This window comes from Malus sylvestris, chromosome 1, assembly GCF_916048215.2.
Source record: "Malus sylvestris chromosome 1, drMalSylv7.2, whole genome shotgun sequence".
NCBI lineage: Eukaryota > Viridiplantae > Streptophyta > Magnoliopsida > Rosales > Rosaceae > Malus > Malus sylvestris.
In genome coordinates this window covers 19,212,019-19,279,563 of record NC_062260.1, presented here as the reverse complement: position 1 = coordinate 19,279,563, position 67,545 = coordinate 19,212,019, and the positions used below count along the sequence as shown (strand labels likewise).

The 67,545-nt window shown below is 38.0% G+C and overlaps 9 protein-coding genes and 2 pseudogenes across 27 annotated transcripts in view; 3 read left to right on the top strand and 8 right to left on the bottom strand.

Annotated features, from left to right (window-relative positions):
* Window positions 1-1,833, top strand: part of LOC126629950 (kinesin-like protein KIN-UC) — an 8,352-nt gene extending 6,519 nt beyond the window's left edge. For both annotated transcript variants that reach the window (XM_050300130.1, XM_050300124.1), the window contains 5 exons: window positions 51-176; window positions 611-736; window positions 1,047-1,190; window positions 1,270-1,398; window positions 1,553-1,833. In XM_050300130.1, the coding sequence (XP_050156087.1) occupies window positions 51-176; window positions 611-736; window positions 1,047-1,190; window positions 1,270-1,398; window positions 1,553-1,701 (674 nt within the window). In that variant the 3' untranslated portion in view covers window positions 1,702-1,833. The remainder of the gene's footprint in view (window positions 1-50; window positions 177-610; window positions 737-1,046; window positions 1,191-1,269; window positions 1,399-1,552) is intronic.
* Window positions 1,834-3,496: 1,663 nt separating this feature from the next.
* On the bottom strand, window positions 3,497-19,440 carry LOC126630000 (exocyst complex component SEC8). Its single transcript, XM_050300178.1, has 28 exons — window positions 19,106-19,440; window positions 18,954-19,010; window positions 18,424-18,527; window positions 16,943-17,155; window positions 16,477-16,650; window positions 15,831-15,935; window positions 14,423-14,532; window positions 13,812-13,979; window positions 12,878-13,034; window positions 12,676-12,782; window positions 12,267-12,571; window positions 11,979-12,142; window positions 11,727-11,842; window positions 10,810-10,880; window positions 9,446-9,576; window positions 9,295-9,344; window positions 8,377-8,477; window positions 7,761-7,873; window positions 7,479-7,586; window positions 7,006-7,203; window positions 6,700-6,785; window positions 5,884-6,070; window positions 5,697-5,774; window positions 5,203-5,304; window positions 4,565-4,639; window positions 4,186-4,281; window positions 4,050-4,099; window positions 3,497-3,961 (listed from the first exon to the last, which is right to left on the bottom strand). Exons 3-28 carry the CDS (start codon window positions 18,463-18,465, stop codon window positions 3,874-3,876), a joined length of 3,195 nt encoding a protein of 1,064 aa, XP_050156135.1. The 5' UTR covers window positions 18,466-18,527; window positions 18,954-19,010; window positions 19,106-19,440; the 3' UTR covers window positions 3,497-3,873.
* A 2,342-nt stretch (window positions 19,441-21,782) lies between these two features.
* On the top strand, window positions 21,783-26,375 carry LOC126620946 (protein FLOWERING LOCUS D). Of its 2 annotated transcripts, none has more exons than XM_050289290.1 (5): window positions 21,783-23,631; window positions 24,095-24,856; window positions 24,955-25,000; window positions 25,128-25,246; window positions 25,533-26,375. In XM_050289290.1, the coding sequence occupies exons 1-5, from the start codon at window positions 21,885-21,887 to the stop codon at window positions 25,565-25,567; spliced, it is 2,709 nt and encodes a 902-aa protein (XP_050145247.1). In that variant the 5' UTR covers window positions 21,783-21,884; the 3' UTR covers window positions 25,568-26,375. The 2 variants fall into 2 exon arrangements, with proteins under 2 accessions (XP_050145247.1, XP_050145239.1); XM_050289282.1 differs by having other exon boundaries at window positions 25,125-25,246.
* Window positions 26,376-26,680: 305 nt separating this feature from the next.
* Window positions 26,681-28,563, bottom strand: LOC126620959 (uncharacterized). Of its 2 annotated transcripts, none has more exons than XM_050289299.1 (2): window positions 28,368-28,563; window positions 26,681-27,615 (listed from the first exon to the last, which is right to left on the bottom strand). In XM_050289299.1, exon 2 carries the CDS (start codon window positions 27,586-27,588, stop codon window positions 26,800-26,802), a length of 789 nt encoding a protein of 262 aa, XP_050145256.1. In that variant the 5' UTR covers window positions 27,589-27,615; window positions 28,368-28,563; the 3' UTR covers window positions 26,681-26,799. The 2 variants fall into 2 exon arrangements, with proteins under 2 accessions (XP_050145256.1, XP_050145263.1); XM_050289306.1 differs by lacking the exon at window positions 28,368-28,563 and adding an exon at window positions 27,837-28,327.
* A 792-nt stretch (window positions 28,564-29,355) lies between these two features.
* On the top strand, window positions 29,356-33,338 carry LOC126604676 (U11/U12 small nuclear ribonucleoprotein 31 kDa protein). Of its 15 annotated transcripts, none has more exons than XM_050272921.1 (3): window positions 29,356-30,385; window positions 32,669-32,763; window positions 33,061-33,338. In XM_050272921.1, exon 1 carries the CDS (start codon window positions 29,526-29,528, stop codon window positions 30,294-30,296), a length of 771 nt encoding a protein of 256 aa, XP_050128878.1. In that variant the 5' UTR covers window positions 29,356-29,525; the 3' UTR covers window positions 30,297-30,385; window positions 32,669-32,763; window positions 33,061-33,338. The 15 variants fall into 15 exon arrangements, with proteins under 15 accessions (XP_050128878.1, XP_050128612.1, XP_050128356.1 ...); XM_050272655.1 differs by lacking the exons at window positions 32,669-32,763; window positions 33,061-33,338 and adding exons at window positions 31,813-31,979; window positions 32,319-32,644 and having other exon boundaries at window positions 29,356-30,458; XM_050272399.1 differs by lacking the exons at window positions 32,669-32,763; window positions 33,061-33,338 and adding exons at window positions 31,813-31,979; window positions 32,150-32,644 and having other exon boundaries at window positions 29,356-30,458.
* A 565-nt stretch (window positions 33,339-33,903) lies between these two features.
* On the bottom strand, window positions 33,904-36,648 carry LOC126605577 (uncharacterized). Its single transcript, XM_050273015.1, has 8 exons — window positions 36,372-36,648; window positions 35,992-36,065; window positions 35,811-35,852; window positions 35,345-35,386; window positions 35,087-35,170; window positions 34,510-34,597; window positions 34,186-34,283; window positions 33,904-34,098 (listed from the first exon to the last, which is right to left on the bottom strand). The coding sequence occupies exons 1-8, from the start codon at window positions 36,568-36,570 to the stop codon at window positions 34,072-34,074; spliced, it is 654 nt and encodes a 217-aa protein (XP_050128972.1). The 5' UTR covers window positions 36,571-36,648; the 3' UTR covers window positions 33,904-34,071.
* A 459-nt stretch (window positions 36,649-37,107) lies between these two features.
* Window positions 37,108-40,761, bottom strand: LOC126604580 (serine carboxypeptidase-like). Its single transcript, XM_050271903.1, has 9 exons — window positions 40,306-40,761; window positions 39,864-40,032; window positions 39,398-39,517; window positions 39,018-39,161; window positions 38,782-38,932; window positions 38,399-38,487; window positions 38,016-38,274; window positions 37,766-37,899; window positions 37,108-37,624 (listed from the first exon to the last, which is right to left on the bottom strand). Exons 1-9 carry the CDS (start codon window positions 40,656-40,658, stop codon window positions 37,496-37,498), a joined length of 1,548 nt encoding a protein of 515 aa, XP_050127860.1. The 5' UTR covers window positions 40,659-40,761; the 3' UTR covers window positions 37,108-37,495.
* A 2,213-nt stretch (window positions 40,762-42,974) lies between these two features.
* LOC126621042 (vacuolar protein sorting-associated protein 24 homolog 1-like) lies at window positions 42,975-45,601 on the bottom strand. 2 transcript variants are annotated; one of them, XM_050289406.1, is made up of 6 exons: window positions 45,298-45,601; window positions 45,015-45,091; window positions 44,448-44,550; window positions 44,172-44,293; window positions 43,450-43,644; window positions 42,975-43,366 (listed from the first exon to the last, which is right to left on the bottom strand). In XM_050289406.1, the coding sequence occupies exons 1-6, from the start codon at window positions 45,407-45,409 to the stop codon at window positions 43,286-43,288; spliced, it is 690 nt and encodes a 229-aa protein (XP_050145363.1). In that variant the 5' UTR covers window positions 45,410-45,601; the 3' UTR covers window positions 42,975-43,285. The 2 variants fall into 2 exon arrangements, with proteins under 2 accessions (XP_050145363.1, XP_050145371.1); XM_050289414.1 differs by lacking the exons at window positions 45,015-45,091; window positions 45,298-45,601 and adding an exon at window positions 44,638-45,005.
* A 1,273-nt stretch (window positions 45,602-46,874) lies between these two features.
* LOC126621056 (uncharacterized) lies at window positions 46,875-50,198 on the bottom strand. Its single transcript, XM_050289421.1, has 5 exons — window positions 49,703-50,198; window positions 48,542-48,755; window positions 47,794-47,875; window positions 47,292-47,358; window positions 46,875-47,163 (listed from the first exon to the last, which is right to left on the bottom strand). Exons 2-5 carry the CDS (start codon window positions 48,672-48,674, stop codon window positions 47,110-47,112), a joined length of 336 nt encoding a protein of 111 aa, XP_050145378.1. The 5' UTR covers window positions 48,675-48,755; window positions 49,703-50,198; the 3' UTR covers window positions 46,875-47,109.
* Window positions 50,199-51,711: 1,513 nt separating this feature from the next.
* Window positions 51,712-57,618, bottom strand: LOC126621032 (uncharacterized; annotated as a pseudogene).
* A 1,334-nt stretch (window positions 57,619-58,952) lies between these two features.
* LOC126614306 (3-hydroxyisobutyryl-CoA hydrolase 1-like) lies at window positions 58,953-66,738 on the bottom strand (annotated as a pseudogene).
* Window positions 66,739-67,545: the final 807 nt, after the last annotated feature.

Genomic DNA, 67,545 nt, shown 5'->3' with positions numbered 1-67,545 from the left:
ATTTAGTAGTGTATACTGTTGTACCGAGTAAGGTTTTCCTTTATTTTCAGATACTAATCAAGCAAAGATTGTTGAGGAAGGCGGTTTAGACGCTTTGCTTGTTCTGTTGCAATCCTCACAAAATACAACTATCCTTAGAGTTGCTTCTGGGGCCATTGCCAATTTGGCAATGAATGGTAATCCTGATTCCTTTTTCATCTTTCTTGTGCATTTTAGTTGGTAAACAAATTATAATTGTTCAGTGCCTTCCATCGTCCATCCTTTTCACGTCTAGACCTTGCTTTTAAAATTCTTGTTTACACTACGTTGGTTCTGGAAAATGTAAACCAAACTGATTATTAACAAATACCACAAAAGATGCTGATTACTATGAAGTTCATGAACATTTGACTGCATATTTTTTTGACAACTATAAAACTTTATGTATTGTTATCTCGGGTCTTTTAGTCACTGAAAATGGCTCCTGGGTTCTAGGAAAAGCAGGACCCTTGCAGTAAAATGGAGGGGGGAGGAACTTGATATTTCTGTGTTGAATATTTGATCACTCTCTTAATTTTATGTACTCAACTCTTCGTCTTTTGTCTTCTGTTTCTCTTTTAACTCTTCTCAGAGGTAAATCAAGGCGCAATTATGAGCAGAGGCGGAGCTCAACTACTCGCAGAGACAGCATGCAAGACAAATGATCCACAAACTCTTAGAATGGTTGCTGGTGCACTTGCTAATTTATGTGGAAATGGTAAGCACGAGATGGTTGAGAGTATTTTTTCCAAGTTTTCTCAGGAACTTTTGTGCATTTCATATTAGCACGTTGTTTAATTTTTTCTAAGTACCGACCTTTCCATGTACCGAATTACTTGTTAGCATCAACAAATGGTTTAAGCGTGAGGTTGTTAAGTACTTAGGTTATGTATTTTAGGTTCATTCCTTCGCTGCATAGGTTGCTTACTCAACATATCCCAATATATTTTACGTCTAAACGGATGGAGTCACATCTTGCTTGAGGGTTATTAGTCTGAAAGCTCATGCGTAGTTTTCGTTAATTACAGAAAGATTACATACAATGCTGAAAGAAGATGGAGGAATTAAGGCACTCTTGGGAATGGGGAGGTCGGGGAGTAGTGATGTCATTGCACAGGTTGCCAGAGGACTGGCTAACTTTGCAAAATGTGAATCGCGCGGAACTATTCAAGGTTGGTCGAAATAGTCCTCCTTGTGGTTGTGTACATGTATTATGCTGCATTATATTGACTATTAAGCTTTACATATCAGGACATAGAAAAGGTCGTTCACTTTTGATGGACGATGGTGCCCTTACCTGGTTGATTATCAACTCCAACACTGCCTCAACTTCAACCCGACGCCATATAGAGCTTGCTCTCTGCCATTTAGCGCAAAACGGTAAGCTCTGACTGCGCTCGGGGATTTTTTTACGGAGAATTTTACATATTTCCAAATAATCGGACAACAAACTTAGATGCTTAGGATGACTTGTTCTATTTTCTGTTGAGGTCCTAAATTTCTTAGGCAGTAATATTATCTGTTGTTCGTGCAGAGGACAATGCAAGGGATTTCATATCCGGTGGAGGGCTGCAAGAGATCGTTCGAATATCAACTGAATCCATTCGGGACGATATCCGAAACTTGGCAAAGAAGGCGTTGAGAGTGAATCCGAAACTTTACAATCAGAGGCACGGTGAATAGCGAAATGTACATAATCTCGTTGTTTTTGTAGCCTAATTGTTTGAGTTGTAAGTAGCCATTTGTTCTTTTATCAACTGAACTGGAATTCTGGACAGTTTTGCACTATATATGCATGTTTTGAGAAATCAACAATGATGTCCATCCGAATCGTGATGTGATGGCCGACACCCGGAGGGTGACGAAGCCATAAAGTATGGTTGATGTGTAAAAGTGAGAATAAATTTAAACTTTTAATAAATATATCAGAATGCACAACGTGATTGGGTGGTAACTCTTATTACAAAACATGAAGTTCAATGCAAAGCGCAGACAAATAAAAGTAGGGGAAATTTTATATAAACTCATTTACTCTCTTTTTACACCCAACTTAAATTTCAAATGTTAATTGTCTATTTTATCCTATTGCATAATTACTATTAAGTACAAAATGAAATTAATAATAAAACTCAAATTTATCAATAAATCGAAACACTATAATTAAACCCTACAATCACTCTTTGTTTATCCTACATTCATTCTGACTAAAACCCTAATAGCTCTCATAGAGAAGAATAAGTTTTTTATATTGATAGATGGTGATTTTGAAGTTTTGAATCCTTCAACCAAGGTATGACTCAATTTATAAATTTTTTGTTCGTTTGATTTCAATTTTTTAGAGTGTACAAGTTACTTTACTGTAATTTTTTTCAACAAATACAATGAAAGCATCATACCTTTTGGCTAAAACAAACAACAACGAAAGCATATGTTTACTCAGATTTTGTTGATAGCCTTTGGCTTAATTGCCATGACACAAAAAAAATTATGAAGCAGTCGCTGCCCCAAATTCCAGAATCAATACTGAAATTCTAGTGATTTCTTGCCTTCAAGTCCAACCCTAGTAGTCTGCAGAATATCCTACCAATCCTTCTTCCCATATGTTTATACGTAACCATGATTCCCTTGCATTGTCTTGCTTAGTTGCTTCCTCGATACTAGGACTAAGAATATAAGTTATTCTTCTCTACTCTGGTCATGTTTGCTTTGTATAATGTTCTTATTAATCAAAGCCTATTGTCTCTGGTACTTCATTTTTTAATATGAAGGTAGAAGTAGTTGCTTTGTCCAGTTACGAAGAGGAGGAGAAGTTTAAGGAGGAGGAGGTAAACCCTTTACCATCAAAAGTCAAGTCGCACAGAGGCAACTTTTGAGTTAAAAACTCAATGGGTGTAAAAAAAAATCTACATATTGAATTGGGTTTATAGGGTATATTAGGTATTAAATTTGAGTTTAAAAATATATTAATAATTTAGTTAAAAATCAAATGGGTGCAAAGAGTAAGTTGGGTGTATAAATAGGTTAGATGAGTTTAAATAAAATTTCTCTAAAAGGAGTCTCATCTGTATACAAGGGAAATTGTTAGTGTCTAACCAAATTGCATTTGGGAGACATTGCTTGATATAAGGTTCGTGTTCAATTCACCCATCATTGAATATCGCTCGCATAAAAACAATAACTTAACACAGTAATCTCACAGCCGAGGTTTCCAGGTTAAGCTCTAGCTGGATAATCACCGGAGAAGTTTAAAAAATGGTCGTTTTTGCGCAAAAAGAAGTAAATGAAAGCGGATTTGCTCAGGCCCGAAACCAAAATTTGGCTCACAACCTCACGGAGCTAGGCCGTAAACTTGAATTCATCCAAGGCTTGAACTACAAAGTTTTGATCCGAATTAAGGTAACTCCCAATTCTCCTAGTCGAGACAACTGAAATTATTCGGAGAACATAACCCGAAATAACAAAACGATGAAACGGGGCAGGGCTGTAATCGAGTCCTAGCTCTTCGATAAATGGACGCTTTTGAGAATCAATACAAATGATTTACATGAAAATTTACATCGGCTTTCGTTTCTTCATGACCAACACTAAGCATTAACTTCTTACACACTGCAACAACAAAAAATTGACACTACACTAACAAATTGTCGAAACAAAAGGAAAACCGGAACCCTCGCCATCATTGTACAGTTCGGCAAAAAAAATTTGACACGGCAACTTCCACAAAATTCACTCTTCTTATCTGCTTTTGCTGCACCCGCCAATTTGAGTATGACCAACACTTTACATAGATGCTACCACATTTTCCACAGCAAAGAACTCTTAATCTCGACGAAAGAGAATAAATGCAAGAGATGGCTAACGGGATAAAATCTCTGATACACGATCTTGAGCATCGGCAGGAATCTCCCTTCCTGGAACCTGGACCTTCAGAAGATTTGCATACCTGCGAGAGAAATGTTACATGTTATTCAGCAGCTATAAAAGTTACTATGACCATGATAAGTATAGGTAAGAGGGACGTATTGACTAACTCTGCAGTCGTGAACAAGTGCTCGTGCTCTGTGATGAAAGCTAGCAAGGCCTGCAAACAAACAGGTGAAAAATGTTGATCACTACGGGAAAACCAAAATATAGAGTGAAACAAAATATGCAATACCAATGACTTACCTCGAATGGCATGTTTAGGAGTTCATAGTAAGTTCGGACATGATCTAGTCGTTGTTGGACACCTTCACTGTTAATTGATGGGATAGCAGCCAGGGCCTGCAGTGCCAATAATAATTATTACCAGTGGTAACGTTCATAACTTCAAGATCGGAACCAAAAAGCCTTATCACAATAATTTTGGGGTGTCTGAATAAAGGCTTAAAAAAAAGAAAAACTAATGAAAAGGGTTTGAAAACTTTGAGTTTTAATGATAAGGACAAAATAAATAGTAAAGTGAATAGTACCAGGATTGACTTTTTAGTGTAAAAAAATGATTTTTCGTTAAAGTGAACAGTACCGGAAACTTTTCGTCAAAGTTCCCTTAAAAAAAATGACTTACCTGTTCCAGGGCGATTGAATTCCGACATATCTGCTGAACGCCAAAAAGGTTGATGGATTTCATATCAGCCAAAGCCTGTTAAGATTGCAATATCTCACATCAGCATTCAGCAGTGAACAGATGGAAAAGACTTATGGTCTGACGGAATAGATAAAATGCACATAATAAATAAGCCTTCTTTCACGTGGTTCTTTGGATTTCAATCACTAGATGAATAAAATGGGTGATGATGAATGCTATTCATGAATTCCCGTGCCGTGATTTCAATGATGGTGCAACAAAAAGCTAAAAAGGTAACGTAAGGCAATGAAATATTTTCTCGGCACAATTCCTTATGCTTGTAATGATTGATGAATGAAGAAGTTCAGAGAAGATAATAAAATACAGCAAAAATTGTTGAGAAAATGAAGCCTTTTTACATTTCCAATTCATGTATTCATGATGTTTCAGATGGCATGACATAACAAGCACCAATCTGGCTGAATCAGTTGAACCAGACTTTTGCATGAGATTATGAGTATATATATATCTACAATGATATATATATATATATATATACACACACACACAATGATATATATATATATAATATTAATATATCATACAGAAGAGTCAAAGACTCCATAAAAAGTACAAACCTTGATGGATGCATTTGCAGCGATGCTACAAATCCCACCAAATATGTAGTTTCGCTTCGTTCCCACAACAAAAGGTGCCATTTCCTCATCCCTGCGTGTTATCTATAGGCAAAGAAACACAAATATTATGTAAGAAGAGCATGTGGCACTCAGAAATCACTGGTCCTTAAAGAATTAATTTTTTATTAAAGTAAATATCCTTTTAAAAAAGGGAATTTTAACGAAAAGCTCTCGGTACTGTTCATTTTAACAAAAAACCACATTTTTACACTAAAAAGTCAATCCTGGTACTATTCACTTTACCCTTTATTTTGTCATTTTCGTTAAAACTCAAAGTTTTTAAGCCTTTTTCATTAGTTTTCCTTCTAAAAAACCTTTTAAAAAAGACGTGGTGTATAATAATTCCTATTTACGATTTCTCTCCAAATCAAGAAAGAAAAGTACAGTTGATCCAATGGCTCCCATCTGCTTAAGCTGGACATGAATATACTGACCTGTGCAGTAAGTGAAATAATGAAATCATCTGGTTCTTCTGCATCCTGGTCTTCCATGTATTCCCTATTTGTCATTTCCTGTTTAAACCACAATTTCAGTCCACCGATGCTATTTTCATTACAGGACAATTCTAACAAGTATCACTCTCAAAGTCGACTCAATATATGAAAACTAAATATCACATACCTGCATATGGTAAATCGTCTCCAATTGCATCTCAACACGTAAAACCTTGAGGCAGTCAATTGCCAATTTTCTATACTCATCTGCAAACGATGCCAGATCCCTAGAAGCAGCACTAGTTGTTCGTTGATGACGGTTCATACCACTCTCTTCTACTTCATTTGGAGACCTGAAGGTTGTCTGCCCAAGCCTATATAATGAACAACGGTTGTGCTCATTCATCTATCATGGATAAATTGCCTACTGAAAAGATTTCAAGCATAAAAAAGGTTCTACGTTTGAGGTTGAAACTGGACATGTACAAATTGAAAACAAAAATTAGAAAAATAAAGGGGTTGTCGAAACTTCTGAAAATAATAACAAACTTCACACAAGGGAGTGAAGGGAAAAACTTCTGGAAACAGATTCTTCGCATCCATAAAAACAACATAATTTTGTGGGTATACATTAGCATTTTCTTCAAAGGAGCATCAATCAGTATCATTAGCATCCACACGAGATCCATGATTGTTTTCATGATAACTTGTTATATAAGATAACTTTTGCCACATTAATCTCAGATAACACTACTCATTGCCATATGGAGTATAGGGATTAAAAATAGGATCTTGCTACTTTTAATTAAACTAACAAGTTTCTTGTTGTCCACTCTGTGATCACTTACAAACTCCACTCGTACCCAGTGCACAAGGCTCCCGCTTTACGCAGGGTCTGGGAGAGGTGAATGTTGGCTAGCCTTACCCCCATTTATGAAGAGGCTACTCCCAACATACTCCACTGATCTAATAAAAAAATAAATCCAGCCAGATGAGAGCTTACCTTTCAATAGAGTCCGCAACATACTCCAACGAATCACTAAGGGAAGCCAGCAATATTAGTTTGTTATCATCACGAATTAGATTATCCTGTGAGGGGCAGAGTTGAAAAAGAAAGTCAATCCATAATCTACATATTCAAAAAATTAATCAATTAATATGTCAGCAAGGCCTCACTACTACAAAATCTGAAGGGAAGTTAGTCTAACATCTTTTACTGAAAAAAACAGAAACAATAAATGATAACAATAAGTTGTAATCATTCAAGTAGAAAGAACAACTGTAAACATCAGGCGGCCAACTGAAATACCTGCTTAATAGGCCGCAAATTCAATAATAGGTCGCTTAATTGTAATTCAACCTCAAGATTTTCAGAATCCGAAGCATGGGTTTCAATGTTTGACTGACCAAAGGAAATTGGTAAACATGTACTTGCTGGATCGAGACGCATCAATTGCTCAATATCATACCTTCCAATGAGCATATAGCTCTGTTTCTCCAGAACCGCCTGAAGAATACCAAAAATTGGATTCATGATCAATTATCATGGCATGTGCTAACTACTTGTCGGGGTACTGATTAGAAATCAAGAAACTATGAACGAGAAAATGTGAAATTCAATCTAGGACATTGTTGACATTTATATTTGTTTACTGTTGGCATCATTCTCTCAAGTCTTACTATAATCACCTATTATAGTAATTAAATATATTTTTAGTGTATGGTTGGCATCACTCCTGCTGTGCTAGGAGAATAGGAAAGTGAGAAGGGAAACATCCTTACCTCCATGTATGAGGTCCGGCATCGTTCATAGGTTCGCTCAAGGAAAGTTTGCACATATTTCACAAGGTCTATGGCAAATTTAGGCATAGCTTGTGCCCAACCAAGCACCTGCAGTAAATAATTTCAAATCAGATTATTCATCCATATATTTAAAATCAGATTATTCATCCATATATTTAAAATAACTTGAGCACAATGTTAAAAAAATCATCCACAGTGGAGCAGAGAGACACTACTCCAATACTATAAAGGAAATTCTCTTAGGGAAAAGTTCAAACTTGCCTCTTTTGCTAAAAAATCTATTGCCAACAGTCCCTGTAAGACAGGTCGACCCTTCTCAACTGAAGGAGTATAAGATGCAGCAGCATGTGCCCTGGGCCGGAACGCAGCTGGACCTATAAAAATTAAAATGCTTCCCAAAATCAAATTTTAAGTGCAAATGATGCGACTGTTCCATTATGTACAAGAAAACTTTTGTTCAATGCTCCAGATGAGTGAGGCAGTAATAGTAGAATTCCTTATTGTTGACAGAAATGGTTTCTGATCATATCTATTTGAATATGTATTACTTGTTAAAGGTCAATTCCATAAAAACTCTATATAAAATATAACATTCACGTCTACAGAATTCAAATAGAAATTAAATTATACAAAGGGCATGAGCCTACAACCTCTTACTTGGGTAAGATTACTAGAAAAATATATAGCTTACAACTAAGTATGTATGTATGCATTATATAATTATACATATATGCATCTGCGTTATTTTAAAAGCAAGTTTTATCAGGGTTTAGGGCACATACAAGTGAAATCATTTGATCAATGTAGTTTCATGTTATGCAAGAAAATAAAAAGAATAAAAAAAGGTCACTGTAGAGTAATTAGTTATAGAACTTGCTTGATATAGCTTGCTGTACTCCTTTTCTGTAGTCCACAAACATCGTGGGTAGAAAATGGTCCTTCACAAAGTTCTCCACAAAAGCCAGCAATCCATCGTTACTGTAGATTCAGAAGTTAGTTTTACAATTTTTCCCAGAAAAGTAAATGGCAACAAAGAGGAAATGCAACACCCAAATTCATAATAATAATAACATAAAATATGGAGATAACAAAGAAGATGAACCGAACTCATCTGTGGATCAATAAGCAAACAGATCACAGGACCAGTAGTTCACTAAGCCTAAACAGCAAAGAATCCCAATTTTGAAGAATTACTATATTTAAACCTATATGTGTGGGGTTAGTGAGACTACAACTTGTGGCTGAGACATTCGGAAACTCATGCATCAATAGTGGCATAAAAGGAGACTGAAAAACAGTTGATACAATTTTATCTTTTTTGATACAGACACATGTACAAATATGACTATGAGGAACTATATGCTACAGCGGCACAACTGAATTGGATCTCGCCTTGTGGACAGATGGGCAATTGGACTGCCTACAGGACAGATTACTGGACAGACGCAACCTTTACCATCCTCTTAAATATAATTCGACAGACATAAGAGGTTTAGTAGATTCAAATATATTAAGAAAGACAATTTGGCATCGGCATATAGAGACCATTACCAACATATATTTATATAAGTCATCAACAAGACTAACAACAGAAATAGGATCAGAAGTTCAAATTTAAGATCAACAGGATTTTCTTCTCTCTGCATATCCTATCCCATGCCAAGTAACATTTGCTTAAGCAATAAAATGGAAATAGAATGAAAGCGAATAACTAGCATCTTGCCCGTTGCATGTTAAACGTAAAGTGATATGCACAATTACTTAAAGAAAAGAGCAATATGATTTTGAGGCTTACCCCAGCTGGGAATACTTTTTCGGAAGCATTGATGCGACCTTATCTGTAAACTGAAGAGCACATAAAGTCAGAAAAAGGTCAAAAGACGAACCCACTGTGTACAATCGCAGAACTCGTGTTTAACGACATGATTAAGAACAATCCTAACAACCTGAATAACAGGCCGGTATACAGATGCTGCAAGATATATGCCTTGCTCAGGCAAGATAGCTGCGGACCCATAACCTTCTTGTGAAACATTTGGACCTTTCCTACTCCAGCCTTGACGAATGAGATCAACCCCTGGAGAATGGAAGATGCAGACCACCATAACATGTTACTAACTAACAGAAATGTCAGACGCAACATGTTGAAAACTGAAGAAAACTTTGAATCTAGAAGAATTTAAAAATATAACTTATGAAAGCACCAGCCTATTGAGAGAGTTTTTAAACTAGAAAGCACCCCTATGAAGTAAGTGATTCTTTCGGTCGATAAATCAAAACACTCCAACTTGAAGGTTAGTGGTGACATCAAACACCATAAAGCAATGGTTTGAAAAATCCACGACATACAAACTGACTTATATTTGTGGAAGGAGGAAAGGGCATCTTTCTTCAATATCTACTGTATCTTCAGTTACATACAACGGAGCATCTCAATTATATAAGTTAAAGGTGAAAGTGATTTGATCAATAAGGTCGCTCTATTCTTGGTGAAAAATCACAATGATTCATTGTTGGAAAAATCCACCAATGTATAGTCCAAGGTCATGCTAATCTCCAGAAATATGAGAAACTGCAACAAAATAAATAATCAAAGCAATAATTTGATTGGGGCTTGGACACCAGGGTCTTATGACACAATCAATGATTCAATTCATTAATATATTGAGTAACCTTGAACACACATCAGACAAGCTCAATCATCAGCAAGTACTATATCAGTACCTATGTAGTAACACATATCAGACAAACTGTATCATGTCTGTCGTGAAAAACAAAAGCCTCTGAGAACCTCAGAAGTAAAAATCTTCTATCATCAGATTTCTGATGTGAATTTATGCTTCTCATATGCACAATTAACAAGTAGCTTATCAACTAAGTACAGAGAAAGAACTCATTTCTTCAGGAATTTATAAAATTATTGATGTTACTTGTGACATGAACTTGATTATGGGAATCATGTGAGGGTCTACACCCAAGTATATCAGGGTTTGTATTTATCCAAAGGTCTTCTATGCATCAGCAGTTCCTAATGCCATACTCATACCCCTTAACAGTGTCATGTCTTATTGACACAGGTACAAGGAACAAGGTGAAGTGAAGAGTCCATGTAACCTGGCAATAATCATAACATTCACATTTACTAGATAAGGCTGCCACAGTTTGACGCTATCCATTAGATAAGGCTGACCTTGTAACCCCAATAGACAGTATATTGACGTTCGTAAATTACTGCATGGTGTTCTTCGACTCATCATTATGCTAGATAGTTAAGTGTTATTAAGTACTGCAGGAGCAAAATCAAGCATACCTTGGTTGGGAACAGAAATAGCAGCATCTGTGAAGCGAAAAGCAAAGGTAAGACCCCCTTCTGCATCATCCCTGTAACCCATTATCATGAAGAAAAAAAGGCATAAGTCCAGTAACTTCTCACAAAAGGAGATATATCCCGAATTGTAAGAAAGGGACCTAATTTCAAAAGTGACATCATATCTATAGAACAATATATATGAATCCTTGGCATATATGGTGGATTAAAATTTTCCAACCAGTCACAATTGTTTCATTTAAGCATGTGTTTCATTCAGCAAACCCAAGTAGTCGAGAAAACATCTACTATGAAGCTTTTTAGAACCACTGCCCCCTGGTGGTGATTTCATAAGTTATTAAACTAGAAAACCGCCATCCTATCAAGCAGAATCAATAACTTAAGTGACACTATATGGTTAGATGAATATGATGTTAGGATTTTTGGCTCGTCAAATATGCCCTATTCGGTTTGGGTTTGTTTTAGGAAAATTAGAGGTATAACGATTCTTGTCCTAGAGGGATTACTAAAGAATTTCAGTTTTCCTTATTCAATTTAGGTTTGGATTTCTAGAAGTCTATTTGGATTTGGATAAGTGTAATTTCCTAATCCTATGCCTATAAATAGGGTGTGGCAAGGCTTAATTTTTCAGAGAGAGAAACAGCCAGAGACAGCCGAGAGTTTTGAGATTAGTTCTAGGGTTTGCAAAAGTTATGTAATCTCTATTATTAATCAAAGGAGCAGTGATTTCTCTACCTAGAGAAATCACAACCGGACATGGGCAAAAGTTCTGTCAAACTAGTATAATTCTTGTGTGTTTCTAAGTTTTCAATATTTTCTAGTTTAGTCTATTGCCGTTGGTTACATTAAAGAACAAGGTCTAGTAAGTGTTTTTCAACATATGAAACCAATTTACTTGCCTCTTGTCTTTGGAAGGGACCTTGTTTGCAAGTCTAGCTGTTTGTACAGCAGCATCAGCAGATGCAGCTTCAGGAGTTGCCCGCAGAATCTCACAAATAAGTTGTTGGCATTCACTCTTTAACACATGAAAAGAAAAAGGGAAAAATAAAAAGACAGTTTTAGAACTGACATGCACGTCCCTCCACAGCATTTCCTTTAGAGGATACACCATGTGGAAGTTAACCATTAAAAACTTGAAACAGATAGTTTACCTGTAATACTGTCAAGGAAAAACCAATGCTATAGCCTCCAGTAACTTGAGATGCTTCCAAATCAGTATTCCAATTTACATCTGTTGGCATTGATTTTGGTGTGTTCATGTCTATTTGAACAGAGGACTTTGATTCCAAAAGCTCCCCAACAACAACATGGTTCTCTGAATAATTATGCTAGGGAAATTAATTTCAATGTTGAAAATATATATGTATACTATTTATATTCACATCATTAAAACCTAAAAATAGAATTAAGAACACATTAAAAACTGAAAAGTATCTCACCAAATATCCGAACAACAGCATCCAAAATTGAATCAAGAAGTTCTTTTGCCACGGCTTGTGCTTTCCCTGCAGGAGCCATTACAGATGAGACTGGGCTTACTGCCAATAGAGTTCCAGACAGTGATATCCCATTCTGACGCTTCTGTTTGGGCAACTGATAACTTTGTAACTGTCCCTTCATGAAATGTAGACCAGCTGTTGTTCGGGAAGCTTGCCCAATGCTAGACCTTGAAGAATTAGCAAGTTCAGCATGAGCTTTAATCTTGGATGTGATGATCTCATGAATTGTAGGTCGCAATCTTTGGCTGTTATGGGTAAGAACACAATATCAAAGAGGTTAATAAGTATTCTTGATGAAATACAACTGACGACCAACCAAACGAGATAAAAGTAAAACCAGACAACAAACCATATTATAGCACCAGCAGCTGCAACTTTCCTAAGCATGCAAAGGCACTCAACCATAGTCTGCAAATACTTGACATGAAGTGGGGCATCACTTTTCTTTATTGCTTCCTACATCCAAATGAAAACCCCAGAACTTTCAGAACGAAAGAAGAGAAACTCATTCAAAAGAAAACATGAGATATGAACAATCACAGTTGTCATACAAGAAATTCGTCCGGAGTGGAATACTGAAGCCATGTTGGCATCTCACGAGGAACAATTTTGACATCACCATTGACCCTCACTGATGTCTGCCCATCTGAGGTACCTTCCTCATGCAGTTCCAAAGTGCCCTCCTCAGCAACTCCATCAAAAGATGAACTGAATAATACATTCAGAATTTAGATATAGAATTACCAAATGAAAAGCACAATATAATAATATTAAGAATTCAATCCTCTAATTATAAGCTTAATTCATACATTTTAGATTTAGACTTTCAATTGAACAGATGGAAAAAGAATATTGCAAAAGGCAATATAGAATAGGGGTGTGCTATCCACACACCCCTTTTTACTTCTCACACACCTCTGGTTAATTTCTGTCATTTGATCTTCATCAATTCAACTGATCCGACGGCCAAAAATTAGAAGGGTGTGTGAGAGTCAAAAGGGGTGTGTGGATATCACACCCCTATAGAATATCCTGGAGGCCTACCCACAGTTAGCCACATATAACCATCAAGACACTGTAGTGACATTTTTTTAACTTCTTTCCAAAAACTAGTTTAAACGGGTACTTAGCAGCCAATAAAAAATATTCTATCCAACCTATTAACCTCGTGGGGAACCTTCCTCTTATTTGAAGATGGATGCTATTATCCTAATTCCTAACGAATATACAAATATCCAGGAGGGTCTTGAAGAAATTAACTACATAATATAGTGCAGCAGCAGAAAAAATGCCAAATAAGAATTTGAGGCATTGTGAACTTACTTTGATTCTAGTATAGAGTATAAACAAAAGAATCCACATTTTACAAAGGAATATAACTTTCATATGAAAATAATGCGATAATAATGCATGTTGAAGGAAAATCCCAGCATGCAACAATAACATAGTAGGTTCAAGCCATTACAAATAACTTTGTAATCTTACCCTCCATCAATAGAACCTGTCCTATATGATCCATCTCCTTGAATACCGAACTGATTGTCACCTTTTAACAGCCTGGTTCTTCGAGACAGGGATTGTGAATCAGTCAATACAGCAGCAGTGGTGGTTGGTACCTCATCATCCATTTCTTGCAAACTTAAAGCAGCTGAGCTGAAGAAAGAATCGGCACGAATCGGCAGAAGGACAACATATATGAGAAACAGCTTTTGAGAGTATAGCACAGGATAAAAAGAGATACAAAGCTAGGAAATTGATCGATCATCGATTTCCCCAAAAGACGAAGATAAATGCCCCCGGAGAGGTAGAGTTCTATAAAAATCATCACAAGTTTATACAAGTATAGTTTCTCACAGCAGCAGGAACAAACAGACAATGCCCAGCTAACATGAAATACAAAGCTGTAGATTGTGAACAAATCCTCCAATGGCTAAAACCCAGAACATCCCAGCCACCCCATAAGTATGCAGAACAACTGAAAACTATAAAGTAAAATGTTTCTTCTTTTTTTTTCACCTGAAAAGTACTATTTTTAAAGTGAGGCAAAATATATGAAAGTATCCAAAAGGAAAAAACTCCAAAACACAAGTAAATACCTATATTCACCCTTGTTGTAAAGATGAGCATGCAAATCCTCTAGCACTTTATGAAACAGAACTCCTCGCAACTTTGTCAACTCAGAGCGAACATCTTGAAGGGCACCGACCTGGGCCAATCAATTATAACTACTGATTCATATACAGTACTAGAACGGTAACATTTGAAATATTTCTTCAAAGCTAAATTGCATCAAGAAAAAAAAAATGAGAGCGTGTCTATTAGACCCTGTTCTGATAGCTTTAAGAACTTTAAGTGTCAGATGCACCTTTAAGGAGGACTCAGATCCTCTCCGGATCATTTCCGTGAGGATCCTCCTGACCGATTGATATCAACCGTTGATACAAATCCAACAGCCAAATTATTTTCACCTCTTTCTCCCTCACTTCGAAGCACCCACCACCGCCACACCTGCATCTTCTCAATCTTCTTCAGCCCCAGCCCACCCCAATTAAATTCCTTGTTAACTTTTGTATTTCTTATCTCTGAATCTTTAATTTTTGCAGTATGTTCAGTGATATTTTTGTAGGTCCTTTGAATTCAGACTTTATTCAACAGGAGGAGGAAGAATTTGCAGCAGGGGAGGTTGGGGTTGCTGGGTTGTGTAAGATGTGGAACTACAGTGGGAGGGTGGATGTCCAGAAAAAGATTTTGAAGTATTTATACATCTATTGGACATTAGCTTTAGAATTGGCTAAAATGACTATTTCTTTTAAGGGCTAGTAGAATGATCCAACACTTGGTGGAAGACCATTGTCATGATCAGAATAAAAATGGAACTTTTCTGGGGAAGTTTGGGATGCTGGTTCAAATCCAGTTCATAACATGGTGGCGGTGGGTCGGGTGCTTTGAATTGAGGGAGAAAGAGGAGTTGAGGGGAAGAGAGCAAGGGGAATAGAGGGTAGCGGAAAGAGAGAAAAGATGCGAAACTCATTTGGCTGTTGGATTAGTATCAACGGATGAGATTAATCAGTCAGGAGGATCCCCACGGAAATGATCCGGAGAGGATCTGAGTCCCTTTAAGGACGCATCAACCAGATAATAATGCAATATTTAATATCATTAAAATAGTGCCACCAGGCCATGTGGCTGCAGAGAAGCTAACAATTTAAAAATATATAGAAGCAAAATGGTGAAACGCCATGATATATTGGATGAAGAAAATGGTTGAAGCTTGAAGTTGACACCATTATTACTGAACAGACGGGCATAAATGAAACTTGAGAATACAATGGGACAAACTGTTTTAGGATCTAGTATAGTTAGAGGAAACTAAGTTTCAACCAAGCCACCATAAAACAGTAGGAAAAACATTATGTAACATTTTAACATGAAAACAAATAAAGTAGTTGACAAATATACTGTTAGAAGATAATATTTTATTCTTTAATATAAAAGAAATCCTACCGTTTGAAGCCCCTCTCTTTCAAGCATCAACATTGATTGAACATGAAATTGAACAGCAGCATAATACTGCTTTTCAGCAATCAGCTTCTCAATCCGAGCTGGAACCTGGGCCACATTTTGACCAGAATAGATGATAAATCTTCAGAATTGAAACATTCATGGCATGAAGTTGATTCAGTTGGAACAATTTTATCACTGGTAGTTCAACGACAGTATGGATACCAGACAATACAGACGTATCAAACCATACAACATATGTGTTAAATCTGAAGCTACAGTGCCAAGTAATAATAAGTTGTAAGATGTGAGCGTGTGGGCGTGTACTTCTATCTCGTGACCTGTAAAGGTCAGGGTTTTAAGAAATTATTTCAAAATTCAAACCAAAATATACATGCATACATGCTCATCAATTTACTCATGTATGTATGCATGCTCATGAATTTATATACGAATGAGCAAACTAATACAATTGCAACTCAAGTACAATGGATTGAGCAGAGTGCAGTTGACACACCCTCCAAAAAGCTAACTTCATGGTCAAGAGTTCAAATACTAGTGACTGAATGAAATAATCCCAACACTACTGAGCCCGATATGGTCTAAAGATATAAAAATTCATAAATTAAAAAAAAAAGATATGACGAACCTTAGATATGCCCTCAATTTGATCTAAGAGGGATATTATGTGACGCAAAGTAACTGACCGGTACCATAACTGATGCAGTTGTTTACTACGGGCACTGAGACGCTTCTTTGCTTCAGCCAAATCAACCTTTAGGACACCAACACTTTCTGTAGATTCGCTGAACAACCGCAAGATCTGGAAGGAATTGAGTAGAGTGAGATAGCAGTATACAAAAGTCAACTCTTGTTTATGACAACCCTCCACTTCCCCCAAAATCAGAAACAAAAAAACTATTAAAACGATAGCATTTTCAAAGCAAAATATTTTGACAAATAATTTCTTTTGTCAGGAAACAGATGAATTATTGGAGCACCTACAAGATTGAGTTTCTTATCACCACAGATTCTCAAAATATATGAAATTGAAAAAATTACAGAAAAAAATGGACAAATAGATTAAATATTTTGATCAAGAAAGGTGACTAGACCTGAGAATAATTTTGAATAGCTTTGTTGAAGCCACTGTGATAATTATGCACAACTTCATCCACAACCTCCTCAACAACATCACTTTGCTCCTTCAAAACCTGGATGTCACCTTCACGATCTTTGGATGTCAAAATATGAACAACATGAGGTAATGAATCAAAACGAGCAGCAGCCCAGCTCTCATCTATCTTTGCAATCTCTTCCCTCAGATACTGAAATTACCATGATGACAGAAGGAAAAATGAGAAAGAAGCACTATGCATAACAAAGCATGCGTGCTAAAGTTTAAAATCTGTATGAAATGATTGTTTTCATATGCTGGTGCATGCTTCTAGTTATTACAGTGAATTCTCCATATGTAAAAGATTTTTACGTCATAAACATATTGTTATTGTTCCAATATTGTAACATTATGAAGAGTCCAAGTTAATATATAAACCTCCAGCTCTTTTTCTGATAATTAGAATTATTTTAATGTGGATTCCGTACACTTTTTCATAAGATTATTTTTCAATTTAGAATCACTGATAAACTGTTCCTCTCCAGTTTTACTGAAGAAAATTATAAGGATTTTCACCTTTTATATTCTGTATGATATTTTTTTTATTACCCAATTTTATGTAAGACATGCCCAAAAGGTGACACTGGGTGTGCAGGAAGTATACACAAAAGATCAAAATGTCACAACAAAAAAAGCAACAAATAAGATGAAGTGAAACAGGGTGTTGTCCAGCTAAACTGCATCCTCAAAAAAAAAAAAAAAAAACAAGGAGTGTTGGGATCAAGTCAAACTTGCAAAATATAGTAAATCCCTTTTTGTTATTGATAAGTAGCATACAGCAGGTATAAATTTAAGCCTATATCAAACCGTAAACATCCATGAATTGATGACACAACACATTTTGGTCAATCAAATTTTTAGCAAGAATCTTTTCCGTATTGACTCACAACAGATGTATTCATTAGAACTCTGAAATGAGAAATATGCACCAACAGCAACCAAAAGAAAAATAAAACGCCAAGTTTTTAGCAGCTAAAATATGCGTCGTTTATTTACAATCGAATAAAGAACATGTCATGAATTCTGAAGACATTTCAAGGATAAAGAAAATTGAACCAACTCTACACATAGTCAAAAGTTAACTTTATGCAAAACCCTTTTACACATTAAAATTCCTACCATAGATACCTGCGCCAAACCCCCTTGCCAGAGATAAAATGAATTTCTTCTGAGTGCAAAAAGTTGGAACTACTATCTAGTAGGCTTTCCAATTCATCATCTTAGCTATCCAAAAGAACAGTAATTGTTCTAACTGACCTCAATCATTGTATATATTTTTTTGTAAATAATATAAATTATAAAATCTCACTTTCGTGATGTTGTGTGTCATCTTCTTTGGAATATGAGCTCCATATCCAGTGCACACAACCCAATAAATAGTCATTAACAGGTATAATAAGATAAGTGACTTGAACTTACTGCCTTGTCTGAAGACACGGGCAATCCATCAAAAAGTCCCATAGTGAGATTTCACCTTGGCAGGGCTGTAAAACTCACCTCATTCCCACACAAATCAGTCCCAACTGAAATTAAAGGGCATGGTTTATTCAATTAATAAGCACAGAACGATAAATTCAAATAAGCCATCTTCAGAATACTTTGTTGAATTAACCTATTTAATTTCTCTTTATTAACCAAAACAAACAAAAAATTTATTTCCAATTCAAAGTTCTTTCCTAATTTTTCACCAAATTGCGATCAACCGAATATGGGATTACTGAAATTCCAGTTCCAAAATGCATATGCAATATCTCCTTGACGGTAGAGGTGGAATATCTTCATCTGAGCTCGAGACAACTTACTATGCAAGTTTGAGTTGAATATTCTACGACCCAAAAACTAAAAACGCAACCGAAGCCGCAACACTTCAAACTTTCCCTTCAATTTTTATTTTCCCCACAACTTTCTCAGCAACCAAACAGAAGGTAAAGATTTGAAACAAAAGATACCTCTAGATCCCGTACGAAGAACTCCAAAAACAAAGCAATTCCGCGAAATACAAAACCCTAAGCTTCCAACAAACCAATAAATAACATATGTCAATTCGATAATCATTGAAAAAAGAACAGTCAAATTTCATTGAAAAAATTCAAATGATCACCGATTATTGAGGCGGCAATGTCCGTAATTGAATCTTGAAGGGAAAACGGCGTCGTCTTTGGAGATGTAGAACTGTGTTCGGACGGGAGTGAATTGAATGGGAGATTAGTGGAGGAGTGAAGAGTGCTTCGGAGCTGGGATTTGGGGTTGGGTCGAGTTGGGAGCTAGATATGGATCGGGTCGTCGGAGGCGGAGGCGCATTGAAGGTCGGAGCTCGTAGCAGCGGATCGGAATGCGCCGGTGGTGTGTAATGGCCAACTGGATCGGTGGTTTGCCAGAAACGGAGAGGTTGAAGCGGAAAAGTATGTAACAACAAGCGCCTGCAGCTTTCAACCAAGTTTCTTTTTTATTTTTTTATTTTTAATTATTATTATTTTGGTTAAGTTAAATATGGAGTATTTGGATATTGACGGGTCGGATTGTTATGGAGAAAATAATGAAATAGCTATTTTTATAAAAGGGAATAATTGGTGTGAAAATATCAAAATGTCCTTCTTTAATATGCTCTTAATATCAAGCAATTAAATATATTAGGAGCAATTATTAGATTTTCGTATGATATGTAATTACGTAAATAAGTATTTTTTTTTAAATATTTGCATTTTTTTGTATATTTTTTAACGATTAGTTAAATTATACGTATTTTAAGTTCAAACAGTATAATGTGCTATTATACACTTATATATATACTTTTCACATTTTTATGACAAAAATTTAATATACTTTTCATGTTTAATACACGTTATTTTAACACATTTCTAATAATACATATCAAAATTACTTATTCTATTAGTATTTTTAACATAATATTAAAAAAGATAAATATAAAAAATTTAAATAAATTGTTGAAATTTTCAAAGTATTTTTTGTAGCAAAATTGTCTAATAATATTCGGACTTATTTTTTATGTATTATATCGGTTCGTATTTTACTAACTATGAGTTGAATCAACAAGGTTGAAATCGTTTAACTTTTTAAATTTGGTTGGTTGGAACTTTATTGTTTTACTTTTTATTAACCAAGGGATCCTTTTCAAAATTTTCAATTTTTTTTTCATGGTTGCAACATTACCATTTGGCCAAAAGAAATTGAAAGTGAAAGCCAACGTGGTTACGTGGAGTTGTTGTGGTGGAAAATAGGAGTGCATTTTTGCTTACCCTCTCAAGTGCTGATAATGTTCACTCCCTTATTTATTATAATAGGAAATCAACAGCAACTTTCCAGTGGGTCACCTATCCTGGAAGTGCTCTGACCTCTTTCTCGCTTAACTTCAGAGTTTATACGGAACCCGAAGTCAGTGAACTCCCAAAATGCCTCGTGCTAGGTACGGATGGGAATATACATTTAAGGATCCTCGTCGGCACACTTCCGGCCAGAGATTGGCTCTGATACCATTTGTCACATCCCGGCCCGGGTCCACCATATCCCAGGCCTACTCTACCATCGTAGTACGATATTGTCCACTTTGGACTTACCATGACCAAGTGAGCAAACTCATTACAGTGTACGATATTATACACTTTGGGCTTACCATTTCCTCACGGTTTTGTTTTTTGGAACTCACGAACAACTTCCCAGTGGTCACCCATCTTGGGAGTGCTCTGGCCTCCTCGCTTAACTTCGGAGTTCCTACGGAACCCAAAGCCAGTGAGCTCCTAAAAGGCCTCGTGCTAGGTAGGGATGAGAATATACATTTAAGAATCACTTCCATGTGTGATGTGGGATATCACAATATATATGAAAAGTAACCAAAATTCAAAATAACATAGCATTGATAATATTACAAATTCCCAAAATTAAAATAATTATTCTCTACGAGTTTTCATATTTTGAAATTGTTGCATAGTGTATATATATGCTAATTTTACAAACTAAAACAAATTCGGCAATAGTTAAGAGAAATTGCAAGACATCAATTTAATCATAATTTATAAACAAAAAATTGTAAGAGGAATTGAGAGTAAAATACATACTTTGGGTTGTTGACCAATTAACTAAATTTCAATGTCTTTTCTTTGATGGAATGATGGAAAAATGGAATTTTTTAATCTGCAAAAAAAATATTATTTGTTAAATTAATTTACAATTGTAGATGACAACATATATGAATTAGCAAATTGCAAAAAAATTGAAAATGACAACTTTGGAGATTCGAAGTTCATACCTTTGAGGATCATGGAAATTGAAGGTTGATCGAAAAGCAATACACATATATCAACCCTAACCCAGACTGGTAAATTGTAGTCAGCTAGAAACTTGGAGAATAATAAAATACTAATTTTTAGTATTGGGAAAAAGAATAGAAGTGTTGGAAGTTGGAATGGGTAGGTTTTACGGTTAGACTATATTACATAAACATCCTTAAAATTTGGCTTTTAGCTCAAGGGTTGGAGATGACCTTAAAGAGAGCCGGATCTTTTGTTTAGAAAATTGGAATGATTTAAGTGAAAAAGTCATAGAAAAGTGATAAAAATAATAAAAATAATAAGTAGTACTATTTTTTTAACATGACTAATTTGACCCTAATGTTTATTCTTTAGAATTTTATTAACCAAGGACATTTCCCATACAAATTAGTAATAAATTTACCCAAAAAGGAAAAAGTGATATCAATTTGAAATTTACTGATAAGACGAAAAATAATTTGAAATTACTGATAAACCCCTTTGGCAAAACTACCGTGCTAAATTTTTTCCCGGGAACCAAACAGTCCAACTTTGTTCTCCTTCACCACCTCCAGCTGACCGCCCCCACCACCACCACAGCCAGACCGGATTGCCATGGATCCACCAAACGAATTCCCCGATGATTTTTCTTCCTTCCCTCCGATCCCCTTCGCCCTTTTTGTGCCCCCAGAAAACCCAATCCCTAACCCTAATTCAATCGCAGGGCCGATCCCAAACACTGTCGCAAACCCTAGCTCCGCCCATCTTCTTTCCTTCTCGGTCCCCAAGAAACGAAGACGAGGCAGGCCTCATCGCGTCGCGACGTCGTTTCAGCTGCCTCCGATTCCTAACGGCGCTTTGATCGGTAATGGTAACGGTCTTGCTTCTTCTTCTAGTTTAATTTCAGCTCATTCGTCTAGACACAATGTAGGGAACCCTAGTTCTTCGGCAAGAATGGTGCCTGATATCTCCGATGAGATCATTGTGATCAATAAGGATTCCACGGCCGAGGCGCTTATCGCGCTCTCGGCTGGTTTTCCTGCTGATTCCCTCACTGAAGAGGAAATCGATTTTGGGGTAATTCGAGTTATTGGGGGAATAGAGCAGGTCAATTACATTCTCATTAGAAACCATATAATTGCTAGATGGCGCGAAAATGTGTCGAATTGGGTCACTAAAGAGATGTTTGTTGATTCTATACCGAAGCATTGCCATTCCCTTTTGGACTCTACTTACAAGTATCTAGTTTCACATGGATATATTAACTTCGGGGTTGCACCGGCTATCAAAGAGAAGATTCCGGCTGAACCCAGTAAACCACATGTGATTGTGATTGGTGCTGGGCTCGCTGGTCTGGCTGCTGCCAGGCAAATGATGCGTTTTGGGTTTAAAGTGACTGTTCTAGAAGGCAGGAAGCGTGCGGGTGGACGGGTTTATACAAAGAAAATGGAGGGAGGAAATCGGGTAAGTGCAGCTGCAGATTTAGGTGGAAGTGTTTTAACTGGCACATTAGGGAACCCACTCGGCATTGTTGCACGCCAATTGGGTGACATGCTTCATAAAGTGAGAGACAAGTGCCCGCTTTATAGTTTAGATGGGAAGCCTGTAGATCCTGATATGGATATGAAGGTGGAAGCAGCTTTTAACCGTCTGTTAGATAAGGCAAGTACCCTTAGGCAGTTAATGGGGGGTGTTTCAGTTGATGTGTCTCTTGGTGCAGCACTGGAAACATTCTGGGATGCAGTGAATGCTGAGGAGACGAACTTGTTTAATTGGCATCTTGCAAATTTGGAATATGCAAATGCAGGGTTAATATCTAAATTGTCACTTGCATTTTGGGACCAAGATGATCCATATGATATGGGAGGGGACCATTGCTTCTTGCCTGGAGGTAATGGAAGGCTGGTGCAGGCTTTGGCAGAGAATGTGCCGATTTTATATGAGAGAGTGGTGAATACCATTAGGTATGGTAGTGACGGAGTGCAGGTTATTGCTGGCAACCAGGTTTTTAAGGGTGATATGGCTTTGTGCACTGTTCCACTTGGGGTTTTGAAGAGTGGGTCCATCAAGTTTAATCCAGAGTTGCCTCAGAGGAAGCTTGATGGAATAAAGAGGTTGGGGTTCGGACTGTTGAATAAGGTTGCAATGCTTTTTCCTCATGTGTTTTGGGGCACAGATCTTGAGACCTTTGGCCACCTTTCAGATGATCCAAGCCGTCGTGGGGAGTTCTTCCTGTTTTACAGCTATGCAACAGTTGCTGGCGGTCCCCTTTTGATTGCTTTAGTAGCAGGTGAAGCTGCACATAAGTTTGAGACCATGCCCCCTACAGATGCTGTGACCCGGGTTATTCAGATTCTCAAGGGTAATCCTTTCATTCTTTGAACTTTGATTGTATGATTTGTGGCTTTGACTTTTTGGCATAAGTGGATGTTATGTTCTCATATATTTGACTACAAATTACAAAAAGACATATAGTTGTAACATGATTTCATTTTTAAAGAATTTGGTCATATGATCTCTTCAGAAGTCGGAGTTCCCATACATATATGAAGTTCCTCAAGTTCGATAGTTAACCCAACAGTTAGTTATGGAATAGAAATTGTCATGACAAATAATGATTTACAAGTTAGAATATTTTATTTTAGGGAATAAACAGACAATCACTAAACCCAGTTCTGGATTATTGCCATTTCTAATCACGACTATTCCCAATCACTATTCTGGGTATCATTGGTGTTGCATTTTTGAGTTTTTAAATTTCAACCATTAGGTAGCTGCCGATTATAAAGTTATTTTTTATTAGGTGCTGACGTAAATCAATGCAGGTATTTATGAACCACAAGGAATTACTGTCCCAGAACCCATCCAAACAATCTGTACTAGATGGGGAAGTGATCCCTTCAGCCTAGGCTCTTATTCTAATGTAGCAGTAGGGGCATCAGGAGATGATTATGATATTTTAGCAGAAAGTGTAGGAGATGGACGACTTTTCTTTGCAGGTGAGGCTACCAATCGGAGATATCCTGCAACCATGCATGGTGCTTTTCTCAGTGGGCTCAGAGAAGCCGCCAATATGGCTCACTATGCTAATGCTCGAGCCCTGAGGATAAAAATTAACAGGAACCCATCAAAGAACGCCCATTCTTGTGCTTCTGTCCTTGCAGATTTATTTAGGGAGCCTGATTTAGAATTTGGGAGTTTTTCTGTTATTTTTGGTCGAAGGAATGCTGATCCTAAGTCGACGGCAGTTTTAAGAGTGACATTTAATGAGCCTCGAAAGAAGAGTCATGACAGTTCAAACCCTGATCAGCCGCATTCAAATAAGTTACTTTTTCAACAGCTTCAGTCACATTTCAATCAGCAACAGCAACTTCATGTTTACACTTTGTTATCTAGGCAGCAGGCTCTTGACCTCAGAGAGGTGCGAGGGGGTGATGAGATGAGGTTAAATTACCTTTGTGAAAATCTGGGGGTGAAGCTGGTGGGGAGAAAAGGATTGGGGCCTACTGCTGATTCTGTAATTGCCTTAATAAAAGCTGAGAGGGGTAATCGCAAACCTGCTTCAACTTCATTGGCTTTAAAGTCTGGTGAGTGGTTAATGCTGATTTTTATCTATATGGTTTCCTTAAAAATATGAGAACTATAAAACTGTAGAAATGGAATAACAATTAAAGTGGTTTTGTAGGGACATCAAAGCTGAAAGCTGGCAATTTGAAAAAAAAATTTGTCAGGTATGAGCTCTGAAATCTTCTGTTGTTTAGATAGTTCATGTCTCTTTTTTCTCTCATGAGAAAGATCTCTTTTACTCCGTTAAATTATCAGTTTATTCTCTTGTTATCTTCTTTCTTTTCCCAGAAGGGCCAAAATAATGCGCACTGGTAATGGGTCAGCCCCTTCTGCTAATTCAAACTTGGTTAATGGTAAAGTGTCAGACGAAACTACCACAAGTCAGGCTCCCTCCAACACACTTGGTCCAGGTAAACTTGGGGAGGTCCTTTACATATTTTTATCACTTTTTGCATATCAAACGATTTAGTGGGACAGAATTGTCTTCCCATTTGTTTTGCGGGCGTGCTTTAAAGTCCTGGATTTCTTTTTTCTTCCCTTAATCTTTTAGTTTCTCTCTCTTTTTCTTAAGTTTTGTTCTTTACTTTTTCTCAGTTGAATGCATTTAAATTTGTATCTTTCTTCTGCATTAGTTTTTCAAATTCAATGATAATTTCTGCTGATAAACATCTCATATTGTTTTCCCTATTTTGTTAGGGCAAAACGATTCTGACATGTTGAAGAATGACTAGATGAACTTTTTCTGTTGAGGGGTGAGATATCATCAAATTTTCTTTACCTCGAAAGTGGAGTATCAGTGAGCATTTTTACATTTTGTAGCTTTGAGATTTATATCCTTTGGCCTTGGGAGTTGGCCCTTCTGGTGCACGCTTTGGCCCAATATATGGGACGGTTCCCATTCACTTTTGAGTACGTGACAAGTGGCCGGCCACCATGAAGACTTTATACCAAGTTTCTGCTACCAGCGTCGCAAGATCTATATTCTGCTCAGCATGTTCTTTGCTGGATAACCACTGCTGCCATTCCCAATTGTAAAGAAATTTGTGCCGCTTGCTCTCTACCACTGAGGCCAAAGAGAAGTGTGGTATCCAGTTGAAGATTGAGGAAGAGAAACTCCGTCCCGGTCTTTCAACAAGCCTGAATAAAATGGAGATAAGAATCATGGTGACATGTTCGGCCAAGGACTTCAGATGAACCTCATGAACAACGCCTCCATTATACCTACTTTCTGACAATTGTCTTCAAGCAGATTGCGGTGAGCAGAATCGGGTGCTGCCCAAAGCCGAGGCTTTAATTATGAGACGGCAGTGATTGTTGACTGGTGGAATGATACTTGAGTTGTGATCTTTCCAGTTCCGCAACTTGTTCAGTTAATATGTGAAGGAAGCAAACTTCGCGGATTTACAATGTCGATTTTTAACACGAACTGCAATACAATGTAAACAGATTTAATTTTCTGCTCATGATTTTACGATTTTCCTTGTACTACTATTTAGATAAGGTTTTTATATGATAAGATGCAAGAAGCCTTTTTCTAAAGCAATGGAATGATTAACTAGTTTTTCGGCGGGACGTTCTTGAGGGCTCTATGACGGGAATTCTTATGAACCTTTTGCAGTTCAACAACGGTGACAAATCTCATGGACGACAATTGTTGATGAGAAAACTCTCGCATTTTGATCCATTAGCTTTACATTGAATTTGACTCGGTGCATCCTTCAAGAGCACAACAATGCCGCGAGCCTGCGATACAAGATGGAGTGAGTCACGGCGGATTTACAACTCCTGCCAGATTCCTGGTAGCCGATCCACATTCTACTCTATTCACACATCATAATCAAATGCCGCAAGCTCTTACAGTATACATAATAATCGAATATCGTGTGTACATTACCACCCATAGAAAATAACACGCGACAGTACGCACAGGCTAAAGCTCTTTCAGTATCGTAACATTGACAGGCTAAAATCTTGACGCATCGCTTGTTCCTCTGCGATTATCTAGGTTACCGGCTCCTTCCAACCACTCCTTTAGTTTATTTTCTCTGTCAGCCTTGAATTCATCATAGTTTTCTGCCATTGGTAATAAATGAGGAGTCGACAAGCTCTCATCAGCTTGTTCTTCTTGTGGTTCGTCAGCAACAGGACTCGACAAGGGCAACTCCTCAGCTTCCACATCCGGCATAGATGAACTGGTGCTTGCAGAAGCAACCGATAGTGATGGGTTAGAATAATAGGTCTGTGTTAATTCTTCAGGATCACGTTGCGGCCACTTGAAACCACTTGCTTTTTGTCTGGCAGATTTGATTACGGTAGAAAAATAACCTCTTTCGGTATCCTGTTGGGCATCGCTTGGGTTACGGACCCAACTTGTTGGCTTCCAAGAGCTTGTTCTTCCCATCTGAAAACCTGATGTTTGCTTATGGATTACACCTCTCTTCGGCTTCTTTGTTGACATAAGCGCTAGAGATTTCTTTATATCTTTAATCATCTCATCGGCAACGGGGACCCCACATTCTTTCATTGATCTCACCGTAGCTATGGAATCCTCTGAATCCTCAGTGTGCAAAGCTGTTTGACGAGCCTTTTCCACAACATTACTTCTAAGACTAACGAGATTGGGCGCTGCATTTTGTACGTGCTGCTGAATATAAAAAAGCCCTACTGACGGTTCGTTTGCAACGTTGCTTATCATCTCTCCCAAGCCTTCAGTTATCTCCATAAAGCCATCCGCGGTGGAGAATTCATGCATCTTTTCATAGCCAAAGGCAGTTCATCACTGTTTTTGTCAAAAAAATTGAAGATTGAAAGTCAGAAATGTTAAATGGTAAACCTGAAAATAATAAATCAATGCCGTTGATGCACCTTGTGGCTTCGTGCATCTTTACTAATCGATACACAAATTAAACAACGAAAGGCACTCGAGAGCCATCTTTACTAATCTATACTATTGTGGTTTAAAAATCAAATGCAGTTCAAGACATGTCGAACGAACTTAACTGTAAAACAACAACAAAGCTTATCCCACTGAGTGAAGTCGGCTTTATGAATCTTAGAACGTCATTGAGCTCGGTTTTGCGCCAAGTCAATGATAACTCAGCTGTAAAACAAGAACTTATATTTCAACTGCCTGCATTGATAAATTTATCTGCGACCTGATATTCTTCTAGAGCAGATTGACACTCCAAAATAGTCATTCTCCACTCCACCCCATCAATTTTCTTACAGATTATTTTCGATCTTTCGCGTAGCCTCCTCTACGCAGATTTCGAATCAAATCACTTGCCTATTGTCTTCCAAATCATCACGCATACCGGAAATACGAAACCATTGACCCAAAAGACAAAAATTAAAGATTTCAAATTCCAATCAATACCCATCTCAGGAAACTACAAATTATCCAATACCCAATTCCCAGAATCCGGATTTTTCATAGCATTTCAAATATAAAAAAAAATCCGATTTTTCTTATCCAAACAGAAAGCTGAAGAGCTAACAAATACGAAAGATACATCAGAAAAAAAAGGGTACCTTCAGTAATAGGTCACAGGAAACCCTAGAACTCGTGAAGTGGTGTGTTATTGCAGAAGAATAATCTGGTTTTGAATCGCCTGAAGCCTTGTTCGCAGCTGCGTATTCGTTCGGGAGACAGCAATCAGCAATTCTGTAAATCCGATGATGATATCTCCCCATCTGTCCATTCATAAGTCATAACTCAACCACCACTCAAAACAATCTACTTTTTTCTTTTTGTTTTATTTATTTTTCTGGATTTGGCAATCTCACGTGCCCTCCACGTGGGATTAACCGATATAGGCAAAACAAAAGGGCAAATTGCCAGAGGATCTTGGATCTTTCAATCATATTTATTCATCGTATATCTTGCGGTTATAAATTATTGTAAATTTTATTGTTTAAAATTAAATATAAACAGTATCTTACAGAAACTGACCACACATTGTACGCTTAACAGATATGATTAAAGGATCTCTAAAATTCCAAATCCTCACAAAGAGGATCCGGCTAAAATCCTTCTAGGAAAATTGGACTAATCCCCTGTGAAATACGCGTCGTTAGTGTTCATTATGTTTTTTTATTTTCATACAAGTGATCTTCTTATTTCAATGAATTTTTTCTATTTTGACTAATGGTTGCACTTTTGATCACATTTTTGATAAACTGCTCTTGTGATCAAATTGGACTTGAAAACTCCACATTGCACTTCATTAATAAAAAAAAGGATAAGAAAATGCAGTGAGGCTTAACAATACTTAACAACATTCCCCGATTTCATTAATCAGTAAAGAATAAAAACCCAGCAACGCGCTAATGACATCCAATTATATTCTCTAACTTAGAGTTCAAAACACAACACTAACAACATTTATTAGTTCAAGAAACCGTCTCCTTCATTTTTTTGAACCACCACATGCAAAACGAAACACTCAATTGCGAAGGGGTTGCCACCATGAGCAAAACAAAACAAAACAGTTTCCTAGCCATCGAACCAGAATAGTTCAAACTGATAAAAAGAAAGTGCAAATTTAAGGGGCTTAATACTAAAATAAAAAAATTGAAGGGCCCAAATGTAACGAGATTCCACAGTTCAAGGGCGTTGGTAAAGGATTTCACAAAAGAAAAAACAAAAGGTCTGACTGAAATTTGGGAGCTTCGAGAGTGAGATCGACAATGGCGGAGAAGAGGAGGAAGAAGAAGAACAGCAGCGACGAGGACGAAGACGACACCTTCTACTACCGCTACGCCACCTCCGCCCCACAAACCCAAAAACCCAAAAACCAAAAACCGGTAAGTACGTCCGGCTCAGGAAGCCTAGCACCATCGAAATCGACCCTCTACGTCTCCAACCTCGACTACTCCCTCACCAATTCGGACCTCCACACCCTCTTCTCCCACTTCGGCAAGATCGCCAGAGTCACCGTCCTCAAGAATCGCGAGACCCGCCAGAGCCGCGGCGTCGCCTTCGTCCAATTCGTGTCCCGCACCGATGCTTCCACGGCGGCGAGTGAGATGCACGGGAAGATACTTAACGGGAGAAAGTTATCCGCCTCCATCGCCGCTGATAATGGCCGGGCCACCGAGTTCATTCGGAAGAGGGAGTACAAGGACAAGAGCCGATGCTATGAGTGCGGCGAGGAGGGGCACTTGTCGTACGAGTGCCCGAAGAACCAGCTGGGGCCCAGGGAGCGGCCGCCGCCGAAGCGGGTGAAGAGAGGTGGCGGTGGTAGCGGTAATGGCGGCAGGGCGGCACCTGTGGACGAGGAGGAGTATGATAGTGGTGGTGAGAAGTTTGAGGATGATAATTGGGCGTCGGTGGTGGATGATGGGGCTGATCTGAGGTTGCGGTTGGCGGCGGAGGAGGCGGAGGAGAAGAAGAGTAAAAAGGTTGCAAAGAAACCTGGTTACTTTAGTGATGAGAGTGACAACGATGATGAAGATTGAGTGATTTGGTGACGGGTTTTAGCTTGTTTTGGGGAGGGGGTTTTGTTTGGAATTGGAGGATTAGGATTTCAAATGGGGCATCCTTCAAGGTATTTTTTTTTGTTTTTCAATTTATATTTCGATAATTTGTTCAGTTTGTGCTGTTTTTGATTGAGAAAAGTAGTCGATTTGATGCTGGCTTAGCTGAGCAACAGAGTAGTAATGTAGTTGCAGTTTTACATTATGTGGGATTTGATCATAAATTTCGTTGCAGTTTGCTTCGATTGTTTTGTTTTTCAATTTATATTTCGATAATTTGTTCAGTTTGTGCTGTTTTTTATTGAGAAAAAGTAGTCGATTTGAAGCTGGTTTAGCTGAGCAACAGAGTAGTAATGTAGTTGCAGTTTTACATTATGTGGGATTAGATCATAAATTTCGTTGCAGTTTGCTTTGATTGTTTTGTTTTTCAATTTATATTTCGATAATTTGTTCAGTTTGTGCTGTTTCTTATTGAGAAAAGTAGTCGATTTGAAGCTGGTTTAGCTGAGCAACAGAGTAGTAATGTAGTTGCAGTTTTACATTATGTGGGATTTGATCATAAATTTCGTTGCAGTTTGCTTTGATTGTTTTGTTTTTCAATTTATGTTTCGATAATTTGTTCAGTTTTTGCTGTTTCTTATTGAGAAAAGTAGTCGATTTGAAGCTGGTTTAGCTGAGCAACAGAGTAGTAATGTAGTTGCAGTTTTACATTATGTGGGATTTGATCATAAATTTCGTTGCAGTTTGCTTTGATTGTTTTGTTTTTCAATTTATATTTCGATAATTTGTTCAGTTTTTGCTGTTTTTGATTGAGAAAGTAGTCAGATTTGAAGCTGGTTTAGCTGAGCAACAGAGTAGTAATGTAGTTGCAGTTTTACATTATGTGGGATTTGATCATAAATTTCGTTGCAGTTTGCTTCGATTGTTTTGTTTTTCAATTTATATTTCGATAATTTGTTCAGTTTGTGCTGTTTTTTATTGAGAAAAAGTAGTCGATTTGAAGCTGGTTTAGCTGAGCAACAGAGTAGTAATGTAGTTGCAGTTTTACATTATGTGGGATTAGATCATAAATTTCGTTGCAGTTTGCTTTGATTGTTTTGTTTTTCAATTTATATTTCGATAATTTGTTCAGTTTGTGCTGTTTCTTATTGAGAAAAGTAGTCGATTTGAAGCTGGTTTAGCTGAGCAACAGAGTAGTAATGTAGTTGCAGTTTTACATTATGTGGGATTTGATCATAAATTTCGTTGCAGTTTGCTTTGATTGTTTTGTTTTTCAATTTATGTTTCGATAATTTGTTCAGTTTTTGCTGTTTCTTATTGAGAAAAGTAGTCGATTTGAAGCTGGTTTAGCTGAGCAACAGAGTAGTAATGTAGTTGCAGTTTTACATTATGTGGGATTTGATCATAAATTTCGTTGCAGTTTGCTTTGATTGTTTTGTTTTTCAATTTATATTTCGATAATTTGTTCAGTTTTTGCTGTTTTTGATTGAGAAAGTAGTCAGATTTGAAGCTGGTTTAGCTGAGCAACAGAGTAGTAATGTAGTTGCAGTTTTACATTATGTGGGATTTGATCATAAATTTCGTTGCAGTTTGCTTCGATTGTTTTGTTTTTCAATTTATATTTCGATAATTTGTTCAGTTTGTGCTGTTTTTTATTGAGAAAAAGTAGTCGATTTGAAGCTGGTTTAGCTGAGCAACAGAGTAGTAATGTAGTTGCAGTTTTACATTATGTGGGATTAGATCATAAATTTCGTTGCAGTTTGCTTTGATTGTTTTGTTTTTCAATTTATATTTCGATAATTTGTTCAGTTTGTGCTGTTTCTTATTGAGAAAAGTAGTCGATTTGAAGCTGGTTTAGCTGAGCAACAGAGTAGTAATGTAGTTGCAGTTTTACATTATGTGGGATTTGATCATAAATTTCGTTGCAGTTTGCTTTGATTGTTTTGTTTTTCAATTTATGTTTCGATAATTTGTTCAGTTTTTGCTGTTTCTTATTGAGAAAAGTAGTCGATTTGAAGCTGGTTTAGCTGAGCAACAGAGTAGTAATGTAGTTGCAGTTTTACATTATGTGGGATTTGATCATAAATTTCGTTGCAGTTTGCTTTGATTGTTTTGTTTTTCAATTTATATTTCGATAATTTGTTCAGTTTTTGCTGTTTTTGATTGAGAAAGTAGTCAGATTTGAAGCTGGTTTAGCTGAGCAACAGAGTAGTAATGTAGTTGCAGTTTTACATTATGTGGGATTTGATCATAAATTTCGTTGCGGTTTGCTTCGATTTGTGTTGATTTGAAAAGCATGATCAAATAGCTTTGCTTGTGGCATACAAATACTTAAAGCTATGCAGTAAATGCAGTTTGTTGATTTTCATATGAGGTGGTGGCATAATATTTCCACATTGTACGATCTGATCGTAGCTTCGAGCATCCATTGCGTTTCCACATTTCCCCGGTGCGTGAGTTTTCAGGATCATAGAGTATTTCCTTTGTGGTAGAAATACAAGAAGAAAACCGTGACATTGTTCAAGTTGTTGTGACTTCACCTTTTATTTTCTGAAAACGTTGTATTTTAAAGCCCTTTCCGCCCCCTCATCTTGTTAGCCGGGTCGATAGAGCGTCACAAGGCATAACACAGACAAATTGTTATGCTTGATTGGATTTGCGGAGTTTAGGGCTAGCCTCTTAAACACCAAGGTTCTCATGTTCATACGGGTTCTAACTCGTCCTACGGTGTTCATCCTTTTTGCAGGAGATAGGCGAAACATTCATCATCGTATCAAATTGATCATAGCTGATTGACCGCCACCGCTGCCACCATTGCTACCTCTACACCCCCAACAACCACACGCTAGAATTGGCACCACCATTATACCCTCACCATTGCTGCTGGCGACACCATCATTGCTGTTGGCGCCGCTATAGTCGCCACCATGAAAATTTATGAGTGCTTATGCTGTATTTCTTCAACGGTAATACAATCGAAATCGAGTGGTGGACATAAAGTTACCACGATGATTTATGAGTGAAGTTGGGCCGAAGTCTAGGATCAATGCTCCAATTTTCTCTTCTATCAAATTTCTTTTGGTACAAGCTAGACCTGTAAACGGATCGGGGTTATTGGGTTTGGGTCGGGTTCAATCCGACCCGTTAACAATTATTATTATTATTATTTGTTTGCATAGAGTTTATTTTTTGTTGTTAAAATTTAACTGAAATTACTAAAACATCTTCAACTAACGGATGCTAATGGCGGGTTGATCTAAAGTGATCTGTTATTTAACGGGTTCATCTGTTAGCGATCCGACCGGTTAAGCATCCACCCAAATACTAATATTAATGGGTCGGTCGGATTCAAAATACCAGGTCTAGTACAAGCTATCGGACAAATAAAAGGAGCAAGTTCGGGTTGAATTTTCTGTTCTCTGCATATCTGATCACAAATTTGGTCGGTAGCGAAATCAAATGACTTCTCGTTCACCTTAGGGGAGTGGCATGATTTATAGGGTTTCTATAGAGTCAATATAATTTTGAGGATTCCAATAACTTTCTTTCTACAAGCGATACTGGAGCAAGGGGGAATCGAACCTAGGACTTCGGGTGCAGAGTAAATACTCATAATCGCTTGAGCTATAAACCCCTAGCGAGAATTCCAATAACTTTGAAGATTACATTACCTCTCTAATGTAAACATTGCATAAACTACAAGCAAGTTTCAAGCGCAAAAACAAAACTGAATCTTGAATGGTCGAATCCGCATAGCCTATGCATTTTCCTTTTCTTTCGCAGTCTGCGTGGGGATAAAAATGTAATGCCGGTTAAACGATAGACCGATGATTTTTGTATATTTAGGAATGGGGCAAGAAAATAGACTCACTAGCATTTCATGGTCCCCCACGATCTCTTCTATCAACTCCGCCAGTGGTTTATCGGCACTGTTGGGAACAAGAGCTGCAAAAATGGCTGGTTCGAGTCCTGTATATCAAAAGAGTAACGCCGTTATGCCAGTATGGAAATGGACAAGACAAATGTGTTCAAACAGAGAACGGTAATTCAGTAGTTAAATACATACTGAGAGCAGTAAATAAGAAAAGCAGGAAGCGATACGGGGGTACAAGAACGAGTATATGTTGCTTAAATACGTACAAATGTCTTCCACTAGATAACTAGTTATTTGATGGATAGAGAAACTTAAAGGTACCTGATTCCGGGAAAGAATCAATGAACACCATCATCTCCTCCCCACTGAGACCAGAGAAGAAACAGATTCGTGGCAGCGGCTTAGCAATCTGCAGAGCAGAACATGTCAACTGCAGGAGACCAGCTACAAGTTTCCTACTTAACAGGTCGGGTAAGATGCTAATGATCCTTCAACTTGTAAGCTCCCTAAGCCCGTTGTTTCATCTAAAAGATAATTACTGTGTAGCCTCCGCTCCACTGCGCTTAAATGCTAAACCTCATCTTTTGTTGACTAATTTTGCTTGAAATTACTAAACATTAAAACGATTTGTAAACTGATGCTTTAAGAACTTTGTGAACAGAAAGAAACTACGGAATAGTTGGAAAATTTTAATTAGTTTAAGTACTATGATGATGAAAACATACTTTAGATTATAACAACACAAGCATGGAGGCCAAATTAGAGTATCTTCAGATGTCCAGATGTCTTAAATTTTGCATTTCCAAAGTTCATCAAGCAGACATGAATTTTAGATGACCAGTATTCAACGTACGGTTTTCAGCAAGAACTAGTAATTAGCAAGGTGGAGATTTTCAACCTTTAATGCTTCCAAATTCGGCTGGCTTGTATTCATCGCGTCCCAAAGTGAACGAGTAATCATGTCTTCAGTACAATAAATAACCTACATTAACAAGATTAAACAGAAAAAGGCAAACATGTGAAGAAATCAGACATATTTCCCTTATCACTATGGTATCGGTACGATTGATGGGCTGCTGTTTTCGATTTTGTAGGTCAACCTTGAAAAGGTCAATGTCCATAGGGAACAAACATAGTAACAAATATACAAGATTACCTTGAGGAATTCTCCGTCTAGCTGTTTCAAAAACTGTTGGATCTGCACGAGAAGACACACAACATAACACAATGAGCGCGAGCCATGATTCATAGGTGTAGCACTAGCCATGTATAAATACAACCAGCAACGCTCTGAGATGAACGTTACTTGCAGCAGTTTAGAAAAACTGGTTTTAAAACTTTCAAAGCAGCAATTGTTTCCTACTTGTAAGTTGTAGCAATGTCAGAATGTTCTCTAGCTTTCTAAGATTCACTAACTTCGGTCCATAATCTATTGATCTTTGTAGAAATTTCTTACTACTATATAGATCTTGAAGAGATCCAGCATTGCCCCATATGATCGATCCCCTTATGATCGATCATATGGCAAGCATGAACGTTTAGATGGAGAATTGAAAATGCATTGGTCAAGACAAATAAACTCTTGAGAAACGAGAAAAGTAAATAGATGGAAAACAAGTTACCTTCTCAGCTTCCTCCACTTCAAACCCCAACAATAACAAAGCCTAGAAACGAGAAAGTTTGAATCTTCAACCTCATTAGTAATTCGTGTCTTTAAATTGAAGGGTATGCTTGCTAACATATAGAGACATTGGCAGACTGTTATGATCGAAAAAAACTGGAGCGAAACTAACCGCAACTTACAGGTGGACCAAATATCATTTCATCTGCATTTAGAGGAACGAATTTCGAATCTTCAATCAACTCACCAGGAACTCCTGTAAAGTTGTTAAAACAAATTAAACAAAAACAGTAATAATCTATGCCATATACTACAATGTCTAGTGGTATTCATCTCTACTTGTAAGCGGGAGTTCTCAGGTTCGACTCTCGTGCATCCAGTGTCTCTTGTTCAAGCGCGGTTTAGACTATGTTGGTGATTTTTGAGTGATAAGCTTTCAGGTAAATCCCAAAGCAAATCTATTTCTTTTTCGCTATCGAAAAGATTTACAATTTAGCTTCAAAAACTGAATTCAACAGAGTTCCAACACCAAAAATGTTGAGGAGCAGCAGAAATTGAGTACCTTCTCTTTCAGAAGAGGCTCTTGGGGTGCTCTTGAGGAGCTTCAACTGATGGCTTCTGTAATTTTCCGACGACGAAGAAGAAGAAAGGGTTGAAATCTTTGGAGGCAGCAGAGGATTTGAGGAAATTGAAGCGATAAAAAGCAGAGGAGAATTGTTGAGTGAAGTTTTCAGAGAGAAAGCAAGAGCAGAAGCTGCCATCGAAGAAGATTTTGCAGCCTTTTACTACACAGCTCCACAATTTACGAACACGTTTCCATGGGAGTTGATAAACTTGGTTCCAAATTTAAACGGGTTTCGGGTTTTTCTTGGCCCAAACTTTGAGATAATTGGGCTTTAAACCCGTTACTCCCAATTCTTTTGTATTTTATTCTCCAGTGACGTGGCGATATTGAGGGAGGGGAATCTCATACAAGATGGAGATATTCTTAGATGAAACAGAAGTATTTTTCTTCGTAAGTATGTCTCTCATCACGTGATGGTATATTGTCGATATAGAGATACGGAAATCTAAAACAAGGCATTCGGAGAGTACATTTGTTTGCAGGATAAATGCTCGAGTGTATAATAAATTCTCGTAACGGGAGATATCCTGGCATAGGAATATCCCTCCGCTTCTATGGTAAAATCTCCCTTCGAATGCAAAGGTGAATGCTCTCTGTTGGATGGTCATAATACGTTCAACTACCTAAATTTGCAAACAAAATGAAGGCGAAATCATATGTTAGACTACATATATTATCGACAAGCAGTCTTTCTTATTCATCTTAAAAGTAGTGTAAGCAAACATAGCATATTGTATGGTAAGATCTTCCCTCGTGTGCAAAGGTGAATGCTTTCATCCGCTTCAGCTCCATAACTTCGCTGTTGCAGGATGTATTACGTTCAACTACGAACTATCGAAATTTTCGAACAGAACAACGGCTTAAAATCATACAAGACGAATATTCAGATATTTGCCCACAAGCAGTCTTTCTTATGCATCTTAAAATACTGCAAGCAAACATAGCGCATTGTCTAGAAACGCTATTAGCTTCACCAGCCTAGGCAAAATATTTACAAGCGCATTGAGAAACCACGGAAATCCATCCTATACTCTTCACTCCGTTCATGTTCCGGCGTAAAATCACATCTGAGCAACCTGTTTTTCTGGTTCACCTGCGGATTCAGCAATTGATCCCCGAGTCCACCTCCTCAACATCTCCAGTGCAGCCTTGGGCTGGTCCATTGGAACCATGTGGCCGGCATCATGGACCTGTTTGTTGCAAGACAACGTACCATATAACTAGTTCAGCAATGGGGATCGGTAATTAATCAATGTCTATGGATAGAGAGAAATGCAGATATGTGAGAGAGATAGAAACCCAGACAAGTGAGGAAGGAGAGAGAAAGAGACCTTAAGGAAGCTAAGAGGCCCATGGTTCTTGAGAACTCCTGCTTCGGAATTATCGACAACAAAAGGAACTTCCGGAGAAGTTACAAACTGTTTCTGACCAGACCATTCCATGGCATGGACCCATCTTGAGTTACCTATCACATACAAATTTATATGCTACGGGTAAGAATTGCACATCACAAATTAAAAGATAATAATATTAATGATAGGTGGTTTGGCATGTCGTATCAAATAAAACCTAAAGACCTACCAAGCCAGTTGCAGATTAGATCATATTCTCCTGCATACACAAGCAGTTGGATTCCGTCCTCGAGAAGAGTGGGGATGCCCACTTCAAGGTTCCTCATCCAGTCCACCAGCATGGCTTGATACACTGTAGAGCTGCATGAAACAAATTCAATGTCCCCAACTCCAAGTGACTCTCTAACAGGCTTCTGGTTCAGGAATTTCTCCATGTTTGAGAAGTCATAGCAAAGGCTCCCCTCACACTTCTTTCTGATGTCATAGTACTGCATATCATAATAAATTAATAAAAACTCCCATCAAACTTCAGATCAATAGTGGAATACCAAATGACAACGTAATGATTAAAGAGCAATCATTCTGTCAATGATGAGTAACTGATCTTCTTACATTTATATTTCCGGCCTTCGCCATGATGCTACTGAATATGGTATTGCAAACAAAATATGAAGCCATGCAAGAGACTGTACCATCAGTGCCTGAAAAACCCAGAAGTATATGTTTATTTACAAAAGCACCAACTAATTGGCTAATATGTAAAGACACGCTTGCGTAATAAAAAAAAAAATTCATAGCTTAGAAAAGAGGAAAAAATACATAAAGATGGGACACAATAAAAGAGAAAGGGGCCACCCCTACTGTGTTGACATGAAAACGAACAAAAGAACTGCAAATTTGCATGTCTTAGGGTCTAAACTTAAGGAGAAGCTAATAGAAATTTGAAAAAAGGGAACCAGAAAATGAGGAAGGGGCCACTAAAATATGTCACTTACCACAGAGCTTTATAGCCATTTCACAAACTGGAAGCACTTTGTTAATACGATTATATTCAGTTGCTGTGATTAAGCCATTGTCCAACGCAAAATCTGTGTAAGCCTTATACTGGACTGCAGGATCAGTAAGCCCATTGCCAATGGCAAATCCCTGTTCAACAAGTTTTTCTAAATTTATTAAACCACGAAATGATCCGTTACAATTCTCAAAACAAGGTAATACTTGAGATATGTACCTTCAAATTTATATGGATTCCTTCTTTGGCTTTGTTTCCTTTGTGGACTCGAGCAGCAAAAGCTGGAATATAGTGTCCAGCATATGATTCTCCAGTTATGAAAAAGTCATTCTTTGCCAACTCAGGGTGCTCGGCAAAGAAGGCCTAACATCATAGAAAGGCACAATAAGTCATGCTACTATTCATTACAATAATAAACCTTAATCATCTAAGATGTTTGCTTTCTTCCAAAATTCTCAAGATAAAAATCATGCAGTTTTTCTCCTAAAAAACACTGCAGTTAAGTTTGACATTGAAATTAATATATAGATATATACACACGTATTACTTCCATTACACTTAAACATTACTGCTTTAGAAATGAAGGATAAATGACACACCTGTAAGAAGTCATAAAGGTCATTACTAACACCATCTTCAGAGTGACGAATGTCACGTTTGTCACTACTATAACTGAAGCCAGTCCCAATAGGCTGGTCAACATACAGAAGATTAGATGCCTGCAAAACAGGAAAATGTGAAAATAAAAGGTTACCTCTCAGGAAAATGAAGAAAGAACTGACATGCCTTACTGAAGTAGGATGCCTCTAAATCGGTGACGGCCTCAGATATCATGCAGGGACAAGTAAATATAAGTGAAGACGTGTTCACTAGTCACTTTCATGTTTACAAGTCACTTTCATACCGGTGCAACATGATTTAGAAAAAGGTTCCATGAACGATAATTAAGAAGAAAATGTTACCACATAAGGGGCAAGGACAACAAGTACAACTGCCAATTTTCAATATACGTACAATGTCGGCAAAAACGAACTAGTCAATTGACAGAGAGTCTCATATATATACCTTATCCCAGCCATACTCGTTCCACACAAGTGACAAGTTATTTGCGATAGTGAACGGACCATTTTCGTAAAATACAGCCAATTCACTGCTGCACCCCGGACCTCCAGTCAACCAAATAACAACAGGGTCCTTCTTGTTGGTGCGAGACTCGAAGAAGAGATAGAACATCCTACATTACCACACAAATTGAATAGTAAGAACACCAAGAAAGCAGCTACATTCACTATACAAGCCAAAAAAATCCAAAATTCCGCATAATTTTACAAATTTGATATTTTTCTAAATTAAGGCCCAAGTAAGCATAAAATTTCCGCATAAAACCCTAAAATTCAAATGAAATCAAAATAAAACCCCTAAAATAAACCAAATTCACGATGCAGCACGACTTAACAGTTCAAAGTATCATAAAAACAACGAAATTCAAAGAGATTAAGAAGCTCACTTGGCGGCATGAGAATGCTCGATGTTGAAGTACCCGGCATGGTGGCCGAGGTCCTCGACGGAGACTCCGGATTCGATGAGGTTGGGGAGCCTGAATGGCTTCTCGACGAGCCTCGGCGCGTCGGCGACGGCGGCGGTGGAGGAATCGGGGCCGTCGATGATGTTGATGTCTTCCTCGGGGAAGAGATTGAAGGCTCTGATCAGCTGCTTCGCGTGCACGGACGGGAAGCTGGACCTGGCGAGCCCGAGAGGGTTCGTGAGCTTAGCGGCGGCGATCGGAGAGAAAAGTAGGAGGAGGAGGTGAAGAGAGAGAAAGGTGAGGAGGTGAGGGAGGAGAGAATTCTTGCGTTCCATGGCTTGTGCGTCTGCGTTTTGGGTAGAGAGAGAGAGGAATGAGAGAGGAGAGAGATTTGCCGGGGAGAAGAAGGCGCCAGGCGATAACTAACAGTCGCGTGGTACGACGATTTATAAATGGACTGTTAAGTTGTTGGGGCGAGTGGGTTCGTGGAAGTTTCCGGTGCGCGCAGGTACAGAAATTGACCGGATCTAGGACGTTGGATTTTGGCTCTGTGGGGTCCGTTTATTGGAGCTGTGGTGTAGTTCTGTGGAACGGGGTGCAGGGGATTTGGACCCTGTTGCTTTCGCTTGCAACAAAGGGGTTGCTTTAAATTAAAAATAAAAACGGAGAGAAGGAAGGTGGGGTTGTAATTACGTGTAAAGCGGCATACTGTTAGAGCAGTGCACGCGACAGAGGTGGTTTTTGAGGTTGAGGATGATTCCATTCCATGACCTTCATTCACATCATGTCGAGGAGAAGTTACCGACCTCTTGCAGGAGGGATTCTTGGATAGGGCCGTCGTATAGGACAGAGCTGTCACACGAAATTACGTTTTCATCAATTGTGTTCAGGAACGATTGTTATTAGTTAATCCATATGCGATAGTTTATAACGGTATAAATGTTGAAATATCCTACATCGATTGTATTTATGTAAAAAAAAGTATTTTATCCAACATGGTAATGCTACACAAAGAAAGAGGTGCTCCAGCCTATTTGATATTGTTTCAGAGTCAGGAAGCAAGCGCGTACTGTACTGTCATGTGATGGGTTGGTCCTCTTGGCCTCGCGTGATGATGGTGAGTTCTTTGGCCCCGCATGTAAAGTGAGTCCCCTTAGCTCCACGTGGTTGTCGATGCGAGGATCTACCACATGTGACCCACTAATTGGGTCTCACTAAGAGATGTTGAAATATCTCACATCGACCGTATCTCTGTGAAAATAAGAGTTTAGATATCCCAACCCCCCTCTAACTAATAATGAGACATTTTTGATAAAACTCCACACTTCACGAATTGTGCATGTGATAATTACTAAGTTGAAGACATATCAATGCTATTGGAGTGGGCATTTGGCCCGTCTCTTTGATAATTTGACAATAAGGCCTAATATGAGAATGATGGTAGCATCAGTCGTATGGGCGTTCAGTATTTTGAGCCGCGGACGGAGATTGGATGGGCTGGTTTTGCAAATGACTTGGGGATGAAGATTAGGTATGGAGAGAAAGTGAAGTAGGAAGGACGGTGCTGACTTTTGGATCAAGGTGGTCTACTCAGCAAACGCACGAGCATAACGTCAGTTAGCAGAACAACAAGCAACACCAATTCAGCAAGCATTCCAAATATAGTCGTTGACAGAAAGCTATATATAGCCTTTGCTTTACAACAGAGTCTGACACCAGCTCGAGGTAAGGCATGACGATTACGCATGCATAAGGATGGGCGATGGTTATGCGGGCGGTAACCGCGGTTAATTTACCCATAACTGTTTATACTCATACCCGCATAACCGTTTACTCGTTGGGTAATTGCCTAAACGGTTATACTCATACCCATAACCGTTTATAAACGGTTAACCATACCCATAACCGCATACCCATTTAACCGTAACCGTTTAATACCCGTTTATCCATTTATCCTTTTTAACCCGTTTATCTTTTTTTTACCATTACTCTTTTTTCACCCGTCTATATGTTTTTTAACAACTTGAAAATTAAAAAAAAATTGTCATAATTTTTTTTTTTTTACAATTAAACACCGTTATAGGTACTACATTCATCATACATTTCCATATTTTAATTTTTTAAGTCCTTATACCATTTCAATAATTGAAATAATAGTTTACGGACGATATTTTTAATTGTTACCAATGAAGGTAAATATAATATTTGCTAAGTATTATTGGGTTACAAAAATTGTTTAGAAGACATTTCTGTCAAAGCATTTCTGTCAATTTCACGGTTACCCGCAAGAAATTTAAATTAATTTGGCCAATTGCTTGATGATGAGAATCATCATTCCTGTAGTAGTGTTATTGAGAGAAGGACCGATGAATTCCTTGCTAATTTATTGGGTGCTAAGTATTATTGGATCGAGAACATGGTTTGTGTTGGTTTTACATATATAAAATAAATGGGTAAACGGTTACCCGTTTATAACCGTGGTTAATACCCATAACCGCCCATTTAAATTTCGCGGGTAAACGGTTATACCCATAACCGTTTATTTATCTAAACGGTTACCCATAACCGTAACCGTTTAATTTAAATGGACGGGTAACCGCAGTTACCCATAACCAATTAGTATTAGACCTCTTGGTGTTGAAAGTCGAGTATAAGACAAACAAAACTATGTAACAAATTGTATTAATATACGGACTTGTTTGAAAGTGCTTTTAAAATAACTGAAAACGCTTTTGGTAAAAGTATTTTGGGTTCCAAAAGCACTCTCATCAAAAGCGCTTTCAGTTATTTTAAAAGCATTTCCGAACCCTACAACATTTGTCTCATTTATACAAAGCAAGCTGTGTCTATAGCCCTTAATAAATAAAACAATAAATTTCTAAACTTTAAGATGCCTCTACAAAATACAAAAAGAAGTTTTCCTAGTAAGAAGGGAACGAACTGCGGGAACTACATGAAAATTTTACGATCTCACTTGGGCAAGCCGCGCCCTCAGTGCTTCCAACTCTTCCTTATTGTCTGCACCCTCTGCTATAGCTTCTTCCTGCATGGATTAATGACGAGTTATTTCATTGCATCTTGCAAGGAACAACGAAAAGATATAAAAATGGAGTCTACGACACGTACTTGTTGTGACGCACTGGCTCTCTGCGCTGCTACCTTTGTCCTCTCCTTCCGCACAGCTTCTGGGAGCTGTGCAGCCATCTCACCAGCTATTTCACTGAGGACCCTTTCAACTTCTTCTTCGGTTTCCTCTTCTATATCTTCTGAATCTAATGCCGTATCAAGAGCATCATCTACGAATTCCTCAATCACGCCAGCCTGTATGACCAATAGAGTGTTACATCTAAAGATTTCAAGGATAAAGAAGCTATATAGACAGTATAGTGGCACATAAACACATTCCACATTGCGAAAACTCTGAAGCTTCAGATATGCTTCAGTCTCGACTCTCCTCATCATTAAAAATAAATCATTCCCAAAACAGGGAGCCAGTCAAAAGGTGCGTTCGGATATAATTCGTTCTCTCCATATTATAGAAAAGAATTTGTAACATTCAGCACTCTCATTGTTCATTGATTAAATAAGCGAAAATAAAAAATATTAACACCCAACTTTGTACATAAAATGAGTTCAGATATTTCAATATAACAGCTGTAAATTATGTGAAATGATACCCCATATAACATTTTAAGCCAAATAAACAAACATGAAATAAATAAGTACAAAATTAAAGCAAGAGATTGAACCCCTGCTTAAACAAGGGTGCGACACTTGAGACTATAGGGCAATCAGGGGGGAGTATTAACTTCTAACAGCCACCCACAAAGCACCTTAAGGTATCTTACCTTGGTGATTTCTTTGGTAAATTCATGCATCGTGACGGCCATTTCTGGAGCTTTCATGAGGTTATTGACAAGTTTCATAACCTCTGTACTTTTTGACAGATGACCCACGGTACGGGCAAGTGCTGCAAGCACATACAACATATCAATACCATAAAACTGACTTAAACAATGGAGAAGGGGGTAGGGTGGATTGAAGAGTAACATGCTAGGCACAAATTCAAGACAACATAAGCATAGGGGAACTAAAATAATAATTTTATGTGTGTGAAGCAATACCAACACTTTCTCCAAGGTGCATAGATATCGAATTCAGTTGTGCCTTATTCTCATGAAGCCGATTCACAACTTTCCTCGACATCACAATTTCCTTTGCAAGTGCCTGAACACAAATTCACTAGTCGATCAACACATAGAACATACATGACGTGATGAACAAAACAACAAGAAGCAAACACAAGTAGCATACATTCAACGTAAAGACCACATCGCTATCATCCTACACGGAAAATCCCAGCGAATCTAAAAACACCTGCATTCGGGTTTATACTTACGAACTTCATTACAAATGGCCCAAAACCGCAACGTAGCTGAAACAGATTCGTACCAATACAAACTCCGAGAACAAAAACCATCTTGAAATTAGTGACACTGAGTTCCAAAATCCACAAACCCCTCCGAAGCAGAATGACTTTCGATTCATTGAACCTTTATAAGCTAATAAAAGGCAAAGCTTTTCCCCTTCCAGTTTTCGACAAGAACGCTTTTGTGCAACCAGTGTTTCTAAATTGCAAGTAAAATTATTGACGATCGAGTGATCAGCAGTAAAGCTAAAATTTGGAGTACCTTGGCTGTGGCCATGTCATTTCTCTTGGCAGCCTCTCTGATAGTTTTATGTACAGCCTTCTCTTCTTTCTGTATATCTATGAAACAAAAACCCCATCTTTCTTTTTAGACTAAAATTAGTCAACAGTTACACACAAACCCATCTCAGCCCAAAAATTCAAATAATTGATAGTAATTAAGAACAAAATAAAAGAAATCTGCACCAAATAAATTGAACCCAAAAAGCAAAATTACATGTAATTTGAAAACAAGAAGAAAAATAATGAAAGGAGGAAGGTTTTGCCTCTGATTTGGCGCTCCATGTTGCGGCACTCATTGCGGAGGCGCCGCTGCCATTCTCTGAGTTGCTCCGACGGGTTAGGTTTCGGCTTCAACAAGCTCTTGACTTTGTTCATTTTTTTCCCGTTCCTTTTTCTCGCTGATTCGAATTCTCTCTCTCTCTCTCTGGTTTCTCCAAGATCCAATCGGATTATCCGATGGTATGGTGTGTATCTCTGTTTCGTTTTTCCCTCCACTGAGACTTTTCTTTTCCGCGTTTACTTTCTTCTTTCCAAGCGGCAGCCAGCAACGACCAACCGACGGTCCTTCCTTCCCCGCGTTTTCACCTTTTTTTTTGTTTTTTGTTTTTTTTTTACCAAAAAGGATCTATTCGAATTCGAAGGGTTCTATTTCAAGGTTCTAAAAAACGTTAGGCGCTAGTTGGGTTGTTAGGCGGGCGCCTAGGAAGCCTAGGTGGATTTAGGTAAATTATAGTTGTATGAAATTCATAAATAAGATAATAAAAAAATGATAAAATGCAAAAAGAGTATCCAAGTCCAAAATTTAAAAACACACTAAGCATATATGTCATATAACCGTGAGGAGTATTGTAGGTTGACACATGTACAACAAGTTCACAATTTTAAACCATTTAGACATAGATAGGATTTTTTATTTTATTTTTTAATTTCATTAAAAAAAACCGCCTAGCCCTCCTAGGTGACCACCTAGAGCCCACCCGATTTTTCCAACTGATTTGCAAGAAAACGTCCCGGCTCACCACCGCCTAGGTTTTTTTTTAGAACATTGTTTTATTTAAATGGGAAAATTGTAAATTCGGAAGTCAGGAATACAAGAGACAGCGGGTGAAGTAACGAATCGAGAAACTTAAAACGAGAGAGGTAAGGAATCGAGAAACTTAAAACATGAGGAGTAAGGAAAAGAAATCGGACAATTAATTTGGTTATTGATTTTAGGTATTCATTTTCAGGATGAGAAGAAACTTCACATTTTTCCGATTAAATGCGTTTACTAAACACATAAAAAAGTTAGGAATTGAAACGATTCAAAAAATAAATACACAAAACTCATATTTTAGCAACAAATAGATAAGAGTTTACCATTCCAAATCAATATAAAATGGGTGGTGTTATTCACACACTTCTCTTTTACCTTCCACACACCTCTTAATTTTCGACCGTTAGATTGAAAGAATTGAAAAAAAATTAAAATACAGAAATTAACAAAAGGCATTTAAGAGATAAAAAGAGGTGTATAAATAAATAACACCACCCTATAATTTTGATTACAAAATGGAATGTGAGACTCCTACTTTTCGTTTCAAATAAGTAAACACAGAATAAATACTTTCAGTTGCATAAAAGAAAAGAGTAAATACTCACCAAACATTTTCAATGATTTAGATCTAACGACTACAAAAGCAACATTATCGATTTGGAGGGGCGAGAATCCTACTCCATCTTTTAATCATTCACCAAAATTGTATCTTCAGTTGATTAACTGGTATTCCCAAAAGAAATTACTGCATTAGTCTTTCTTGCAACAGGAAGAAACAGAAGATCCTCACGTCATAATCCAGAATTAGAACTTAAGTGTAATGCATTAGTCTTTTTTTTTTCACCACAATTTAAAGTGGTAAATGTTGAACAATATCTAGATTTTACAATCCAAAGAATTAAGAAACCGGAAAAGGATATTGCTTCGGTTCATCGCAACGCTTTCCGGAATCCAACCTTGTGTGATTGATCAGCTACAAGAAATTAGATTGTATTAGGGTTTAATGACCTTCTCCAACTTCTATCTGTCTCCACATCGTCTAATCGAAGAGACCTTCGTCGTGCCAAATATCAACTAAAAAGTCTACCATCTCCTGCACAGTTCACCAGTAACTTAAATTCACAGCGCTAAGAAAAAGTCGTAACAAAATATCATAAATCCAGATTCTACGTGTGAAACACGTAGAACAATCTTTTCGGAAAAAGAAAATGAAAAACTTACAGTTAAGGGGATTGGCTCAGGAAAAGATTCATTCGTCGACAGCAGATCTTCATATGATGTTGACCAGCTGCAAAATAAATTGTTTGCATCATCTTCCGGAGCCCAGAAATTCTTTCAGTGGCTAGAATTCAATAGAGAATAATCGAAGAAAGCCAACGATATGGTATCATCAACCATCAACCCCATTTTAAAGTTGCAAGAGCTTCTTCGGTTTATGTCAGTGTTTAAATTTGAAGGAAGAGATAGTATTCGAAACCACACACATATAAATTGTCAGAACAGAAAAGGTGCACACTTTTTTTTTCATAAACCCGCCAACTGAAGTTCAGGAATGGGGACAGAGGTTTCTAATTAACTAACATTAAAAATAAAAGTCGAATTTGCTAAAATGTAAGTACAAGTCATGATGTTTCTTAGGTGTGCTAAAAGATTAGATCTTATAAAAATTCTGCTGTCCAACTTTTTTCTCTACTTTACAAGAAGTTTTGTGAAGAGAAAATACCTTATGATTGGATCCTTTTCTGCTCTTTGCACCCGTTGATTCCCAACCCACTTTTTTCTCCTCTCATGCCAAGCAATTGCAGCTACGAGACAAAAAGCGCGATTATCTCCAAGGAACAAATGATTAATACCAACTAAAACAAATAAAAAATTGTTGTTTTCGATTGCTGAGATATGGTAATGACTGGGCAGAAGGAATAGTTTCTTACTACACTTTTCCCCAGCCCCAAAGAAAGGAAATGATACAGAAGGAAACCAGAAAAGAACCATAAAAAGCTCTTGCATAGGCGGAGATCCAAATTTGAAAGACGTCCCTTATAAAGGAAGATAGGTATTACTCAATTGTAAAAGCTAGTTTTTACTTTTTATGAAATTATACCACGATGAAAGAGAAACGAAAAGCTTAAGAGAATCTGTTAAAATATCAATTCTTGTACCTTTATCAACAATAAGGGTGACCCCAAGCCAACAAGGCTTGCACCAAGGCTTGCCCTCATTCCTTTTATCAACAAAGCATGAAAATAAAAATTTTGTACACTCTTCCAGAATGAATAAAGGGATTCTGAATATCTTGTACCTTTCTATAACCTAAGGGATTCTGAATATCTTCAACCCAATAGACGTTGTAATAAGATCGATTATATTCAAGTGTTTCTTATTAAGGGTTAGTCTAATCATACTACCAAAGTAGGAAAGGTCTTACATGTATCAGTATTAGCACTTAATTGCCATAGTATCCACGAACTTACCATGATTAACAAATACAGGAGTGCTCACTTCTTTTACTGCAGGCCTCTTTTCTTCATTAGTAGTTTCCGAATGCTCTGACGCTTGCCTTTTATTGGAATGGGAATTTCCAGTATTCACTGACATTGTCTCCATATCGAGTGACCATTCCTTAATGCAGACGACAGTAAAGTGTTGCGTAGCAACTTCCAGTGTTTCACTAACAGACACAGCCACCTGAAATGAAAGACAAAATTTCTGAAGCTACTACTGCTTATCATAAGGAACCTCCACAGGGGGTCGAACAGAGATGACAGATGCTGGTTAAACATAAGTAACTACCAATACACACTATTTAGAAGCATAATCTTGACAATTGCAAATAAGTGATTCGATCACAAAGTCTTCCATGTTCAAATCTCCAAAAATTACTTCCCTCAAGCTTTACTATTTTCAAAGATCAGAGCCTCCAAATTCAAATCTGCATATTTTACTCTCCGTGTTAATTGCAAAAGCGAGCACCATGTACATGCTTTTCAGCAGTTATCCAGCAACCCTATACGGACCTTAAAAGTTGATTCTTTGACAACAGAAGTTGCAAAACAATGAGGCTCTAAAACCTATTCCCTAGGTTCGTTGAGTTGAGTTGGCAAGGATCGTTCTCCTCCCTAGACCAAGGCCTAGGTTTGACTCCCGCTTCCAGAAATCCCTCTTGGTGGGCGATCTGTAAAAACCAAAAAAGGGGCTAACACCCCTCTGTAAGGCTTGTGGTATGCCCTGGCCTGGGATGGGGCAGCCTCCTCTACCCCTAAACTTTCAGCAAACAAATAAAACCTAATTGAACCGCGTCCTAATTCGACACAAACCCAACTACAAGATGATCATTTAAACAAAACCCAATTCATGGAAACAACAAATTCTTCACATTTACTTTCGATATAAACAAAATGTCAACAATTCTTTTCATATCCATAAAAAACAGATTCGTATAAAAAGGAAAAGTTCACAGAATCCCGAATGCTAAAGAACCCACAAAGATTTTAGCATTTGATTCCAAAAAAAAGTCGAATAAAAAAAAACCCCAACCCCACTTGAGATCTACAAGCACAGTTCATACCAAAAAAACCAGAGATTCGAAAGGGAAAAAGGGATGAAATTATACATAATGCAAGACGAACAATTACCTTGATCCGCACGTATCACTGAAAGCACTCAGAGATTACAATGATTGACAAAGAGAGTATGGATTGGATTATGATAAATGGAGAAGAAAGCAATTTATTTAATTTATAATATTAATTTCTGAATTTATTTATTTGTTTATGGTATATGTAGCTTGGAGAAATGGTTTCCAGTCACTCTCTGTTGGCGACGTGGATGTGAGTCGGATCGGTGGAGAAGAAATCCTCTCTCCAGATCTCTTCCACCGCTATTAAGTAATCTGAATTTTTAAATTTCATCCGACGGTAAAAAATTATTATATATTTTAAAAAGTCAAAACAGATGAAACGTTTAGATGAAATTTGAAAAATCTGGATCACTTGTTTTGTTTCGGTAACCTTGATAGAAGAGATTCGGATAGGAACTCTCCTTGGATTGGTGACCAAGGTCTTACCACGCAATTAAGTAAATGAGGAAACCACGTCCTCCATTTTCTCGCACACCAAAATTTAATTTTGATGCAAAATTTGTATTTTTCCCAAAAGGAAAAATCATTTTCTACACACTTCCTTATATTAAGTAGTTGACTACTTTTTCTTCTCACCAACCACAGAAATCCTTTTTGTTTCAATCACTTTTACTTTTTTTTTTATAATCGAAATGCTTCTTTATCTTTTGAGTTGTTTTGCTTCGTCGATCGCTTAAGACCTTAGGTTTCTACTCTTATTTGATAAAATAATGAAATCACTTCACATGGACTCGTTGAGAATGATTCCGATTTAGGGGGTGTATTCAATAGGAATTTTGAGGGATTTTAATTCTTTTAATAAATCTAAAGGTATTCAATCAATATTTTAAGTGATTATCTGAAATTCAAGGTGTATTCAATTATAATTTTAAGATAGTTTATTAAAATCTTTAAAAATTCGGGTGTATTAAATTAGGATTTTAAAGAAGTTTATAACATTCCATGTGTATTCAATTAGAAATTGATTTTAAAGAATTTGAGAAAGTTGAGGAATTATAGGGAATTTGGGAGATTTCGTAGTGTATTTTAAGCATCCACAAATCCCACCTCTCCAAATGAGATTTCAAGAGAATTGAATCAAATTTTTATATGGAATCTCTATAAATCAATTAAACCCCATAAAAATCCATTAAAATTTCTCAAATTCTCAATTGAATACACCCCCCTTAGTTCACAACGGCCTAAACCAAGGAATTCCTTACATATGATGCAAAATTGATCTTGTTCTATTGTTGATCAAACATTTCTCTATTGTCGTCATGTCACTTAATATTACAGTTAGTGATGTTCGTTTCTACTTTTAATTGAAATGTTTTAATATTGAATTATTTGAGTAGCTCATTATATGACCTTTTTTTTTTAGCAAATGATAAAATAATTACACTAATTTATCTAAATTACGAATATGATGATTTGAACTTAGGTGTTGAGAATGTACCACATTGCTCTAATGATGATGCAAGTTGGTCACTTTTTTGTTTTTAATACAAGCAATATTCTTACTCTAAATTACATTAAGTCGTTAAACACATGACACATTGAATTGAATGGAAAAACCCCGACTACTAGAGCAATACCACTAGCACAAAAATATATTGAAAATTATAAACTTAGAATCGTTTTTCTATGAAGTATTGGCATTAAGGTTGAAAATTATAAACTTGTAATCGTTTTTCTATGGAGTCATTGGAATTATGTGACTTATTTTATGGATATACAATCACTTTCCCACCTAACCTTGGTAGAGAAATTCTCACGGCCTGTTTGGTTTCCATGCTCAATCCTAACTTCCTAGGACTTGAGAATACAAAGACTTTCAATCCAACGTTTGGAAATGTTGGGAAACAAAAACAAGGATAAGTATTCTTCTACCCTCATAAGATTTGACAATCCAATTTCCCGCCAACCAAACAGACCTCAACGCTTCGAATGTTCTTTTCTTAATGGTGTATCACTTGTTTAGAAGTGCTTTTAAAATGACCGAAAACACTTTTGGTGATGGTGTTTTTGAGTTCCAAGAAAGAAGCATCAGTTATGTGATTCTTACAGGAAGTGTTTTGCAGACAGAGTTATTTCCGAAACAATTTAAGCTCTAATTGAACAATTTTTGGGTTATATACACAAACAAAAAGAACGGAAAAGGATGGCGAAGGAGAGCCAAGTGGAAAGATATCTAGCATTTCCTTTGTCGCCCTATCTTTCTTATGAACAAGAAACTTGAACTTCGACTTCTCAAACGGTAGAACCATAAGAATAGTAACAGTCGACCAGAGCTATGGCCGAGAAATGCATACCACAGAACTAGCTGAACGGGGCAGGACTTTAACTTAGAACCTATCTCTTATTGGCAGCCTCGAATCCTCAAGGACGATTCATCTTTGCTTATGATTCTGAAAACCAGTGTCCTTGGAAGCGAAAAAGTGATGGGTGAAACCTTGCAGCAGTTGCAGATCTCTCTCTCTTTCGCCTTTCGCTTTTCAAATTTATTTTCGCATCAGTATTTACAATATAAACACACCTTTTGTAGCCGCGGAGAAAAGTTGCAACTTGTCCTCACTCAAGCAACCAAGCAAACCTTTGTCCTGAGAACGTGCATACTTCACGTCAAGGATGGAATGTTGATGAGGTTCAAGATTCTGGCTCACTTTTAGACTTGGCAATTCCCGCAGCCTCAATCCACGGGTCAGTTCCTCACCATACGCAAACAATGGGTAGCAGTCTGGTATATCTACAATGGCAGACTTTCTCAGCTGAAAGTCATTCAAATGAACTGGCACAGATCCCATCTTATGATAAAAGCAATCATCTACCCTCTTGATAAGAACTTGTGAACCAGAAGGTCTAGCGGATGTATTGGTTTTCGGATGATATGAAGCAACTATGTTATCAGTTGAGGGACTATAAGCTACTGATATACAAACACCTTGATCCTCTAATCCGGGGATGAGAAATGACCTTCAAGTTTTAGATACGAGTTAGAATATCAACCAGCTCATATGACTTTAATTAAGGTTGTGTTTCAGAAAACCTTTTTAGAAGAGTTGGCAGGATACTTTAACCAAAGGGTCTAATCATCACAAGTTTATAACTTTGTATAAACTAACCTTTCTCCAGCAGGACCAGCACTACCCATGTTCCACACGCAAGGGCCAATGGAAGAAGCAGTGAGCAATTTATGAGAAGTGTGACTGAAAGCACGGTTTTGCACGAGGGAGTGTATAGTATGAATTGGCCGGGAGGTCAGCCCAGCCAAAGATAGCAGAGGAATCTTGCTAAAACGCATATCGAACATTAAAAGCATACCATCCTGCCAAATTACAAATGAGAGGATAAGATAATTAGCCGCCAACAATAAACTGATATTTTATCAAATTCGCATAAGATTGACTAAACTAAAACGAAAAAGAAAAAAACATCTAGAGGCGTTCAAATAATGGAAGATAACACTAAGCAGTATTATATGTCCATATACAACCCCCTCTTCATCCACAAAAAAATATAAGCATATGATATAACTTAAACTAAATAGTTAGGGATCAAAACCTGTAAACCAGTATATATACAATGTGGCTTGTTAAGATCCCATGAGCACGACCATGCGGGGCCCTGGATATGCACAGCCATGTTTATTCAGATAAATGGTAGAAAAAAAAGAAAAAAAAGTACATGGTAATGGTAGCACAACAGTATCCATATAAGCTAACTATCTGTGTCTCCATAAATCCGAAAAGTAAGTACTTCCTAAATAGGTCCCGGGAATCCCTTCTGTTTTATAATGGTAAGTACAGAATCTCATTCGTATAATAGATGCTAGAAAATAATATGACTGATCACTTTTGGAAGTTCCAATATGGGGATCCAATCTTATTTTAGAACCCTGTAATCTGTCATGTGGGCACGATCTGATCACAGAACTTATTCCAAAAAATCTAATATAAAAAAAAAAGGAAAAATGGGATATTCTGCAGTGAAAATACTCCGCTAGACACACACACGCACGCACACTAGCAGATAAGCGACAACATTTATTCTCTAGACTTGCAACACAGAGTATGGGAAAAATTATACCGGTAAGTCATAAGTGGTGACAAAACTGTTGCTCCCCAAGCTGAAACACAAAACAAAACAAAACAAAACAAGTAAATTCCAAAAAACAATTGTACCTGAAAATAAAATTCCAACAAATTTCACCTCAATAGTCACATTGGCCAAAAAGATAGAATAGGCAAACCTAAGAAATGATAATTTCTTCCCCAGTGAAGCTAAAAGGGCGAATCTACCACATGGGGATACACGTAGATCCTTAATGGGCTTTGTACGAGGTGGAAGCTGTATATCTTCACTTTGTTGAGGAGACATCAAGTTGACCTGTGGTAAACCAATTATGCATATGAAAAGTAACAAAATCAGACATATGTATATGCTGAAAACTATATTTTTGTTTTGTTTTTGTTAGTGTTCAACAAGAACTATACTTTCTTCAGCATGTGTGTGCCACCTATTCCAGATATCCTTCGAGCAAGGACCAAAGTTTAAGAAGAAGCATCCATATCAAAAAGTCGTGCCCCTTCTACTGCCAGCTCACTCTGTCAATGATATATCTATCCGCTGTCAATGGATGCTATGCATCATATGAAATCAAAATTCTAAAATAGACTCATGGATGACAAGCATCTAACTGCCAAATTCGTGTGTTGACAAGCATATAGAAAACACTGAACCATGAATGAATTTAATATATAATTACAACAAATATGATCAGACCATTGTCATTATCAGACCGTTGTCATTCTCTTTGATCTCTTTTGTATGGTATGTTCACGATTATTTATAATATTTATCAGTCAGTTCTTTTTTGTCTAAAAGAATAAATATATTCTTCTGTTTACTATGAATGGTGTCTGCTTTTGGCTGGAAGCTTAGCGCATATTGTAGAGAGTACTATTCCACCAAACAAGCAAAAAGCAGCCACCATCTCAATGGCACATCAGACACTATAGCCCACCTTCCCCCTAAATGTCATGGCATCTGCCACATTCCCACTACTCAATGCAGATAAGCATGCCCTCTAGTCTCATGCAATCCTCACCACCAAGTACACAGGCTTGTTGTTCGCAACCAAAAAGATCCTATGACCATATTTCCAGAAACCCATCCTCTATTTTTAATCAAACTGATGAATCGATAATCCACCTTTTTTTTAGCTTTGCAAAGACCTTATAGTGTTCATACAAGAAGCAACTCAGCCTTATTGGGATTTACCAAATTCTGATCATGAAAGGGAAATTCCTCTCGTACAGAAAGTTCAAATGCATTCTAGACAAATTTACTACTACAAGGACTACATAAAAAATTGTGGAAGCTACTTGGACAAGGACCCAACTGAATAAAACAAATCACCGAACAATATATGACGTGATAAAGTTGGAGAAAGAATTACGAATAGATGCACCTCCAATTGAAATTTACAGTGAAGAATTCCTTCTCTGAGAAAATTATGGGCAGAGTGATGATCTGCATTATGGCACACGTCTCCAATTAAAACAAATTCACTGATTCATTATAGCAGTAGGGCACGTACTTTTAAATGAGTAACAATGAATGTTTTCATCATGTTGTGAGACCCTAAAAAGGATGGTGGGTTATTATGAAATAAATCTTAAGGGGCATTAATTCTTTTAGACACAACCAACTGAAAATAAATTTGCTCAATATAAAAACTGGAAATAAATTTGCAAGGTAAAGTTCTAAAATAGAAATATGACCCCATTGTCTGCCCTGTCTCTGCTCCATCCCTTTCTCTCCTGATGCTGCATCACCTCTGCAGCTAAGTTTCTGGAAAACAAAATATGGACATCAGTGGAAAAGCAGCTAGCAAAGGATAAAATAGAACTAGGTAGCAAAAACAGATAAATAATCAAAAAAGTTAATTCTTAAACCAAAACTTTAAACACAGCAAAATATTTGTTATAAACTTGAAAGGATGAAACAGTTTTCTGCATGAATTAACTGATCCCAAGAAATGAATGCCCAACGCCGTAAGAAAGAGGAAACCAAGATAATACGTCTTTTGAAGATCAAGTTAATTTGAGAAATAAAAATATGAAGTTTACAAACAAATACCTCCCCCCAGTTGGTTAATTCCTTGAATAGATTTTCTTGTACACGGAATAAATCATCTTGTATGTCAAGTAAAGAAGCTCTCTGCACATGATAGGAAAAATCATAAAGGCATTCTCCTTTGCCAAATAAAAAAAAGAAAACAAGTATTTTAACTGTTATTGCAACAACTAAGCAACCAAACAGAATGCAGCTTGATAATCTGGTACTCAGTAGTCTTACTTCAGTCTTGAGAGAGGCGACTTCAGCCTCGTATGATCTTACTTTCTGCAGAATGGTTGAGTTCATATTCAGATTAGTGTTTATCATAAATGTTTGAAACTTGTTTAACACGAGATAATACATAATCATCACCTTATGTAGACTTTCATCAAGAACAACTATTGGTGATCCAAACAGCTTTATTATGTCCTTTAAGTTGTACTTTGAATTGCATTGTGGACACTACAGAAAAAAAAAACGATGGGGTGAAACAAATGTACATAAATGAAAAATAAAAGAACGATGGGTGAAATGAATGTAGATAAATGAAAAAACAAAGAAGGCAGCAGAAAGAACCTTTGCAACAATTCCACCATGTTGTTGAATCCATCTTCTAATGCAAGACAAGCCATATACATGACCACAAGGAAGACAACTTCGAAATGAACAAAGAATGAGTTTAGCCAATTGAATTTTCAATTGAAAGTGATACGTTACGCAGAATACACCTGGAGGAATACAAACAGCACTCTAGCAACAAAAGCAAAATTATTAATTAGAAATACAGACGTCAGCACAAAAATTCAAGTGTAATGGCAAGTTGAGAAAGCTAGAATTTAACTTCAACATCGCATTCCCAACAAAGAACCCCTCCCCCACAAAACATTTTTACTTTTTGTTGACGGGAAGCATGCGAGCTGACCCAAAAGTGAGGTCACTAACAACTTAAGAACACCAAGCCTCTTTAACCATTACCGTGTTATGTCAGACTTCCCTCGAGAAGGTACCATATTAATCCACCACTTTTCATTTGTTGGTGACACGACTATGTTCTGCAGCGCTAATATCGAACAGTCAGGACTCCCCAATTGAGTTCTTCTCAGCTTCTGAGATGGTATTGGGGGTTTATGGGTTAATTTACGCAGATACTTTCGGTGACTGATTAACTTTACCAATTGTTTGGTTGATAAATTTTACTGTTTCCTTGTACCTTTCTGAATTTCAGCATAGAATTTCCGGTTTCGAGTAAACTATTCGAATGAAATAGTAAATTCTCCCAATGCAATCAACAATCCGTTTCTAAAGAACGCAACTTTACTGAATCAAAACAAAAATCAAACTCTCCAAAACGATCAAACAATCTGAATTATTACAACAACAGAAACAAAATTCAAATTCAACACACATGCCAACACAAACCAATAAATTTTCCAGGAAAATAAAAAAATTTCCGGGAAAACCAAGAAGATGGTATATTTGTATTTCTAACCTGACTTGATGATCGCCTTGCGACTCCCACGCCTCCATACAAATAGGACAAAACAAACCCTCCGTATCGCTCAAAGCCAAAACCTTCTTTCTTCTGCCTTCGTCGCCGTCGCCACCGCAATTCGACGACAGCGAAGGCGAGATTTCTCGGCGCTGCTTGGGAATCGGAGTCCGAGCGTCGGTTTGCAGCTCGTGTGCTTCCTGCTCGTCCTCTCCGTCAATGAGCATTGCCATCACACTATCTGAGGGCTCGGAAGTAGACATCGTCAGTCGGTTTCGAAGCTCTGCGGTTTCCGGGGGTAAAGTCGTCAGACGAGCACAGAAAAAGGAAGAAGAAAGCAAGTGTAGTTTTACTTGATGCACTATCTGCCGCCAAAATCGTACTTGGGCCACCCCAACCCAAAGCATAAAGTTCTGGCCCAGTTTTGTTGTGAAGTTTAAGACCCAAATTCGAGGCCCAAATTTTGTGGGCCGGATATGAAACAAGCCCAGTTGCGTTTCTCCGAAAGTTGTCTTTGGGCATCCACCAAATTTTATAACAAAAAGCCGAAAGGTCGGGTGGTAAAACTTACGACACTGGTTGTATACAATTTTGTGTCAATGTGATGTACGAAGAGCAATTCCACCCCACACCCAGAAATCGAAAAGCCAACCTCCGGCCCAGTCCAAAAAGTTGGGCAATTGGTGGGCCTAAAGTAGCCTGACTGCCTAGTCAGGCAATCTCTGCTTGGTCCTTCACCTGGGTGCCATGTGACGTCAGATTGACGTCAGCTATGTTATAATTTTTTTTTGCATCAGGTGCATGCATTACTCTTGTCCCTAGGTAGCGCATCAATGGACTAAAAAGGTCGTGGGGCCCATGCTATAGGGATGTCAGGTCCTTCTGCCCCTAGGTGACGTGGCTCATTCTTGTCCGTTAGCTTTCCAACGGTTATAATTTTGAACTGGTGGATTTCCAACGGTTAAGAATTTTGAATTTGAACCCAACACCAGAGTTGCACCACTTTGCATAAATAAAAACAGATTAGCTCCATAACAGATCTTATTTTTATTTATGACCCAAACACGAGGCTATTGCATTTGAAAAACGTTTTAACCTCACCAAATGTCTTAGTTGATTTCAGGGATGTTTCCTTACATAATTTTTGGGTTTTAAAGAAACACATTCATGTCTTAATGTGTTGTTGTATATGTGTGGTGTTATGTTCGATGTATAATATTGTTTCAACATTAGATTATAGGGCTAACTGAGTTTTAAAATAATCCATGTACTTTCAGGTGTTGTGATTTTTATAAGATCATGAGTTTTTAATTTTCTCACATTGCACCCTAAAGTTTTGACATTTATATCAATTTACACCTTTTGTTTATTTAAATGTCTAATCTTCCAAAATTGATGAGTTTTTTTACTGTCAATGTGGTGCAAATGTAGCTTACACTTTTCAATACCTATGGTGCATAATGAGAAAATTTAAAATTTATGACCATTTTTTAAAATCACTCCAAACTTGAATAGTGTGAAATGTAGTTAACCCAAATATTATTTAACTTCTTAATTACACTATAATCATCAAAGTTTTAACTTTTTAATTACACTATAATTATCAAAGTTAGATATAGTTATGTTATTGAAAACATAAAAAATCACAAGCTGATCAAAGCTTGGAAGTGGCAAATACAGGCAATTTGGATCTTGTAGGGAGCTTTAATTATTTCCTGTCTTTATCATCACCATCCAACTTAGTGAAGTAGTGCTCAACCATATCATCAGTGATGAGATCCAATTTAGAAGGCTTCCATTTTGGTTTCTTATCCTTGTCCCACAAAGTAGCTCTGCAACCCTCTTTGAAGTCCTTGTTGATCTCCCCATGCAGAATATGACAAGTTATTCGGTACTCGCGAACAAGGCATTCACCGATTCCTTTCACCCTGCCTTCCCTAATGGATCTTAAAGTAATTTTCGAACTCATCGGCGATGCCTTCTTCAGCGATTAAATTGCTGCAGCTAACCATTCTTTATGATCACTAGCCCTAGTGTTTGCCTTAGTAAGTTCCTCCTCAAGGGCACTTACAATTTCTTCCACTGTTGGTTTAGAAAAGTACTTGTCAATAATACCCTTTTTTTAATAAGCACTTTTTCACTCAAAGCTGGTTTCTTCAGTGAGTATTCATTTATAATTGCTGAAATAATAGAAGCAAGATCACAGATTGATGAAGTAGATGAAGCTACTCGGCATGTCAAAGCTTCTTCCAATAAAGACAATTTGGCTTAGGGCACATAATGAGTCGCTAGGCCATATGCAAGCATTTCAGCTGTTCGGGCAAGGATTCGGCCTTGGCAAAGCTCCCCTGGAGTGTTGGCACTTGGCGTTGATGTTGGTTGTTGGTCGAGTTCTTGCTGCTTGGTGTGCTACAAGAAGAGAACAAAGTCAGTTTTGAAATGTGTCTTTGTGGGGCCTTAGGTGTAGGCTTTCAGGCTCACAATCACAACTAACAAAGAGTTAGGCATGCCACTGTTATCTCAATATAATAGATGTTGAACAAATTTGATTTAAGTCGATTACTTGTGCCCTAAGATACTTAAATTTCTTGTTATCAAAGGATTGTCCCAGATGGGTTAAGTTTGCATTAAGTTCTTTTTCTTGCCTTGTGACCGAGGACTTTTACTTATAATTTTGTATGTTCAGATGAAAGGAGTCCAGAGCCCTCTTAATCATTCGATTGGTTACAGTTAAACGCTTAAAGAAGTGAAGTTAACTTGCTTAGCCATATTTGATTATAAATGGGTCTTAAAGCGAGAAACAATTGCAAGTGAGTTAAAACATAACATAATATGCATTTAAACAACGGATCTACAAACTGTAAGTACAAACACAAAGAAGTTGGGCAAGATTCAGGTAAGGTTCAAATATCTTGCAACCACTTCTCTTTGAGTTTGTAGAAGGGTCGTGGGTACTGGGAAATGGAAATGTAAGCAGGAAATACAAATAAGGTTCCTAAAGGGAATCGATAATACGAATCTAGGATAAGGTAACAGAGCTTCTAATATTGCTAAAAATGGCTTTCTACCAGGAATCTATGGCTAAAAGGTGCAGAATATGGACGAAGTGCAGCTTTTTAGGTATTTGCTTGTCTGATAGGCAAGTTTGTATGTCTTTTGTTTGATTGGTTGAATGTCCTTGCCCCTAGAGCTTACTTCCCCTTTTATAGACGATTTGGCCCGATTGCTTTTAGCTTTGTTCTTGGCCGAAGTGTAACACCCCATCCCCGAAATATTTATTTTCAGGAATTGAGTTTGTTGATAGGCCCAACATAAAACTCTTGTTTATTTAGCCGCCAATATTCATGACCATATAATTAAGTTCCTTAATTCCACAAGTTCTATAACCTTAATTCTCTTATCAAAACATAACAATTTTATGTTGGATTCCTTACCCTTTACCCCTCTTAGATCAATTTTTTCTCCAATCTAAGAATAATTCTCAACTCAATTGAAATTCTCAATTATTTAACCTTCGTTTAATTTTATGGCCCAAACTAAACTTCGCTTTACTTAGCTAAATTCTCAATCATGATGCTTTATTTAATTTCTTTACTTCCTTATAAACTATAATCATATTTTAATTACCAAAGTGTCACATCCCGGCCCGAGTCCACCACATCCCGGGCCCGTTCCACCATCGTACCACGATATTGTTCGTTTTGGGCCGACCACGCCTTCACAGTTTTGTTTTTGGGAACTCACACGAGAATTTCCTAAAAACAAAACCATGAGGGCGTGGTCGGCCCAAAGCGGACAATATCGTGCTACGGTGGTGAAACAGGCTTGGGATGTGGTGGACCCGGGCCGGGATGTGGCAAATGGTATCAAAGCCAATCCATGGCCGGAAGTGTGCCGACGAGGACGTCGAGCCCCTAAGGGGGGTGGATTGTAACATCCCACATTGCCCAGGGGAGTGATCTTTAAATGTATATTCCCATCCCTACCTAGCACGAGGCATTTTGGGAGCTCACTAGCTTCAGGTTCTATTGGAACTCCGAAGTTAAGCGCGTAGCGCACGAGAGCACTCTTAGGATGGGTGACCCACTGGGAAGTTGCTCATGAGTTCCCAAAAACAAAATCGTGAGGGAATGGTAAGCCCAAAGTGAACAATATCGTGCTACGGTGGTGGAACAGGCCCAGGATGTGGTGGACCCGGGCCGGGATGACATCCATGTAGCACGATATTGTCCGCTTTGGGCCTTGACCACGCTCTCACGATTTTGTTTCTAGGAACTCACGAGCAACTTCCCAGTGGGTCACCCATCCTAGGAGTGCTCTCGTGCGTTACTCGCTTAACTTCGGAGTTCCAATGGAACCCGAAGCCAGTGAGTTCCCAAAATGCCTTGTGCTAGGTAGGGATGAGAATATACATTTAAGGATCACTCCCCTGGGCAATATGGGATGTTACAATCTACCCCCCTTAAGGGCTCGACGTCTTCGTCGGCACATTTCATTATCCAGGCCAGGGGCGGATCACTTCCCGGGCCCGCTCCACCACCGTAGCACGATATTGTCCGTTTTGGGCTTACCATTCCCTTACGGATTTGTTTTTGGGAACTCACGAGCAACTTCTCACTAGGTCACCCATCCTGGGAGTGCTCTAGCCTCCTTTTCGCTTAACTTCGGAGTTCCTACGAAACCCAAAGCCAGTGAGCTCCCAAAATGCCTCGTGCTATGTAGGGATATGAATATACATTTAAGGATCACTCCCCTAGGCAATGTGGGATCTTACAATCCACCCTCCTTATGGGCCAGACGTCTTCGTTGACACACTTCCAGCCAAAGATTGGCTCTGATACCATTTGTCACATCCCCGCCCGAGTCCACCACATCCCAGGCCCGTTCCACCATCGTAGCACGATAATGTCCGCTTTGGGCTTACCATTCCCTCACGGTTTTGTTTTTGGGAACTCACAAGCAACTTCCCAGTGGGTCACCCATCCTGGGAGTGCTCTCGTGTGCTACTCGCTTAACTTCGGAGTTCTAATGGAACCCGAAGCCAGTAAGCTCTCAAAGGCTTTGTGCTAGGTAGGGATGAGAATATACATTTAATGATCACTTCCCTGGGCGATGTGGGTTGTTACACAAAGCATATGCTTAGATTTTTCACTAAATCTCCAAATTTCTTCTATTAACTCAACTTCTCAACAAAAGTTAATACTTAATTTTCGAATTATGAGTTACTTACAAAATCTATAACCCAACTCATTTACAAAGAACATAAGATATATGTTATAAATTAATCACCCAATTACTCTTCATAGAAAAATTTCAACGTAAGATTAATCTTGATTATTTAAGGCTACATCTAACTTCTCGTTAGACTGCCTATTTACCCTAAACAGAGATCAAGCCTTTCGTAGTTCACAAACCAATTTCCAATTAATTCCAAAACTATTTAATTAACCCAAAATATACAACATTTGTGTTAACATTCGAAACACGTCAATTAAATGCCAAAACATAATTAGAATAACAAAATTCGCACAAAAACACAATGTCGACTCCTCGGGCCATGCGCGCAGGTGGCGGTCAGCCGCCCCGACTTGCTAGAAAATTCAACTGTTTCTAAAAATTCTCAAAAAATTACACAAATGAAGATCTCAAAAAGTAGAGCAAACTTTATACATGTGGCCAAGTCCAATTTGACCGGGAAAAGCTCTAATTTCACTCAAACCTGTCGGAAACCCTCGAATTTGGTGTTCTTGATTCGACTCCAAAACAACTTCAACGCCCCAACCAATGAATGAGCTTTGTTCCAGGCCTCAAGGGAAGTCTAATGGTGGTGGTAATTGGAGAAAAAGATTTAAGGATTTGAGGAATTTCCTTATTTTTAAGGCTAAAGTCCATCAAACTTGGGGTGTAATGGAGAGAAGGAAAGTCTTAGAATGTTTCCCATGTGTTTGGGTGCTTTGGATCGCCGGAAAACCAACGGAAATACACTAAAAATGGGTAATACGGGTCGGGTCCGAGAGCTACACGGGTTGGGTATGGGTTGCAGAGGCTCAGTTTGTGTGCTCTGCACCTCCCTTATTTCCTCTCCTTTCTCCCTCATCTCAATGGTCTCTCTACCTCTTCATTCCCCTCAATTGGCAACCTTTTTTCCTCCTCCATCTTTCTCCTTGTTCTTTTATTTTTTAGATTTTTTTTCCAGCACATCCAGGCACGGGCCCCCATCGTATCCTGGGCTCGACTCCGCTGTAGCACGATATTGTCCTCTTTGGGCCCCGACCACACCATCATGGTTTTGTTTCTGGGAACTCACATGAGAACTTCCCAGTGGGTTACCCATCATGGGATTGCTCTCGCGCAAAATCGTTTAACTTCGGAGTGAGCTCCCAAAAGGCCTTGTGCTAGGTAGAGATAGAAATATACATATAAGGCTTACATGATCCACTCCCCTGAGCAATGTGGGATGTCACAATCTACCCTCCTTAGGGGCCCGACGTTCTCGTCGGTACACTTCCGGCCAAGGATTCGCTCTGATACCCACATCGCTCAAGGGAGTGGATACTGTAAGCCTTATATGTATATTCCTATCTCTACCTAGCACGAGGAATTTTGGGAGCTCACTGGCTTCGGATTCCATCAGAACTCCGAAGTTAAGCAAGTTCGCACGAGAGCAATCCTATGATGAGTGACCCACTAGGAAGTTCTCGTGTGAGTTCCCAGAAACAAAACCGTGTGGGCGTGGTTGGGGCCCAAAGCAGGCAATATCGTACTACGACGAAGTCGAGCCCGGAATATGGTAGGAGCCCGGGATGTAGTGATGGCCCGTGCCGGGATGTGACATGAATGCTCTCAGGGGTAGTGAGTTACCTTGTATTTACACCTTTATGCCATTTTAAAGTGCTTTTTGGTTGGTAGCGCTGGTCTTTGTCACTTGTCACTTCAATCATAAGCATGTGGCCTATGCCTTTAGCTGAGAAGGCTTCAATTTATTTCAAGCTTCATCGCTGAGCTTCGGGTAAGTTCAACTTGTTTTTGGCGCCTTTGGGCTTCCTTTATGATAAGCCCAATATTCAAATATTAACCCAAGTATTGCCCCCTTTAATCATTGTTAAGGTTGCAAATCGAGACATTTATAATGATTAAACATCAGCTGCATGCCTTTACTCGGGACTTACACCATTGAAATAACCATTTTCGAATAAACATTTGCATTAACCCACGATTTCCAAATTTAACTAATTGCCACTATATAACCTCCACTTAAACCTTTCGGCCAAATGCCTTAGCAATTCTTATTCCCCGAGTTTCCAGAATTCCTAGATTTTCCAAAACTCTTTCACCTTCGTAGTTCTTTCTTGCTTTCTGCCTTCAATCTTCTTCCACTTTCTTTCTAAAAATCATTCAATGGCACCCAAAACTGTTCGTCCTGCATGCAAGTCTGGTGAGGGGATCGTCAACATGCACCGCCGACTCAATGACCTTCATCACCCTCGGGCTGGCCTGAATGCCTCAATCTTCTTCGAAGAGGGATGAGTACACTCCTTGGGGCCTGCTTGGACTTCCAGGGTCCCAATTGTAGTGGAGAACAATATGCCCACTGCCAATTGGTTCACCTCCAACCCATATTCCGCCGAGGCTGGCATATCGGCCTCCAAATGGTCTACTCACCGAAGAGGCTTCCCACTAATGAAGGATGAAGCCTGGTCACAGTAGGTAGACGAGCTCGAGCCTATCTGGAAGAAGAAGTGGATGAGCAATGGCATTTATAAGCTCATTATACTCTCCAAGGTCATGGTGATTGCCAAACCCGAGCTCCTGACCACAACTTTTCTCTTTTGGGATAATAAGACTAACACATTCAATTTTAGAATGGGTCTTATGTCTTTAATTGTCCTCAACATGGCTAAAGTCTTTAGGCTAAGGCCATTGGGCAGATTTGTGGACATCGCCCATGATTTTTCTTCCCCTTCTTGCCAAATTGCTGAAGGCTCGGGCACGTCTGAATCCATTACTCGTCTAAAGTACATTCCCTCCACCTTTAAGAGTTATGTGACGTCCTTCGTGGGCTTCATCAATTTCGCAAAGAAGACCTTCAGCCACTGTAAATAGGGACCAAGAACACATGTACTTCTTATTGTACTGGCTTAACAAACACGTGTTCCCCAACAAATCCAAATGAGTGAAGCTGAAGTGGATCCCTCTAGTGGAGGCTCTTCATTCATTTAATGATGTGGCCATGGGATATTTCCTCCTTGCATACCTCTACCACCTGTTGTACGAGACGACTTAAGGCGAGCCCTTTAAAACCAATCTCAACGAGCCAAACTGGATGGTCCAATTGTGGCTCAAGTGGTACTTCCCCGAATTTTGGGTGCCCAATCTGGAGTTCCCCAAAGGAGTGGCTCTAGCTCGAATCTTGGTCGAGGTGTTTCCGACCAACCATTCAACATTCCCTACCTCTATTTCTTCAGAGGTTGCTGGACTCGGGCAGACTTGGAGTGGAGAGCTTCTGTGCTGCAAAGATATCCATAGTTCTTAGACCAAATCTTCCAGGATGCATTTGGGGAAGATGTCAGCAGCCTCTGTAAGGAAAAGTTCTTATGTTATGTCCAACAACAAGACCTGGCATGGGGAGTGCGGAGTGACTACATAGGTTACGAGCACGGGATGAAGGTCTACCACCCCAACTTCTATGGTAGGCAGCTCGGCTTCAAGCAGGCCATCCCAGTGCCATTCTTTGATTCCATGGACAGTGGAACCTCATACCGCCTTCGTTCTCCTCCGGTTTGCTTTGATGTTATAAAACCCTCCAAAGAATTTGTAATATGGACCAAACATCTAGTATCAAACCACCAAGAGTTTACAAGAATTTCTATCAAATTTGACTCAACACAAACATTAACTTGTTCCACACCCTTGATTTTAAAGTGGTCTTTGAAAACTTGACAATCTTTTCTCAAATGTCCCTTAGTTTTGCAGAAAAAACATCTAAGTTTGGCAATATTTTTAGTCTTGACTTTAAGATTGTTAGATCCCTTAATAGAGTCTTTTACTCTGGTAGGTGCATTTTACTTAAAAGAGGTTAGTTTGGTATTGGAATTCTTACCAGAGTATCCACAGAATGAATTGAATGACTTCTTCCCTTTGTCTGGTTGCACAAAATTCAGTGCTTCTACTTCCTTGCCTTTTTCTTGCTTTTGTCTAGTCTCATCTTGCACACACTGTGCAATTAGCTCATCAACATCCCAATTCTTGTCTTGAATATTATAAGACACCTTCAATTTACTGTATTTGTTTGGAAGAGCCTGAATGATCATGAATACAAGCTGTTTCTCTCCAATATTAACATCTAGAGAATTCAACTTTTCAGCTGCATCGGTCATTTTCATAATGTGATATCGGATGAAGCCTGTCCCTTCAATCTTGTATGTGGTAAGCATTGCCATGTATTGAATGATTTCTGCCTTTTAAGATTCTTTAAACTTCCTCTCAATTGCATCCAAACAGTTAACAACCAATCCATGCCTTTTGATTCCATCTCGAACATTATTTGTCATGGCACTTTCAAGTATGGAAAATGACACTTTGTTAGCTCTAACCCATCTCTTTACATAAGCTTTCTCAGCCCGAGTGCTTTGATTAGTCAAAACTGGTTTAGGAGTGTAAAGAGCTATGTCGAATTCATTAAGTGTCAACAAGAGACCAATCTTTCGTCTCCAATTCTTGTAGTTGCTACCGCCGCCGGTGATAATATGTATATTGGCCAAGTTCATAGTCCTTAATGATATTGCAGATGCTGCAGTAGTTCATGAAATCACAAATATGAACTAGTTAGTTCTAGATTTCATTCCAACATCCCTTTGAACATCATGACTATAATCATAGACTCATACATATAGTCTTAATCAACAATTTGTTGATAAGCATATAAATGATATACTAAGAACTTGATCAACATGTTGCAGCCATCATGTATCCTTAAACACCAATTCATAATGATGGTGTCTCATACATGTGATAGATTCAAAATAAACAAAGTTAAATCAAGAAACCTAAATTCACTTTCAAAATCAATAGTTATACCATGTTTCTTATCAGCAATTTGTTAACCCAATCTGTAGTAGATCATATTCATACATACTCAAACACACATAGGTATTTCAGAAGCAATAAACACAAACATACCTTTCAATTACTAATTTCAAATTCTCGATGATAATAGCGGAAACAGATTTAGAATTTGAAAACATAAG

What these genes read in the sequence shown, in the direction of transcription:
- LOC126620946 (XM_050289282.1), top strand. Translation starts at nt 21,885, where the DNA reads ATGGATCCACCAAACGAATTCCCCGATGATTTTTCTTCCTTCCCTCCG. An exon ending in TTCATTGGCTTTAAAGTCTG is followed by an intron (nt 24,857 to 24,954) that starts GTGAGTGGTTAA and finishes GTGGTTTTGTAG; the next exon opens with GGACATCAAAGCTGAAAGCT. An exon ending in TTGAAAAAAAAATTTGTCAG is followed by an intron (nt 25,001 to 25,124) that starts GTATGAGCTCTG and finishes TTCTTTTCCCAG; the next exon opens with AAGGGCCAAAATAATGCGCA.
- LOC126604580 (XM_050271903.1), bottom strand. Translation starts at nt 40,658, where the DNA reads ATGGAACGCAAGAATTCTCTCCTCCCTCACCTCCTCACCTTTCTCTCT. An exon ending in GAGCATTCTCATGCCGCCAA is followed by an intron (nt 40,033 to 40,305) that starts GTGAGCTTCTTA and finishes GTGGTAATGTAG; the next exon opens with GATGTTCTATCTCTTCTTCG. An exon ending in GGCCTCTTAGCTTCCTTAAG is followed by an intron (nt 37,625 to 37,765) that starts GTCTCTTTCTCT and finishes TGCAACAAACAG; the next exon opens with GTCCATGATGCCGGCCACAT.
- LOC126621056 (XM_050289421.1), bottom strand. Translation starts at nt 48,674, where the DNA reads ATGGAGACAATGTCAGTGAATACTGGAAATTCCCATTCCAATAAAAGG. An exon ending in TCCTGTATTTGTTAATCATG is followed by an intron (nt 47,876 to 48,541) that starts GTAAGTTCGTGG and finishes TTTGTCTCGTAG; the next exon opens with CTGCAATTGCTTGGCATGAG. An exon ending in CTGAGCCAATCCCCTTAACT is followed by an intron (nt 47,164 to 47,291) that starts GTAAGTTTTTCA and finishes TGAACTGTGCAG; the next exon opens with GAGATGGTAGACTTTTTAGT.
- LOC126604676 (XM_050272921.1), top strand. Translation starts at nt 29,526, where the DNA reads ATGGCGGAGAAGAGGAGGAAGAAGAAGAACAGCAGCGACGAGGACGAA.
- LOC126630000 (XM_050300178.1), bottom strand. Translation starts at nt 18,465, where the DNA reads ATGGGACTTTTTGATGGATTGCCCGTGTCTTCAGACAAGGCA. An exon ending in CCACTCCGGACGAATTTCTT is followed by an intron (nt 12,783 to 12,877) that starts GTATGACAACTG and finishes ATTTGGATGTAG; the next exon opens with GAAGCAATAAAGAAAAGTGA. An exon ending in GCTGCTGGTGCTATAATATG is followed by an intron (nt 12,572 to 12,675) that starts GTTTGTTGTCTG and finishes TACCCATAACAG; the next exon opens with CCAAAGATTGCGACCTACAA.
- LOC126605577 (XM_050273015.1), bottom strand. Translation starts at nt 36,570, where the DNA reads ATGGCAGCTTCTGCTCTTGCTTTCTCTCTGAAAACTTCACTCAACAAT. An exon ending in AGCCTCTTCTGAAAGAGAAG is followed by an intron (nt 36,066 to 36,371) that starts GTACTCAATTTC and finishes ACAACTTTACAG; the next exon opens with GAGTTCCTGGTGAGTTGATT. An exon ending in TGATTCTTTCCCGGAATCAG is followed by an intron (nt 34,284 to 34,509) that starts GTACCTTTAAGT and finishes TTTGATATACAG; the next exon opens with GACTCGAACCAGCCATTTTT.
- LOC126621042 (XM_050289406.1), bottom strand. Translation starts at nt 45,409, where the DNA reads ATGAACAAAGTCAAGAGCTTGTTGAAGCCGAAACCTAACCCGTCGGAG. An exon ending in TTACCAAAGAAATCACCAAG is followed by an intron (nt 43,645 to 44,171) that starts GTAAGATACCTT and finishes TTGGTCATACAG; the next exon opens with GCTGGCGTGATTGAGGAATT. An exon ending in GAGCCAGTGCGTCACAACAA is followed by an intron (nt 43,367 to 43,449) that starts GTACGTGTCGTA and finishes TAATCCATGCAG; the next exon opens with GAAGAAGCTATAGCAGAGGG.
- LOC126620959 (XM_050289299.1), bottom strand. Translation starts at nt 27,588, where the DNA reads ATGCATGAATTCTCCACCGCGGATGGCTTTATGGAGATAACTGAAGGC.